Below are 70,819 nucleotides of genomic sequence, written 5' to 3' on the forward strand. Positions count from 1 at the left end.
GTCCATGGAAGTGACTGTGTTTGTGGGGATGATGAAAAGGGAAGAGGTGACTGATGTCAAAGGTGTTTCCTGAGTGAGTTTATAAATGGACACTGATTTGGGCAGGAGGGAGCCATGGAAACAGAATCCTGGCTTGGTCTGTGGGTCAAGCAGTTAGAATGTGACAAATCCCTGCCTGCCCGCTCTGCTGGTCCAGGCAGAGGTGGGAACACAGCTGGCAGACAGCTTGGCTCTCTCTTAACCTGACACTGGTCCTTTGTACTCTCTGCTCTGCTGTGCCTCCAGTTTAGGGGCACAGGGACCTTCCGGGTGAGACAAATTGCATTTGGAGATGTGGCTGGGGAGGGACTGGATCTGAGCCCTTCTCTTGGTCTGAAGTTCACCAGCACCTGGGAGCATCAGCCTGTCTATAGCTTCAGTCTGACCTCTCAGGTTATTCCTTTAATTGCTTTGTGTGTGTCTTTTCCCATGGGAATAGGCAATGCACTTGTGTGCCGGCGACAAGGGGGATTCTGCTCCAGGCGTTCTTGTCCCTTTGGTACGCGTTTTGTTGGAAGATGTGCTGGAGAATATGTGTGCTGCAGAAGGTAAGCGCTAGTCCTTGGCTGATGAAAGTTCTTTCTCCTTTTTGTCCCCCAGAAAGATCTGTTACCTGTACCTTTCTTGGCAACACATAATAAATATTTTCCTGCAATTAAGCTTTGAGAGAAATGCTGAGGAAGGGAGAGAATAGTTCTTGAATGTTTGATCTCCCCTGGGTCGGGCTGCAGCAGCCCCAGTTCAGCCAGGGCCTTCACACTCTGCCACAGTGCCCAGGGCCTCATTCAGACTCTGCAGAGGCCTGACTAAAGCCAAAAAAGAAAAAAAACGTTCCCTGTCCCTGTGCAGCACTGAGGACATGATCCAGGTCTGGCTGCATCTGCACATCCCTGGAGCCAGGGCTGCAGCACTGAGATAGCCCAGGCTCAACCTGGCTGTACTAAGGACTGCACCTCACCTGCCCTGAGCCTGACTCTGCTGCACCTCACCCTGGGCATTGCAGGGCAGGGGAGACACTGGCAGGGAAAGTTACAACAGCTGATGTGCTTGTTTGTTGTCTTCTTATAGTCCCAGGGGCTGAGACCCTGAAATCCCAAGCAGGACATGACCCTCGCTTCTGGCTGCTGGACCCATGTGCTGATGTCCCCATGTGCTGATGTCCCCATGTGCTGATGTCCCTTGTCCTGGGTGGCTGTGCCGTGCCCAGCTGGGCTGACAGCAGCAGTGGCAGCTGCTCCTGCTGGCTGCTGCTGGGCTGGAGCCCTGTGGTGCCAGCCCCGATGTCTTTGGGGCAGGGGCTGCTTTTCCCACCTTGAATAAAGACGAGCACTTTGGCATTGCAGGGCTGGGCCGTGTCTGTGTGTCCTGCTGCTGCTGCAGGGCTTGGCTGGGAGCAGCTGGGGACCCTGCCTGGTTCACTGGAGACTTTCCCTCTCAAGAAGCAGTCCCATAACTTTTCTGTAGTTGGAATAGACCTCTAAGAATATTGAGTCCAACCATTCCCCTGGGAACTCCTATCCCAACACTGAACCATGAGCACAAGTGCCACATCCACACAGCTTTTAAATTCCCTGCAGGAATGGTGACATCACCACTGCTCTGAGCAGCATGTCCCATAAAGCCATTACAATTGCTTCAAAGAAATTTTTCTTAATACCCAGTCTAATCCTTCCCTGGTGCTATTTGAGACCATTTCCTCTCACCCTGCCAATTGTTACTTGGGAGAAGAGACTGACCCTAAAACTGTCTGCATTGCCATTGCTTGTTAGACCTGGAGGATTTGGTGAGGGATGTTCAGACCATCCCTGCCTGCCTTGGCTTTTCCTTCAGCTGTGCTCACCTGTCCTGGCACTGACTCTGGGGCTGTTCCCTCAAGCTCCCTTTCCCTCTGCACTCAAGTGCTGCTCCCCCAGCCCAGGGGCTCCTTGGCCCAGAACATCTGGAGCCAGACTGATGGAGGTGTGGAAAACGAGCTCAGGGCTTACCAAGGGTAAACGGGGGGAAATAAAGGGCAAGAGGGAGTGCACAAAATTTTATTTTCTCTATCTCATTTCCAAAGTCCCCAAAAGAGCTGTTGGTGTGAAATGATTGGCAAACCTTTCCCCTCACAGTACAAAGCTGAGCACGATTGCAATATTCAGTCAGATCTTCCACATCCCACTATGGGTATAGAACAGATAAAACCAGAGAGGACCACAAGGAGGGAAAGCATTTCCTCATTTCTCCTCTTCCCAACACCAACCCACCTCTCTTGTCCATCCCATCCCTCTCCTGCCCAGCCCTGTGTTGCTGTGCCACGGGTGTCACAAGAGGTGTTGCATGGGGACAACGGTGCCATTGATTGCAACAGCCCCAGGAGGCCCCTCAGCCTCTGGCCCTGCAGCAGGGAGGGAGCAGGGCCAGCCCCAGCACCCCCACAGCCATGGGGCCCTCCCGCCTTGGCCCAGGCCACTTGTGCCAGCAGCACCTGGGGCCTGTCCCACCCACCAGCACTGCTATAAACCCAGCGTGCTTGGGCCACTGCAGCATTGCCTGGCCCCAAGGCCATCTGCACACACCCATTCCTCTGCATTTGCTGCTGCCTCAACACCCAGACCTTCTCCAGGCAGGTGAGTGTGGGGTTTTTTCCTGGAATTCTGCCCACTCAGTCTCTCAGCTCAAACCCCAGCAGAGCAGCATCTCCTGAAGCACAAACTGCTGGAATTATCCAGGTGTAAAACTTGGCCATCAAATATGCCTGGGGAAGAGAATAAAAGACTTAATAGAAGTCTATGAGTCCAGAACATGTGGAAAGAGAAATTTGGTTTTCCTAAGTGCAGGAGTAATTTGGTTGGAACCTTTGCTGCAAGAGGGGGATGAGATCATCGTTGGGAGCATGGGAACTTCCTTGGCAAAACAAGGAAAGCACTTTTCCCAAATCAGTATGGAGATTTCCCGTAATTTCAGGCTTTCAGTAGCTGCAAAGGTTGATTTCTGTTCCCATTTCTGACATTTCCCTGCCCTCCGGCTGCTCCCTGAGTCAGTTCTGCCCAGAGCAGGGGCAGCAAATGTGGGGCTGGGGAATGTCCTCCCTGGGAATCCTGAGATTGCTCTGGAATTGGGGATGGGCACTGCCAAGCTGAGCTGGGAGAATATTCTGGGTCCCAGGGAAGCAGAGGGGATTGGTCAGGGTATTTGAGGCATGTGTTTAACACATAAACCCAAAGGCAGAACAGCCCTGTATTGCCATAACTTTCAATAACAATTTAATCTCTGCATTTCTCTAATTTCACTGGCCATTTATTTCGATTTTGTCAGCAAGAGTGGGTCCCAGATCTGCAGTCTGTTCTCTGGGAAAAGCTTTTAGAAGATCTGTGAGGAAGGTAATTGAATCAGTGTAGGTTATTGATTTCCCAGAGACTGAGACAGTGCAATACTCCCAAGTTTTGAAGGCAGGCACACACCTGAGAATTATTTTTAAAAACAAAGGTAAAGGAAATATGATTAGATGTGGCTGGAGGCAGCCCCTCTGCACTCTGCCGAGCCACAGTCTCCTGCCCCACCTGGGGTACTGCATGTCCCCATTGCCTTGGTGTCCCCTCTGCAGCTCTGTGAAGACCTGGGAGAGGCAGCAGCCATGAAGATCCTGTTCCTGCTCTTCCCCCTCATCCTCCTGTTGGTCCAGAGTGCTGCAGGTGAGAGGGGAAGAGGGGAAATTGGGTAAAGTGTGAGCACCCACCAGAGTACTTCAATATCCCTGGAAGTGTCTGTATTTGTGGAGGTGATGAAAAGGTAACAGGGGATTGAGATCAAAGGGATTTTTCAAATGAATTTCCAGCTAGACACCACTTTGGGTTGGAGAGAGCCCATGGAGACAGAATCCTGGCCTGTTCTGTGGTTTCAGAAGGGGTTTGGTTTCAGGCTCCAAGCCTGCACCCATCTGTTGGGACTCTCTGGATGTTCACTTGCCCTGCACAGAGATGGCAGAGGGCCTCATGGGGTGTTTGGATTGGGGAGGTTTCCAGGGCTACAGAGGTGACACTTCTTACCCAGGGGTTCATCCATTGAGTGTCTCAAAACCCCATTTCTCCAAGGGATGATCCCTGTAAGGGTTGGACAAGGGCTTTTCATCAGAGGTCACATAAATCATGGCACAGGCAGGACAGGGATGTGGGATGTGAGGAGTCCCTTCCTGCCTGGCAGCTGTGCTGTTCCACGCAGAGGTAGGAGCACAGCTGGAGCCAGCACAGCTCTTCCTCAACCTCAGACTGGTCCATTCCACTCTCTGTCCCACTGTGTCTCCAGTGTAGGGTCACAGGGACCTTCCAGGTGAGACACATTACAGTTGGAGATGTGACTGTGGGGGGTTGGAGCTGAGCCCTTGGCCTGAAATGCATAGGGAGCATCAGCCTGACTATAACAACACTGCTGTCCCTGATTGTTGCTTTAATGTGTCCATGTGTGCCTTTCCTTCTGGAAATAGGAAGTGAACTTCGATGCAAACAGCAAAGAGGATACTGTTCCTTTGGGAGATGCATCCCCCCTGCAAGGCCCATTGGTAGATGTACAGGACAGACCATCTGCTGCAGAGGGTAAGCTCTGCAATCCTGGCTGCGGAAAGTTTCCTTCTTTTTCCCTAGAAAAATCAGTTACAAATTTCCTTCTTGCTAACAGCTGAAAATGCTCTCCTGCAGTTATGCTTTCTAAAAGATGCCAACAACAAAATAAGGGAAAAGTCTTTAGTGGGTTTGGAGCCGCCCTGAGTGGGGCTGCTAGGCCTAGGCCAGCCATGGCCTCCCCACTCACCAAAGCCACCAAAGACCGAAGACTTCACAGTACATGACCAGCACTGGGGACATGATCCAGGTGTGGCTGCATCTGCAAAGCCCTGGAGCCAGGGCTGCCAGCACTGAGATAGCCCAGGCCCAACCTGGCTGCACTAAGGACTACACCTCACCTCCCCTGAGCCTGACTCTGCTGCACCTCACCCTGGGCATTGCAGGGTAGGGGAGAGTGTGGCAGGGAATGGTAAACCAGCTGATGTGTTTGTTTCCTCTCTTCCTACAGACTATGGGGTTGAGACCCTGAAAATTCCCAAGCAGGACATGACCCTCGCTTCTGGCTGCTGGACCCATGTGCTGATGTCCCCATGTGCTGATGTCCCCATGTGCTGATGTCCCCTGGCCTCGGTGGCTGTGCCGTGCCCAGCTGGGCTGACAGCAGCAGTGGCAGCTGCTCCTGCTGGCTGCTGCTGGGCTGGAGCCCTGTGGTGCCAGCCCCGGTGTCTTTGGGGCAGGGGCTGCTTTTCCCACCTTGAATAAAGACGAGCACTTTGGCATTGCAGGGCTGGGCCGTGTCTGTGTGTCCTGCTGCAGGGCTGCATGGGTTGCTTGGGAGCAGCTGGGGACCATGCCTAGTTCACTGGAGACTTTCCTTCTCAAGAATCAGACCCATAACATTTCTGATATTGGAAAAGTTTTCTAAGAATATTGAGTCCAACCATTCCCCCAGGACTGCCAACACCAACACTGAACCATGAGCACAAGTGCCACATCCACAGCTATTAAATTCCCGGCAGGAATGGTGACTGCACTGGGCATTATGTCCTAAACAACCATCACCATTTCTGCAAAGAAATTACTTCTAATACCCAGTCTAATCCTTCCCTGGTGCTATTTGAGACCATTTCCACTCATCCTGCCAATTGTTACGTGGGAGAAGAGACTGACCCCAAAACTGTCTGCACTGCCATTGCTTGTTAGACCTGGAGAATTTGGTGAGGGATGTTCAGAGCATCCCTGCCTACCTTGGCTTTTCCTTCAGCTGTGCTCACCTGGCCTGGCACTGACTCTGGGGCTGTTCCCTCAAGCTCCCTTTCCCTCTGCACTCAAGTGCTGCTCCCCCAGCCCAGGGGCTCCTTGGCCCAGAACATCTGGAGCCAGACTGATGGAGGTGTGGAAAACGAGCTCAGGGCTCACCAAGGGCAAATGGGAGGAAATAAAGGGCAAGAGGGAGTGCAGGAAATTTTTTCTCCATCTCATTTCCAACGTCCCCAAAAGAGTTGTTGGTGTGAAATGATTCGCAAACCTTTCCCCTCACTGTTCAAAGCTGAGCACTATTGAAATATTCAGTCAGATCATCCACATCTCACTCTGAGTTTAGAACAGAAAAGCTGGGAGACCACAAGGAGGGAAAGCATTTCCTCATTTCTCCTCTTCCCAACACCAACCCACCTCTCTTGTCCATCCCATCCCTCTCCTGCCCAGCCCGGTGCCGCTGTGCCGCGGGTGTCACAAGAGGTGTTGCATGGGGACAACGGTGCCATTGATTGCAACAGCCCCAGGAGGCCCCTCAGCCTCTGGCCCTGCAGCAGGGAGGGAGCAGGGCCAGCCCCAGCACCCCCACAGCCATGGGGCCCTCCCGCCTTGGCCCAGGCCACTTGTGCCAGCAGCACCTGGGGCCTGTCCCACCCACCAGCACTGCTATAAACCCAGCGTGCTTGGGCCACTGCAGCATTGCCTGGCCCCAAGGCCATCTGCACACAGCCATTCCTCTTGCCCTTGCTGCTGCCTCAATACCCAGACCTTCTCCAGGCAGGTGAGTGTGGGGTGTCTCTCTGGAATCCTGCCCCGCTCAGGCTTCTGTCTGTCCCCATTACCTTGGTCTTCCTTTGCAGCCTTGTGCAGACTGAGGAGGAGCCGCAGCCATGAAGTTCCTGTTCCTGCTTCTCCCCCTGATCCTCCTGTTGGTCCAGGGTGCTGCAGGTGAGAAGGGAAGAGGGGAAATGGAGGAAAGTGTGAGCACCCAGCAGCGGGAATTCAGTGTCCCTGGAAGTGACTGTGTTTGTGGGAATGATGAGAAGGTATCGGGGTCAGAGGAGTTTCTTGAAATTCCAGCTGGACACCGTGTTTGGATGGAGGGATTCCAGGGAATGAGACAGGGATGTGGGATATGAGTAGTCCCTGTCTGACAGCATGACTGCAAGCACACCCTGCTCTCCTGGATTTTTACTGCACTAGCTGTGTGTGCTTTTGTCTGTGGAAACAGGGAATGCAGCTCGATGCAGGCGCCGAGGGGGATTCTGCAGCTTTGACGGCTGCGTCTCCCAGACAAAACCGATTGGAAGATGTTCATCAGTCAGTCTGTGCTGCAAAAGGTAAGGACACAATCACTGCCTAAAAAAGACATTCCTCTGTTCTTTTCCAGAGTGACCTCACACAAATTTCATTCTGATATAGAATTAGTGGAAGTAACCTAAAAGTGAATGTACATGCTATTGAGAGGTTTGGAACTGCCCTGAGTGAGGCTGCAGCAGCCCCAGATCAGCCAGGGCCTCCCCACTCACCAATGCCAACAGGGACTGAAGCCTTCACAGTCCTTGGGCAGCACCAGGGACATGATCCAGGTGTGGCTGCATCTGCACAGCCCTGGAGCCAGGGCTGCCAGCACTGAGATAGCCCAGGCCCAACCTGGCTGCACTAAGGACTGCACCTCACCTCCCCTGAGCCTGACTCTGCTGCACCTCACCCTGGGCATTGCAGGGCAGGGGAGACAATGGCAGGGAAAGGTACACCAGGTGATATGCTTATCTGTTTTCTTCTTACAGTCGCTGGGTTTGAAATCCTGAAATTCCCAAGCAGGACATGGCTCTCGATTCTGGCTCCTGAAAATCAACCCCTGATGTCCCCATGTACTGATGTCCCCATGTGCTGATGTCCCCATGTGCTGATGTCCCCTGGCCTCGGTGGTTGTGCCCTGCCCAGCTGGGCTGACAGCAGCAGTGGCAGCTGCTCCTGCTGGCTGCTGCTGGGCTGGAGCCCTGTGGTGCCAGCGCCGGTGTCTTTGGGGCAGGGGCTGCTTTTCCCGCCTTGAATAAAGACGAGCACTTTGGCATTGCAGGGCTGGGCCGTGTCTGTTTGTCCTGCTGCTGCTGCAGGGCTGCTGTGCCTGCTGGCCCTGGGGCTGCCACTGCCTTGGTGGCAGCAGAAGGCCCTGGGCATGGAGCTGGGGCTGAGCAGCGCCTGTGTCCCTGGGGATGCTCCTGCCTGGCCGTGCTTTGGGGACACTGAGCCTGGCGCTGCCTGCTGGGCCAGCCTGGCTGGGCTGCCTGTGCTGGGGCTGCCCTGCAGATGCTCCCTCTGGTGGAACACAAACATTTTCCTGCTGTTTATAGGCCCAGATATCCTTTTCTCTAGACCCTACTCCAAGCTAGAATTCTTGGACTAGGAAACCTGGATATAGTAGCAAAGCCTAATTCCTAAAACAGCCTCAGCTTTGTTCCAAGGTCCCAGCTTCAATCCCAGCTGCAAATCCTGCAGCATCAGACATTCCTTAAAGAGATAGGATCTGGAGGATGTCATGGAGGACAACACAGACATTCAGAGAGCTCACAGGTGATTCATGAGCTTGATAGGAATAAAATGATTACCTGAATCAAAAGGTTTGCTTGGTCTTCTTTCATCTGTTTTATGTCCATATGGAATACTCAGTCTCCACAGCAAAGTTTCACTGTGCCATCAGTTCAATCTTCTATTTTTCCATACATTCACTTAAAGTCATTATTATTCCCCCTGCTGCTCCTTGCAAAATCAGGAGGAGAAGAGCACAGAGGCCAGGCTGTAGTCAGCAGTAACCCAAAAGTTCCTTTTCCCGTTTCTCCCTCTGCACCAGAGAAGAGGAGGCTTTGGTTTCCTCTTGTGACACCCTTGACAAGGATTCCCAACCCAGAGCTTTGTGCCATCCAGCCTTGTGTAGGGACTTTGTGGTGCTGTGGTTTGCTGGATACATGCAGGGACACAGGGACACATGCAGGGACAAAGGGACACCTCAAGGAATACCCACACAGACCCTGCTCACTGGAAACCAGCACCAATCTGCTGCTCTGGCACAGAATGGAATGTTTTCTGAGTCCCTTCAAGAAACCCTCCCAGGAAAGCCACCATCAGTAAGGTTGGCATTAGAAGGAGGCTCAATTTTGTTGGATCCCCTGGTTTACAGAACTTGTCATCTGTCCTGGTGCTGCTCTCATTTTATCTGAACAGTCACTCGAGAGAACCCTGCTTATCACCCTGACATGGCAGGTGCACAGATCTGTTGTCTAATCAGATGTTCTTGCAGTGTCCAAAGTTGTTTCCATATTCTGGGAGTTTTTGCACATCCCACAACAAATGGTGCTACAATATGAAGAGGAGGGACAGAGGAAAAGGACAAGAGAATAGAGAATGGTTTCACAAAGACTGGAAGAAGCTTTAGGTTAGATATTGGAAAGAAATTCTTTCCTGTGAGGGTGGTGAGGCCCAGGCACAGGTTGTTCAGAGAAGCTGTGATTGTGGCATCCCAGTATCTGTTCAAGGACAGACTGGACTGGGCTTGGAGCAACCTGGGATAGTGGAAGGTGTCCCTGCCCATGGTGGGGGTGCAAGGAGATGATCTTTCAGGTCGCTTGGAACCCAAACCATTGCAGAGGTGATTCTGTGAAAGAAGGATTCAGCTCCCCCAGGACTGCCCTGGTTCCTGTGCCTGTACCCACCAGTTCCTGTGCCCATCCCAACGATTTCCCTGCTGGCCCCACAGCCCAGTGCCGCTGTGCCGCGGGTGTCACAAGAGGTGTTGCATGGGGACAACGGTGCCATTGATTGCAACAGCCCCAGGAGGCCCCTCAGCCTCTGGCCCTGCAGCAGGGAGGGAGCAGGGCCAGCCCCAGCACCCCCACAGCCATGGGGCCCTCCCGCCTTGGCCCAGGCCACTTGTGCCAGCAGCACCTGGGGCCTGTCCCACCCACCAGCACGGCTATAAACCCAGCGTGCTTGGGCCACTGCAGCATTGCCTGGCCCCAAGGCCATCTGCACACAGCCATTCCTCTTGCCTCTGCTGCTGCCTCAACACCCACACCTTCTCCAGGCAGGTGAGCGTGGGGTCCCTTTCTGGAATTCTGCCCACTCAGGGTCTCAGCTCAAAGCCCAGCAGAGCAGCATCTCCTAAAGGAAAAATTATTGCAAATGTCTAGGGGTAAACTTTGGCCAGCATAGATTTTTTGGGAATGACAACAAAAGCCTTCCCGTGAGTCTAAGAATATGTTAAAGGTGAAGCTGATGTTTCCTAAGTACAGTATAGTCTGGAGTAGTGCCTTGATGCTGCAGGAGAGACTCAGGGCCTTCTTTTCTGTGGGAATGAGGGCTTCCCCTTGGAAAGTAAGGAGAGTCTTTTCCTGTACTGTACAGCAGTACAGAGCTTTCCCATCATTTCTGGCTTTCAGTATCTGCAAAGGTTGATTTCTGTTCTCATTTCTGACATTTCCCTGCCCTCTGGCTGCTCTCTGGGTCTGTGCTGCCCAGGGCAGGGGCAGCAAGTGTGGGGCTGGGGAATGTCCTTGCCAGGAATGCTGAGAATGCTCTGGAATTGGGGATGGGCACTGCCAGGTTGGGCTGGGAGGATTTTCTTGATCCAAGGGAAGCAGATTTGGTTGGGCAGGGTGTTTGGGGCACATGTTTGATACATGAAACATGAAGGACTGAAAGACAGCTTGTTTCATATCTTTCAGTAGCAATTTTTCCACTGTTATCCCCCACATTTCACTGCCCATGTGTTTTCAAGGGATGGGAAACCATTGGCCCCAGGTCTGGTGCCCTCTCTCTGGGGAAAGGACTTTGGAAAAACTTTAAGTAAATGAATTCAAAAAACCAACAGAGGTAATCAATTTCCAAAAGGCATGAAACATGAAACACTCCCAAAGCCATGAAACACAGACTTGAAACACTCTCAAATTTGGAAGAGTGGCACAAAACTAAGAGTTGTTTTAAAATGAAATGGAGAGGAAATATCATCTGTTGTGTTTGGGAAGCATCCCCTTTGCAGTTTGGTGAATCATAGAGCCCTGGTTTCTGCACCCAGGCTCCTGCCTGTCCCCATTGCCTTGGTGTCCCCATTGCAGCTCTGTGCAGACCCAGGAGAGGCAGCAGCCATGAAGATCCTGTTCCTGCTCTTCCCCCTGATCCTCCTGTTGGTCCAGGGTGCTGCAGGTGAGAGGGGAACAGGGGAAATGGGGGAAAGTGTGAGCACCCAGCAGTAGGAATTCAGTGTCCCTGGATGTGACCGTGTTTGTGGGAGTGTTTAGAATGTAATGGAGGACTGAGTTCAAAGGGTTTGTCCAATGTGTTCCCAAATCAATAATAATTTAGGGGGAAGAAATCCCATGGAGACAGAATCCTGCCTTGTTCTGTAGGTCAGGGAGGTTTCAGGCTTCAAGCCTGCACCCAGATATTCCTGCTTGGGAGTCTCCTGCCCTGCACTACGTTGGCAGAGAGCCCCAGGGGGATGGAGGGTGGGTAGGATGGAGGCAAAAAGGCGTCCATTTTTTAGCCACCAGCAGAGTGTATTAATATTGTTGTTGTTGTTGTTGTTAATGTGATTGGTTTATGTGTGCTTCTGTCCATGGGAACAGGAAATGAAAATGCCTGTAGGCGCAGAGGGGGATTCTGCAACTTTGAGAGTTGTCGCTACCCGACAACCCCTGTTGGGAGATGTTCAACATTCAAGGTGTGCTGCAAGAGGTAAGGATCAGATCTCTGCCTGAAGGAAAAGATTCCTCCTTTCCCCCCTGAGGGATCTATTACAAAATTCTTTCTAGCCAAAAAAATGACAAAACCTGTCCTGTATCTACAATGAGTCAAAGAGGCCCAAATGAGAAGAAAAAAGCCCTTGTGGGTTTAGGGCTTCCGTGAGTGGGACTGCAGCAGGCCCAGGTCAGCCAGGGCCTCCCCACTCACCAAAGCCACCAAAGAGTGAAGCCTTCAGTGTGTTGGGCAGTATCAAGGACATGATCCAGGTCTGGCTGCATCTGCACAGCCCTGGAGCCAGGGCTGCCAGATAGCCCAGGCCCAAACTGGCTGCACTAAGGACTGCACCTCACATCCCTTGAGCCTGACTCTGCTGCACCTCACCCTGGGCATTGCAGGGCAGGGGAGACACTGGCAGGGAAATGTTACACCAGGTGATGCACTTGTCTGCTTTTTTCTTCCAGTATGTGGGGTTAAAGCCCCAAAATCCTGGAGAAGGACATGGCCCTCGCTTCTGGCTCCTGAAAATCACCTGCTGATGTCCCCATGTGCTGATGTCCCCATGTGCTGATGTCCCCTGGCCTCGGTGGCTGTGCCGTGCCCAGCTGGGCTGACAGCAGCAGCGGCAGCTGCTCCTGCTGGCTGCTGCTGGGCTGGAGCCCTGTGGTGCCAGCCCCGGTGTCTTTGGGGCAGGGGCTGCTTTTCCCGCCTTGAATAAAGACGAGCACTTTGGCATTGCAGGGCTGGGCCGTGTCTGTGTGTCCTGCTGCTGCTGTAGGGGTGGTTGGGCGCAGCTGGGGACCCTGCCTGGTTCACTGGAGACTTTCCCTCTCAAGAATCAGACTCATAATATTTCTGAAGTTGGAACAGACCTCTTAGAATATTGAGTCCAACCATTCTCCCAGGACTGTGAATCCCAACACTAAACCATGAGCACAAGTGCCACATCCACACAGCTTTTTAGTTCCCTGCAGGAATGATGACTGTACCACTTCTCAGGGCAGCAAATCCCAAACAATCATCACTGTTTCTGCAAAGAAATTATTTCCAATGCCCAGTCTAATCCTTCCCTGGTGCTTTTTCCGACCATTTCCTCTGCTCCTTGTATCCTGGGGGAAGAGACAGAATACAAAAATATTTGTAATGCCATTGCTTTCCTATTGTGGGGGACTTGGTGAGGGATGTTCAGAGCATCCCTGCCTGCCTTGGCTTTTCCTTCAGCTGTGCTCACCTGGCCTGGCACTGACTCTGGGGCTGTTCCCTCAAGCTCCCTTTCCCTCTGCACTCAAGTGCTGCTCCCCCAGCCCAGGGGCTCCTTGGCCCAGAACATCTGAAGCCAGACTGATGGAGGTGTGGAAAACAAGCTCAGGGCTCACCAAGGGTAAACGGGGGGAAGTAAAGGGCAAGAGGGAGTGCACGAAATTTTATTTTCTTTGTCTCATTTTGAAACTCCCCAAAAGAGCTGTTGGTGTGAAATGAGTGACAAACTTTTCCCCTCACAGTACAAAGCTGAGCACGATTGCAATATTCAGTCAGATCATCCACATCCCACGCTGAGTTTAGAACAGAAAAGCTGGGAGACCACAAGGAGGGAAAGCATTTCCTCATTTCTCCTCTTCCCAACACCAACCCACCTCTCTTGTCATCCCATCCCTCTCCTGCCCAGCCTGGTGCAGCTGTGCCGCGGGTGTCACAAGAGGTGTTGCATGGGGACAACGGTGCCATTGATTGCAACAGCCCCAGGAGGCCCCTCAGCCTCTGGCCCTGCAGCAGGGAGGGAGCAGGGCCAGCCCCATCACCCCCACAGCCATGGGGCCCTCCCGCCTTGGCCCAGGCCACTTGTGCCAGCAGCACCTGGGGCCTGTCCCACCCACCAGCACTGCTATAAACCCAGCGTGCTTGGGCCACTGCAGCATTGCCTGGCCCCAAGGCCATCTGCACACAGCCATTCCTCTGCATTTGCTGCTGCCTCAACACCAAAGCCTTTCTCAAGGAGGTGAGTGTGGGTTCTCTTTTTGGAATTCTCCCCACTCAGGCTTCCTGCCTGTCCCCATTGCCTTGATGCCTCCTTTGCAGTTCTGTGAAGACCCAGGAGGAGCAGCAGCCATGAAGATCCTGTTCCTGCTCCTCCCCCTGATCCTCCTGTTGGTCCAGGGTTCTTCAGGTGGGAAGGGAAGAGAGAAAATTGGGAAAGTGTGAGCCTGTGCCAGGAGAAATTTGGGTTCATTGAAGTGGCTGTGTTTGTGGGAATGATGAGAAGGTAACAGGGGATTGAGGTGAAAGGGTTTTCTTGAGTGAGTTTCCAAATGGACACTGATTTGAGGTGGACAGAGCCCATGGAAACAGAATTCTGGCGGGGTCTGTGGAATGTGACAAATCCCAGCCTGCCAGCTCTGCTGGTCCAGGCAGAGGTGAGAACATAGCTGGGCACAAGGAGGGCTCCTCCACGACCTCACATTGTTCCTTTCTACTCTCTGCTCTGCTGTGCCTCCAGTTTAGGGGCACAGGGACCTTCCAGGTGAGACACATTGCAGTTGGAGATGTGGCTGTGGGGGGATTGGATTTGAGCCCTTCTCTTGGTCTGGAATTCACCAGCACCAGGGAGTATCAGTCTGTCTGTAACCACAGTCTGACTGTCAGGGTATTCCTTTAATTGCTCTTTGTGTCTTTCTCCATGGGAACAGGCAATGGACACGTATGTAGGAAACTACAGGGATTCTGCTCCAGGTACTCTTGCCCTATTGGTACACGTGTTCTGGGAAGATGTGCAGGAGAATTTTTGTGCTGCAGAAGGTAAGGCCAAGATCCTTGGCTGAATAAAGATTTTCCTCCTTTGTCCTCAGAAAGATCTGTTACCTGTGCCTTTCATGACAACAGGTGATAAATATTCTCCTGAATTTATCCTTTGAGAGATGCTGAAGAATGGAGAGAATATACCTTGAGTGTTTGAAATCCCCTCACTGGGTCGGCAGGAGCCCCAGGTCAGCCAGGGCCTCCCCACTCTTCTCCAGCCTCAGGGTGCTCATTCGGGCCTTGCAGAGGCCTGAACAAAGCCAACGCGGATGAAAACATTCCCTGTCCTTGGGCAGCACTGGGGACATGATCCAGGTCTGGCTGCATCTGCACAGCCCTGGAGCCAGGGCTGCAGCACTGAGATAGCCCAGGCCCAACCTGGCTGCGCTAAGGACTGCACCTCACCTGCCCTGAGCCTGACTCTGCTGCACCTCACCCTGGGCATTGCAGGGCAGGGGAGACAGTGGCAGGGAAAGCTACACCAGCTGATGTGCTTGTCCGTTTTCTTCTTAGACGCCCAGGGATTGAGATGACGAAATTCCCAAGCAGGACATGACCCTCACTTCTGGCTGCTGGACCCATGTGCTGGTGTCCCCATGTGCTGCTGCACCCATGTGCTGGTGTCCCCATGTGCTGATGTCCCTTGTCCTGGGTGGCTGTGCCGTGCCCAGCTGGGCTGACAGCAGCAGTGGCAGCTGCTCCTGCTGGCTGCTGCTGGGCTGGAGCCCTGTGGTGCCAGCCCCGGTGTCTTTGGGGCAGGGGCTGCTTTTCCCACCTTGAATAAAGACGAGCACTTTGGCATTGCCGGGCTGGGCCGTGTCTGTGTGTCCTGCTGCTGCTGCAGGGCTTGGTTGGGAGCAGCTGGGGACCCTGCCTGGTTCACTGGAGACTTTTCCTCTCAAGAATCAGACCCATAACTTTTCAGATGTTGGAATAGACCTCTAAGAATGTTGAGTCCAATCATTCTCCCAGGATTGCCTACCCCATAACTAAAACATGAGCACAAGTGTTGTTATTATATTGTTGTTATCATATTTCTAGAGTCTCATACCTTCTGGGTGGTTTTCCCGTACACAGCTCTTCACAGCAGTGCTGTTCCAGCCTCTTTATCACAGCTTCCCCCTAACCAGCCAGCCCACCCACTTTTATCCCAGTTATCTTCATTAGCCGCAGCTGCCATGCAATTAAGGACATCACAGCTGCAGCCCATTTGGAACAATAAGCATGGGGACAATGCCACTTATACAATACATTGATTTTACTATGGCTCAAAGGCCACTTGTACAATACATACTAAGATTCGATGGCCACCTATACACAAGTGCAACATCCACTCAGCTTTTCAATTCCCTGCAGGAATTGTGACTGCCCTGGGCAGCATGTCCCAAACAACCTTCATGATTTCTGCAAAGAAATTATTCCTAATACCCAGTCTAATCCTTCCCTGCTGCTTTTTGAGGCCATTTCCTCTGGTGCTCTCAATTGTTATTTGGAGGAAGAGACTGACCCCAAAACTGTCTGCACTCCCACTGCTTAGACCTGGAGGATTTGGCGAGGGATATTCAGACCACCACAGCCCACCTTGGCTTTTCTTTCAGCAGTGCTCATCTGTCCTGGCACTGACTCTGGGGCTGTTCCCTTGAGATCCCTTTCCCTCTGCACTCAAGTGCTGCTCCCCCAGCCCAGGGGCTCCTTGGCCCAGAACATCTGGAGCCAGACTGATGGAGGTGCTGAAAACGACCTCAGGGATCACCAAGGGCACACAGGGGGAAATAAAGGGCAAGAGGGAGTGCAGGAAATCTTATTTTCTTCATCTCATGTCCAAACTCCCCCAAAGAGTTGTTGGTGTAAAATTAGTGGCAAACTTTTCCCCTCATAGTACAAAGCTGAGCACAATTGCAATATTCAGTCAGATCTTCCACAACCCACCCTGAGTATAGAACAGATAAAACCAGAGAGGACCAGGAGGGAAAGCATTTCCTCATTTCTAGTCTTCCCAACACCAACCCACCTCTCTTGTCATCCCGTCCCTCTCCTGCCCAGCCCGGTGCCGCTGTGCCGCGGGTGTCACAAGAGGTGTTGCATGGGGACAACGGTGCCATTGATTGCAACAGCCCCAGGAGGCCCCTCAGCCTCTGGCCCTGCAGCAGGGAGGGAGCAGGGCCAGCCCCAGCACCCCCACAGCCATGGGGCCCTCCCGCCTTGGCCCAGGCCACTTGTGCCAGCAGCACCTGGGGCCTGTCCCACCCACCAGCACTGCTATAAACCCAGCGTGCTTGGGCCACTGCAGCATTGCCTGGCCCCAAGGCCATCTGCACACAGCCATTCCTCTTGCCTTTGCTGCTGCCTCAACACCAAAACCTTTCTCAAGGAGGTGAGTGTGGGGTCTCTCTCTGGATTCCTGCTCACTCAGGGTCCTGCCTGTCTCCATTGCCTTGGTGTCTCCTTTGCAGTTCTGTGAAGACCCAGGAGAGGCAGCAGCCATGAAGATCCTGTTCCTGCTCTTCCCCCTGATTCTCCTGTTTGTCCATGGTGCTGCAGGTGAGAAGGGAAGAGAAGAAATGGGAGAAAGGGTGGGCCTGTTCCAGGGGGAATTTGGGTTCCTGAAATTGACCGTGTTCATGTCAATGATGAAAATGTAACAGGGTACTGGGGTCAAAGGTGTTTCCTGAGTACATTTCCAGATGGACACTGATTTGGGGTGGAGAGACCCTATGGAAACTGAATCCTGAGTTGTTCTGGGTAAGGGGCATGAAATGTGATGAATCCCAGCCTGCCAGCTCTGCTGGTCCAGGCACAGGTTGGAACACAGCTGGGCACAAGCAGGGCTCCTCCTTAACATCCTGCTGGTCCTTTCTACTTTTTGGTCTGCTGTGCCTCAAGTTTAGGGGCATAGGGACATTCCAGGTGAGACACATTGCAGTTGGAGATGTGGCTGTGAGGGGATTGGATCTAAGCCCTTCTCTTGGCCTGAAATTCACCAGCAGCAGGGAGCATCAGCCTGTCTATAACCACAGTCTGACCTCTCAGGTTATGCCATTAATTGTTCACTGTGTCTTTCCCCATGGGAACAGGCAATGCACTTGGGTGCTGGCGACGAGGGGGATTCTGCTCCTGGCGTTCTTGCCCCTTTAGTACACATTTTGTTGGAATTTGTGCAGGAGCATCATTCTGCTGCAAAAGGTAAGGCCCAGTCCTTGTCTAAAGAAAGATTTTTCTCTTTTTAACTCAGAAAGATCTGTTAGCAATGTCTATCTTGACAACAGATGATAAATATTCTCTTGCATTTATGCTCTGAGAGAGATGCACAAGAAGAGAGAAAATAGTTCTTGATGGTTTGATCTCCCCTCACTAGGGCTGCAGGAGCCCCAGGTCAGCCAGGGCCTCCCCACTCTACCCCAGACCCAGGGCCTAATTCAGGCTCTGCAGAGGCCTGAACAAAGCCATGAAAGCAAGAAAAATTCCCTGTCCTTGGGCAGCACTGAGGACATGACCCATGTCTTGGTGCATCTGCACAGCCCTGGAGCCAGGGCTGCCAGCACTGAGATAGCCCAGGCCCAACTTGGCTGCACTAAGGACTGCACCTCACCTGCCCTGAGCCTGACTCTGCTGCACCTCACCCTGGGCATTGCAGGGCAGGGGAGAGGGTGGCGGGGAAAGGTACACCAGCAGATGTGCTTGTCTCTTTTCTTCTTACAGTCGCTCTGGATGAAACCCTGAAATTCCCAAGCAGGACCTACCCTACGCTTCTGGCTGCTGGACCCACCTGCTGATGTCCCCATGTGCTGATGTCCCCATGTGCTGATGTCCCCATGTGCTGATGTCCCACCTGCTGATGTCCCCATATGCTGATGTCCCCTGGCCTGGGTGGCTGTGCCGTGCCCAGCTGGGCTGGCAGCAGCAGTGGCAGCTGCTCCTGCTGGCTGCTGCTGGGCTGGAGCCCTGTGGTGCCAGCCCCGGTGTCTTTGGGGCAGGGGCTGCTTTTCCCACCTTGAATAAAGACGAGCACTTTGGCATTGCAGGGCTGGGCCGTGTCTGTGTGTCCTGCTGCTGCTGCAGGGCTGCTGTGCCTGCTGGCCCTGGGGCTGCCCCTGCCTTGGTGGCAGCAGAAGGCCCTGGGCATGGAGCTGGGGCTGAGCAGCGCCTGTGTCCCTGGGGATGCTCCTGCCTGGCCGTGCTTTGGGGACGCTGAGCCTGGCACTGCCTGCTGGGCCAGCCTGGCTGGGCTGCCTGTGCTGGGGCTGCCCTGTAGCTGCTCCCTCTGGGGGAAAAGGAACATTTTCCTGCTGTTTATAGGCCCTAGTATTATTCTTTTCTCTTGACCCTACTCCCAGCCAGAAGACATGCCCTGGGAAATGTGGGCATACTGACAGAGTCTTATCCCTAAAATATCCACAGCTTTGTTCCAAGGTCCCAGCTCCAATCCCAGCTGCAAAACCTGCAGCAGGAGCCATTCCTTAAAGAAATAGTGGTTAAGAACCACAGGGAGCGTTGCACAGACACCAGGAAACCTCACATGGGGCTCATGAGTTTAGTAGGGATAAAATAAATGCCTGAACCTAAAGGTTTGCTGTGCTCTCCTTCATTTGCATTATGTCTGTATGGAATATTCTGTATCCACAGCACAGCTTCACTGTAGCATCACTTCAATCCTCCATTTTCCTATGCATTCAATTCATTATTTTCTTGTCTGCTTCACCTTGCAGCATCAGGGGGTGAAGAGCACAGCAGCCAGGCTGGAGTCAGCAGTAGCCCAAAAGTTCCTTTTTCTCTTTCTCCGCCTGCAGCAGAGAAAAGGAGGCTTTGGTTTCCTCTTGTTACACCTCTGACAAGGATTCCCAACCCACAGCCTTGTATCATCCTGCCTTTTGTAAGAACCCTGCGGTGCTGTGGTTTGGTGGACACATGCAGGGACACAGGGACACATGCAGGGACACACACGCAGACCCTGCTCACTGGACACCAGCACCAACCTTCTACTGAGGCATAGAGTTGAACCTTTCTGAGTCCCTTCAAGAAACCCTCCCAGTGAATCCACTATCAGTGATGTGTGCAGGTGGTGCCTCTGCTTCTGCTCAGCATCCAGAATCCCTCTTCCACTTTTTTTTTGATTGTCACCTTGTCACTGTCACTTCATATATCTGGGTTGTGAAGCAGAAAATGCCAAGATGATCCACTTGCAAACCCCCAGCACCTCGCCCCTTGTAGTTTGGGGGGACCAGATTGCTCTGCCAAAACCCCAGCTTGGGCACATAGCACAGACCCTCCTGCCTGGCAAGGACTGTCACTTCTCCCAGTGGCATGGCTGCCAAAAAACACACCGGATTCACAAGCTGCATTCAGCTTGTGAATTATTTCTTCACCTTGGTTGGCATTCAAAGGATGCACAGGTTAGTTGGATCACCTGGTTTACAGAACTTGTCATCTATCCTGGTATTGCTCTCATTTCATCTGAACAGTCATGAGAGAGAACCCTGCTTATCCCCCTGATATGGCAGGTGCACAGACCTGTTGTCTAATCAGATGTTCTTGCAGTGTCCAAAGTTATTTTCCATATTATTTGAGTTTTCGCACATCCCACGCCAAATGGTTCTTGAATTCTAGAAGGAGAGACAGAGGAAAAGGACAGGAGAACAGGGAATGGTTTTACACAGACAGGGAGCCGGGTTAGATGGGATATTGGGAAGAAATCCTTCCCTGTGAGGGTGGATGGTCCCAGGCATAGTTTGGCCAGAGAAGCTGTGGCTGCCTCAACCCTGTACCTGTTCAAGGTTGGATGGGGCTTGGAGTAACCTTGGATAGGGGAAGGTGTCCCTGTCCATGGCACGGGGTGGAAGGTGATTTTTCAGTTCCCTTCCAACTGAAAAGACGGCAGAGTAGATCCTGTGAGCCCATGCAAGAAGGATTCCGCTCCCCCAGGTTCCTGTGTCTGCACCTACCAGTTCCTGTGCCCATCCCAAGGATTTCCCTGCTGGCCCCACAGCCCGGTACCGCTGTGCCGCGGGTGTCACAAGAGGTGTTGCATGGGGACAACGGTGCCATTGATTGCAACAGCCCCAGGAGGCCCCTCAGCCTCTGGCCCTGCAGCAGGGAGGGAGCAGGGCCAGCCCCAGCACCCCCACAGCCATGGGGCCCTCCCGCCTTGGCCCAGGCCACTTGTGCCAGCAGCACCTGGGGCCTGTCCCACCCACCAGCACTGCTATAAACCCAGCGTGCTTGGGCCACTGCAGCATTGCCTGGCCCCAAGGCCATCTGCACACAGCCATTCCTCTGCATTTGCTGCTGCCTCAACACCCAGACCTTCTCCAGGCAGGTGAGTGTGGGGTCTCTCTCTGGAATCCTGCCCACTCAGGGTCTTGCCTGTCCCCATTGCCTTGGTCTTCCTTTGCAGCTCTGTGCCGACCCAGGAGGAGCAGCAGCCATGAAGATCCTGTTCCTGCTCTTCCCCTTGATCCTCCTGTTGGTGCAGGGTGCTGCAGGTGAGAAGGGAAGAGGGGAAATTGGGAAAGTGTGAGCAACCAGCAGTGGGAATTCAGTGTCCCTGGAAGTGATTTTGTTTGTGGGAATGATGAGACAGTAACACAGGATTGAGGTCAAAGTTGTTTCCTGAGTGAGTTTCCAAATGGACACTGATTTGGTGTGGAGACAGCCCATGGAAACACAATCCTGCTTTGTTTTGAGGGTCATGGTCATGGAATGTGACAAATCCCTGCCTGCAAGCTCTGCTGGTCCAGGCAGAGGTGGGAACACAGGTGGCAGATAGCCTGGCTCTTCCTCAGCCTCACGTTGTTCCTTTCTACTCTCTGCTCTGCTGTGCCTCCAGTTTATGGGCACAGGGACCTTCCAGGTGAGACACATTGCAATTGGAGATGTGGCTGTGGAGGGATTGGATCCGAGCCCTTCTCTTGGTCTGAAATTCACCAGCACCTGGGAGCATCAGCCTGCCAATAAACACAATCTGACCTCTCAGATTATAGCTTTAATTGTTCCCTGTGTCTTTCCCCATGGGAACAGGCAATGCAGTTGTGTGCTTGCGATCACGGAGGGGGTACTGCTTCAGGGGTTCTTGCCCGCCTGGTACACGTTTAGTGGGAAGATGCTCACCAGGCCGTGTGTGCTGCAGAAGGTAAGGCCCAGATCCTTGGCTGAAGTAATATTTTCCTCTTTTTTTCTCAGAAATATCTGTCACTACCTTCTTTCTTGACAATGTGGGAATCCTTAAAATTAGACAATTTTGGTAAAGCTGTAAAAGGCAGTCCTCAGGAACAGGAGAACCAAAATTTAGAGCTAAGCAGTCTCCATAATAGTTCTCAGGTGAAAAGTGATATGAGAATTAGTTAGGACAAATAAAACAATGGTCTGTGTATTAACACTTGGCTAGAATAACTTCCTAAGCTTCAGAAAAGTGTATTGAGGAAGATATTAGGAAGTTCTAATCTTAATAATGGAGCTCTGTGCATTGTGTTTTAAGGATTACAAGCAGGTATTGTATTCAAAATAAGCAAGCACTGTTTTAACCAAAGACACATGTGCTTATAGTTGTTGGAAAAAACTACTGTCAATATGGTTCTGCTTTGTGTGATTGGTCACAAAACTTTTAAATGTGTTGTAACATTGTGTTCTTTGTCTGCTACTGGGGACATGAGCTGCTGGAATCATCCCACAGTCATGACCGTGCAATGAGACTGATGCTGGAAAATAAAAAGCTCGAGAGGTGTTCCTCACCAGTCACATCACGTTTGTGACTTTGCACAGAAACATGACACTGGCAATAGATACCTGATAATAAATACTCTGCAGCATTAATGCTTTGAGAGAGATGCTCAAGGAGGGAGAGAATAGTCCTGGAGGGTGTGATCACCCCTCAGTGGGGTTGCAGCAGCCCCAGGTCAGCCAGGGCCTCCCCACTCTCCCCCAGTGCCCAGGGCTTCATTCAGGCTCTGCAGAGGACTCACCAAAGCCACCAAAGAGTGAAGCCTCCACAGTCCTTGTGCAGCACTGGGGACATGATCCAGGTGTGGCTGCATCTGCACAGCCCTGGAGCCAGGGCTGCCAGCACTGAGATAGCCCAGGCCCAACCTGGCTGTACTAAGGACTGCACCTCACCTGCCCTGAGCCTGACTCTGCTGCACCTCACCCTGGGCATTGCAGGGCAGGGGAGAGGGTGGCAGGTAAAGTTACAACAGCTGATGTGCTTGTCTCTTTTCTTCCTACAGAATCCGGGCTTGAGACCCTGAAATTCCTAAGCAATTCATGACCCTTGCTTATGGCATTTGGACCCATGTGCTGATGTCCCCATGTGCTGATGTCCCCTGGCCTCGGTGGCTGTGCCGTGCCCAGCTGGGCTGACAGCAGCAGTGGCAGCTGCTCCTGCTGGCTGCTGCTGGGCTGGAGCCCTGTGGTGCCAGCCCCGGTGTCTTTGGGGCAGGGACTGCTTTTCCCACCTTGAATAAAGACGAGCACTTTGGCATTGCAGGGCTGGGCCGTGTCTGTGTGTCCTGCTGCTGCTGCAGGGCTGCTGTGCCTGCTGGCCCTGGGGCTGCCCCTGCCTTGGTGGCAGCAGAAGGCCCTGAGCATGGAGCTGGGGCTGAGCAGCGCCTGTGTCCCTGGGGATGCTCCTGCCTGGCCGTGCTTTGGGGACGCTGAGCCTGGCACTGCCTGCTGGGCCAGCCTGGCTGGGCTGCCTGTGCTGTGGCTGCCCTGCAGATGCTCCCTCTGGTGGAACACAAACATTGTCCTGTTGTTTACAGGCCCCAATATCATTCTGTTCTCCAGACACACTTCTATGTCTGAAATACATGGACTGGGAACTGGGGACATAGTGGCAAAGTCTCATCCCTAAAATATCCACAGCTTTGTTCCAAGGTCCCAGATCCAGCCACAGCTGCAAAACCTGCAGCAGGAGCCATTCCTTAAAGAAATGTCAGTGAAGAACCACAGGGAGCAAGGCGCAGCCACCAGGAGAACTCACATTGGACTCATGATCTTGAGGTGTAAAAAATGCCTGAACTAAAAGATTTGCTGTGCTTTCTTTCATTTGCATTATTTCCATATAGAATGTTCAGTATCCATATCACAGCTTCACTGTAGCATCACGTAAATTCTCCAGCTTTCCATACATTCAATTCATTATTATCTTTCTGCTGGTGTCTGCAACTTTTGGAGGCAAAGACCAGAGAGGCCAGGCTGGAGTCAGCAGTCACCTAAAAGTTCCTTATTTGTTTCTCCCCCTGCACCAGAGAAAAGGAGGCTTTGGTTTCCTCTTCTGACACCTCTGACAAGGATTCCCAACCCAGGGCCTTGTGTAAGGACCCTATGGTGCTGTGGTTTGGTGGACACATGCAGGGACACAGGGACACATGCAGGGACACACACACAGACCCTGCTCACAGGAAACCAGCACCCATCAGCTGCTCTGGCACAGAGTGGAACATTTTCTGAGTCACTTCAAGAAACCCTCCCAGTAAAGCCACCATCAGTAAGGTTGGCATTAGAAAGATGCATAGTTTTGTTGGACCACCTTGATCTACAGAACTTGTCATCTGTCCAGGGGTTGCTCTCATTTCATCTGAACAGTCACTCGAGAGAACCCGGCTTATCACCCTGACATAGCAGGTGCACAGACCTGTTGTCTAATCAGATGTTCTTGCAGTGTCCAAAGTTGTTTTCCATATTGTTTGATGTTTTGCACATTCCATGCCAATTGCTTCTTCAGTCAGAGGAGGAGAAACGTAGGAAGAGGACAGGAGAACAGGGAATGGTTTCACACAGACAGGGAGCCGGGTTAGATGGGATATTGGGAAGAAATCCTTCCCTGTGAGGGTGGTCACACCCAGGCACTGTTTGGCCAGAGAAGCTGTGGCTGCCTCATCCCTGTAACTGTTCAAGGTTGGATGGGGCTTGGAGCAACCTGGGATAGTGGAAGGTGTCCTTGTCCATGGCAGTGGGTGGAAGGAGATGATCTTTCAGGTGCCTTACAACCCAAAACATTGCAGAGTAGATCCAGTGAGCCCATGCAAGAAGGATTCTGATCCCTCAGGACTGCCCTGGTTCCTGTGTCTGCACTGCCAGTTTCTGTGCCCATCCCAAGGATTTCCCTGCTGGCCCCACAGCCCGGAGCCGCTGTGCCGCGGGTGTCACAAGAGGTGTTGCATGGGGACAACGGTGCCATTGATTGCAACAGCCCCAGGAGGCCCCTCAGCCTCTGGCCCTGCAGCAGGGAGGGAGCAGGGCCAGCCCCAGCGCCCCCACAGCCATGGGGCCCTCCCGCCTTGGCCCAGGCCACTTGTGCCAGCAGCACCTGGGGCCTGTCCCACCCACCAGCTCTGCTATAAACCCAGCGTGCTTGGGCCACTGCAGCATTGCCTGGCCCCAAGGCCATCTGCACACAGCCATTCCTCTGCATTTGCTGCTGCCTCAACACCCAGACCTTCTCCAGGCAGGTGAGTGTGGGGTTTTTCCCTGGGATTCTGCCCACTCAGGGTCTCAGCTCAAAGCCCAGCAGAGCAGCATCTCCTAAACGAAAAATTATTGCAAATGTCTAGGGGTAAACTTTGGCTATCAGAGATTTTTTGGGAAAGACAACAAAACCCTTCTTGTGAGTCTAAGAACATGTGGAAGGTGAAACTGAAGTTTCCTAAGTACAGGATAGTCTGGAGCAGTGCCTTGATGCTGCAGGAGGGACCCAGGGTCTTCTTTTCTGGGGGAATGAGGGCTTCCCTTGGAAACTAAGAAGTGTCTTTTCCCAAATCAGTACAAAACTTTCCCATTATTTCTGGCTTTCAGTATCTGCAAAGGTTGATTTCTGTTCTCATTTCTGACATTTCCCTGGCCTCTGGCTGCTCCCTGGGTCAGTGCTGCCAAGGGTAGGGGCAGCAAGTGTTGGGCTGGGGAATGTCCTTGCCAGGAATCCTGAGAATGCTCTGGAATTGGGGATGGGCACTGCCAGGTTGGGCTGGGAGGATTTTCTTGATGTCAGTGAAGCAGAGTTGCTTGAGCAGGGTTTTTGTGGCACATGTTTGATACATGAAACATGAAGGACTGAAAGAGGGCTTGTTCCATAATTTCCAGTAGCAATTTTTTTTCTATTATCCCCCACATTTCTCTGGCCAGGTGTTTTCAATGGATGGGAAACTATTGGCCCCAGGTCTGTTGCCCCTTCTCTGGGAAAAGATCTTTGGAAAACCTTCATGGAAATGAATTCAAAAAAATCAGTTGAGGTAATCTATCTCCAAAAGACATGAAACACTCCCAAAGCCATGAAACACAGACTTGAAACATGCTCAAACTTTGGATAGTGGCAAAAAACTAAGAATTGTTTTTAAAGAGAAATGCAGGGGAAATATCTGCTGTGTTTGGGAAGCAGCCTCTCTGCAGTTTGATGAATCAGGTTTCTGCCCCACCTGGGGTCCTCCTTGTCCCCATTGTCTTGGTGTCTCCTATGCAGCTCTGTGAAGACCTGGGAGGAGCAGCAGCCATGAAGATCCTGTTCCTGCTCTTCCCACTGATCCTCCTGCTGGTCCAGGGTGCTGCAGGTGAGAGGGGAACAGGGGAAATGGGGGCAAGTGTGAGCACACAGGAGCAGAAATTCAGTGTCCCTGGATGTGACCGTGTTTGTAGGAGTGTTGAAAAGATAATGGAGGACTGAGTTCAAAGGGGTTTCTCAAATGCGTTTCCAACTCAACAACAATTTAGAGGGGAGAAATGTCATGGAGACAGAATCCTGCCTTGTTCTGTAGGTCAGGAATATTTTGGGACCCAAGCCTGCATCCAGAACGTCCTGTTTGGGAGTCTCTTGCCCTTTTCAGAGATGGCTGAGAGCCACAGGGTTTTTTGAGTGGAGACATTTCCTGGGGCACAGAGGTGACACTAACTATTCATCACCTGAGTGTACTACTACTACTACTACTACTACTACTACTACTACTACTACTACTACTACTACTATTATTATTATTATTATTATTATTATTATTATTATTATTATTATTATTATTATTGCTGCTGTAATTGGTTTGTGTGTGTTTTTGTCCATGGAAACAGGAGATATAATTACATGTAGGCGCAAAGGGGGATCCTGCAGCTTTTTGCCTTGCCGCTACCCAAATAAAGCTGTTGGGAGATGTTCATCAGTCCAAGTGTGCTGCATTAGGTAAGGACCAGATCTCTCCCTGAAGGAAGAGTTTCCTCCTTTTTCCCCAGGCGATCGATTATGATTTTCTTTCTGGCCAGCATCTAATAAAATCTCTCCTGCTTTGCTAATTAGTCAAAGAGGCTCCAAAGAGAAGGGAAAAGCCCTTGTGTGGTTTTGGGGCTACCCTGAGTGGGACTGCAGGAGCCCCAGGTCAGCCAGGGTCTCCCCACTCACCAAAGCCACCAAAGAGTGAAGCCTTTGCAGTCCATGGGCAGCACTGAGGACATGATAAAGGGTTTGCTCAGTCTATGCAGGTGTGCCAGCACTGAGATAGACCAGGTGCAACCTGGCTGCACTAAGGACTGCACCTCACCTGCCCTGAGCCTGACTCTGCTGCACCTCACCCTGGATATTGCAGGGCAGGGGAGAGACTGGCAGGGAATGTTACACCAATTCATGGGCTTGTCTCTTTTCTTCTTGCAGTCGCTTTGGATGAAATCCTGAAGCAGGACCTGGCCCTCGCTCCTGGCGTTTGGACCCATGTGCTGATGTTTCCAGCTGCTGATGTCCCCATGTGCTGATGTCCCCATGTGCTGATGTCCCCATGTGCTGATGTCCCCTGGCCTGGGTGACTGTGCCGTGCCCAGCTGGGCTGACAGCAGCAGTGGCAGCTGCTCCTGCTGGCTGCTGCTGGGCTGGAGCCCTGTGGTGCCAGCCCCGGTGTCTTTGGGGCAGGGGCTGCTTTTCCCGCCTTGAATAAAGACGAGCACTTTGGCATTGCAGGGCTGGGCCGTGTCTGTGTGTCCTGCTGCTGCTGCAGGGCTGCTGTGCCTGCTGGCCCTGGGGCTGCCACTGCCTTGGTGGCAGCAGAAGGCCCTGGGCATGGAGCTGGGGCTGAGCAGCGCCTGTGTCCCTGGGGATGCTCCTGCCTGGCCGTGCTTTGGGGACGCTGAGCCTGGCACTGCCTGCTGGGCCAGCCTGGCTGGGCTGCCTGTGCTGGGGCTGCCCTGCAGATGCTCCCTCTGGGGGAACACAAACATTGTCCTGTTGTTTACAGGCCCCAATATCATTCTGTTCTCCAGACACACTTCTATGTCTGAAATACATGGACTGGGAAATGTGGGCATACTGACAGAGTCTTATCCCTAAAATATCCACAGCTTTGTTCCAAGGTCCCAGCTCCAATCCCAGCTGCAAAACCTGCAGCAGGAGCCATTCCTTAAAGAAATAGTGGTTAAGAACCACAGGGAGCGTTGCACAGACACCAGGAAACCTCACATGGGGCTCATGAGTTTAGTAGGGATAAAATAAATGCCTGAACCTAAAGGTTTGCTGTGCTCTCCTTCATTTGCATTATGTCTGTATGGAATATTCTGTATCCACAGCACAGCTTCACTGTAGCATCACTTCAATCCTCCATTTTCTTATGCATTCAATTCATTATTTTCTTGTCTGCTTCACCTTGCAGCATCAGGGGGTGAAGAGCACAGCAGCCAGGCTGGAGTCAGCAGTAGCCCAAAAGTTCCTTTTTCTCTTTCTCCTCCTGCAGCAGAGAAAAGGAGGCTTTGGTTTCCTCTTGTTATACCTCTGACAAGGATTCCCAACCCACAGCCTTGTGTCGTCCTGCCTTGTGTAAGAACCCTGCGGTGCTGTGGTTTGGTGGACACATGCAGGGACACAGGGACACATGCAGGGACACACACACAGACCCTGCTCACTGGACACCAGCACCAACCTTCTACTGAGGCATAGAGTGGAACCTTTCTGAGTCCCTTCAAGAAACCCTCCCAGTGAATCCACTATCAGTGATGTGTGCAGGTGGTGCCTCTGCTTCTGCTCAGCATCCAGAATCCCTCTCCCACTTTTTTTTTGATTGTTACCTTGTCACTGTCACTTCATATATCTGGGTTGTGAAGCAGAAAATGCCAAGATGATCCACTTGCAAACCCCCAGCACCTCGCCCCTTGTAGTTTGGGGGGACCAGATTGCTCTGCCAAAACCCCAGTTTGGGCACATAGCACAGACCCTCCTGCCTGGCAAGGACTGTCACTTCTCCCAGTGGCATGGCTGCCAAAAAACACACTGGATTCACAAGCTGCATTCAGCTTGTGAATTATTTCTTCACCTTGGTTGGCATTCAAAGGATGCACAGGTTGGTTGGATCACCTGGTTTACAGAACTTGTCATATATCCTGGTATTGCTCTCATTTCATCTGAACAGTCATGAGAGAGAACCCTGCTTATCCCCCTGACATGGCAGGTGCACAGACCTGTTGTCTAATCAGATGTTCTTGCAGTGTCCAAAGTTATTTTCCATATTATTTGAGTTTTCGCGCATCCCACGCTACACGGTTCTTGAATTCTAGAAGGAGAGACAGAGGAGAACAGGGAATGGTTTCACACAGACAGGGAGCAGGGTTAGATGGGATATTGGGAAGAAATTCTTCCCTGTGAGGTTGGACCATCCCAGGCATAATTTGGCCAGAGAAGCTGTGGCTGCCTCATCCCTGTAACTGTTCAAGGTTGGATGGGGCTTGGAGCAACCTGGGATAGTGGAAGGTGTCCCTGTCCATGGCACGGGGTGGAAGGTGATTTTTCAGTTCCCTTCCAACTGAAAACACAGCAGAGTAGATCCTGTGAGCCCAAGCAAGAAGGATTCTGCTCCCCCAGGACTGCCCTGGTTCCTGTGCCTGCACCCACCAGTTCCTGTGCCCATCCCAAGGATTTCCCTGCTGGCCCCACAGCCCGGTGTCGCTGTGCCGCGGGTGTCACAAGAGGTGTTGCATGGGGACAACGGTGCCATTGATTGCAACAGCCCCAGGAGGCCCCTCAGCCTCTGGCCCTGCAGCAGGGAGGGAGCAGGGCCAGCCCCAGCGCCCCCACAGCCATGGGGCCCTCCCGCCTTGGCCCAGGCCACTTGTGCCAGCAGCACCTGGGGCCTGTCCCACCCACCAGCACTGCTATAAACCCAGCGTGCTTGGGCCACTGCAGCATTGCCTGGCCCCAAGGCCATCTGCACACAGCCATTCCTCTTGCCTTTGCTGCTGCCTCAACACCCAGACCTTCTCCAGGCAGGTGAGTGTGGGGTCTCTCTCTGGAATCCTGCCCACTCAGGGTCTTGCCTGTCCCCATTGCCTTGGTGCCTCCTTTGCAGCTCTGTGCCGACCCAGGAGGAGCAGCAGCCATGAAGATCCTGTTCCTGCTCTTCCCCTTGATCCTCCTGTTTGTCCATGGTGCTGCAGGTGAGAAGGGAAGAGGGGAAATTGGGAAAGTGTGAGCAACCAGCAGTGGGAATTCAGTGTCCCTGGAAGTGATTTTGTTTGTGGGAATGATGAGACAGTAACACAGGATTGAGGTCAAAGTTGTTTCCTGAGTGAGTTTCCAAATGGACACTGATTTGGTGTGGAGACAGCCCATGGAAACACAATCCTGCTTTGTTTTGAGGGTCATGGTCATGGAATGTGACAAATCCCTGCCTGCAAGCTCTGCTGGTCCAGGCAGAGGTGGGAACACAGGTGGCAGATAGCCTGGCTCTTCCTCAGCCTCACATGGTTCCTTTCTACTCTCTGCTCTGCTGTGCCTCCAGTTTACGGGCACAGGGACCTTCCAGGTGAGACACATTGCAATTGGAGATGTGGCTGTGGAGGGATTGGATCCGAGCCCTTCTCTTGGTCTGAAATTCACCAGCACCTGGGAGCATCAGCCTGCCAATAAACACAATCTGACCTCTCAGATTATAGCTTTAATTGTTCCCTGTGTCTTTCCCCATTGGAACAGGCAGTGCACTTGTGTGCTTGCGATCACGGAGGGGGTACTGCTTCAGGGGTTCTTGCCCGCCTGGTACACGTTTAGTGGGAAGATGCTCACCAGGCCGTGTGTGCTGCAGAAGGTAAGGCCCAGATCCTTGGCTGAAGTAATATTTTCCTCTTTTTTTCTCAGAAATATCTGTCACTACCTTCTTTCTTGACAATGTGGGAATCCTTAAAATTAGACAATTTTGGTAAAGCTGTAAAAGGCAGTCCTCAGGAACAGGAGAACCAAAATTTAGAGCTAAGCAGTCTCCATAATAGTTCTCAGGTGAAAAGTGATATGAGAATTAGTTAGGACAAATAAAACAATGGTCTGTGTATTAACACTTGGCTAGAATAACTTCCTAAGCTTCAGAAAAGTGTATTGAGGAAGATATTAGGAAGTTCTAATCTTAATAATGGAGCTCTGTGCATTGTGTTTTAAGGATTACAAGCAGGTATTGTATTCAAAATAAGCAAGCACTGTTTTAACCAAAGACACATGTGCTTATAGTTGTTGGAAAAAACTACTGTCAATATGGTTCTGCTTTGTGTGATTGGTCACAAAACTTTTAAATGTGTTGTAACATTGTGTTCTTTGTCTGCTACTGGGGACATGAGCTGCTGGAATCATCCCACAGTCATGACCGTGCAATGAGACTGATGCTGGAAAATAAAAAGCTCGAGAGGTGTTCCTCACCAGTCACATCACGTTTGTGACTTTGCACAGAAACATGACACTGGCAATAGATACCTGATAATAAATACTCTGCAGCATTAATGCTTTGAGAGAGATGCTCAAGGAGGGAGAGAATAGTCCTGGAGGGTGTGATCACCCCTCAGTGGGGTTGCAACAGCCCCAGGTCAGCCAGGGCCTCCCCACTCTCCCCCAGTGCCCAGGGCTTCATTCAGGCTCTGCAGAGGACTCACCAAAGCCACCAAAGAGTGAAGCCTCCACTGTCCTTGTGCAGCACTGGGGACATGATCCAGGTGTGGCTGCATCTGCACAGCCCTGGAGCCGGGGCTGCCAGCATTGAGATAGCCCAGGCCCAACCTGGCTGCACTAAGGACTGCACCTCACCTGCCCTGAGCCTGACTCTGCTGCGCCTCACCCTGGGCATTGCAGGGCAGGGGAGAGGGTGGCAGGTAAAGTTACAACAGCTGATGTGCTTGTCTCTTTTCTTCCTACAGAATCCGGGCTTGAGACCCTGAAATTCCTAAGCAATTCATGACCCTTGCTTATGGCATTTGGACCCATGTGCTGATGTCCCCATGTGCTGATGTCCCCTGGCCTCGGTGGCTGTGCCGTGCCCAGCTGGGCTGACAGCAGCAGTGGCAGCTGCTCCTGCTGGCTGCTGCTGGGCTGGAGCCCTGTGGTGCCAGCCCCAGTGTCTTTGGGGCAGGGGCTGCTTTTCCCGCCTTGAATAAAGACGAGCACTTTGGCATTGCAGGGCTGGGCCGTGTCTGTGTGTCCTGCTGCTGCTGCAGGGCTGCTGTGCCTGCTGGCCCTGGGGCTGCCCCTGCCTTGGTGGCAGCAGAAGGCCCTGGGCATGGAGCTGGGGCTGAGCAGCGCCTGTGTCCCTGGGGATGCTCCTGCCTGGCCGTGCTTTGGGGATGCTGAGCCTGGCACTGCCTGCTGGGCCAGCCTGGCTGGGCTGCCTGTGCTGTGGCTGCCCTGCAGATGCTCCCTCTGGTGGAACACAAACATTGTCCTGTTGTTTACAGGCCCCAATATCATTCTGTTCTCCAGACACACTTCTATGTCTGAAATACATGGACTGGGAACTGGGGACATAGTGGCAAAGTCTCATCCCTAAAATATCCACAGCTTTGTTCCAAGGTCCCAGATCCAGCCACAGCTGCAAAACCTGCAGCAGGAGCCATTCCTTAAAGAAATGTCAGTGAAGAACCACAGGGAGCAAGGCGCAGCCACCAGGAGAACTCACATTGGACTCATGATCTTGAGGTGTAAAAAATGCCTGAACTAAAAGATTTACTGTGCTTTCTTTCATTTGCATTTTTCCATATAGAATATTCAGTATCCATATCACAGCTTCACTGTAGCATCACATAAATTCTCCATTTTTTTATACGTTCAATTCATTATTATTTTTCTGCTGGTGTCTGCAGCTTTTGGAGGGAAAGACCAGAGAAGCCAGGCTGGAGTCAGCAGTTACCTAAAACTTTCTTATCTGTTTTGCCCCCTGCACCAGAGAAAAGGAGGCTTTGGTTTCCTCTTCTGAAACTTCTGACAAGTATTCCCAACCCAGGGCCTTGTGTAAGGAGCACCCTATGGTGCTGTGGTTTGGTGGACACATGCAGGGACACAGGGACACATGCAGGGACACACACACAGACCCTGCTCACGGGAAACCAGCACCCATCAGCTGCTCTGGCATAGAATGGAACCTTTTCTGAGTCTCTTCAAGAAACCCTCCCAGGAAAGCGACCATCAGTAAGGTTGGCATTAGAAAGATGCATAGTTTTGTTGGAACACCTTGATTTACAGAACTTGTCATCTGTCCAGGGGTTGCTCTCATTTCATCTGAACAGTCACTCGAGAGAACCCGGCTTATCACCCTGACATAGCAGGTGCACAGACCTGTTGTCTAATCAGATGTTCTTGCAGTGTCCAAAATTGTTTTCCATATTGTTTGATTTTTTGCACATCCCATGCCAATTGATTCATCAATCACAGGAGGAGAAACATAGGAAGAGGACAGGAGAACAGGGAATGGTTTCACACAGACAGGGAGCCGGGTTAGATGGGATATTGGGAAGAAATCCTTCCCTGTGAGGGTGGTCACACACAGGCACTGTTTGGCCAGAGAAGCTGTGGCTGCCTCAACCCTGTAACTGTTCAAGGTTGGATGGGGCTTGGAGCAACCTGGGATAGTGGAAGGTGTCCCTGTCCATGGCACAGGGTGGAAGGAGATGATCTTTCAGGTGCCTTACAACCCAAAACATTGCAGAGTAGATCCTGTGAGCCCATGCAAGAGGGATTCTGATCCCTCAGGACTGCCCTGGTTCCTGTGTCTGCATTGCCAGTTTCTGTGCCCATCCCAAGGATTTCCCTGCTGGCCCCACAGCCCGGAGCCGCTGTGCCGCGGGTGTCACAAGAGGTGTTGCATGGGGACAACGGTGCCATTGATTGCAACAGCCCCAGGAGGCCCCTCAGCCTCTGGCCCTGCAGCAGGGAGGGAGCAGGGCCAGCCCCAGCACCCCCACAGCCATGGGGCCCTCCCGCCTTGGCCCAGGCCACTTGTGCCAGCAGCACCTGGGGCCTGTCCCACCCACCAGCACTGCTATAAACCCAGCGTGCTTGGGCCACTGCAGCATTGCCTGGCCCAAGGCCATCTGCACACAGCCATTCCTCTTGGCTTTGCTGCTGCCTCAACACCCAGACCTTCTCCAGGCAGGTGAGTGTGGGGTTTTTCCCTGGGATTCTGCCCACTCAGGGTCTCAGCTCAAAGCCCAGCAGAGCAGCATCTCCTAAACGAAAAATTACTCAAAGTGTCTAGGGGTAAACTTTGGCTATCAGAGATTTTTTGGGAAAGACAACAAAACCCTTCTTGTGAGTCTAAGAACATGTGGAAGGTGAAACTGAAGTTTCCTAAGTACAGGATAGTCTGGAGCAGTGCCTTGATGCTGCAGGAGGGACCCAGGGTCTTCTTTTCTGGGGGAATGAGGGCTTGCCTTGGAAACTAAGAAGTGTCTTTTCCCAAATCAGTACAGAACTTTCCCATTATTTCTGGCTTTCAGTATCTGCAAAGGTTGATTTCTGTTCTCATTTCTGACATTTCCCTGGCCTCTGGCTCCTCCCTGGGTCAGTGCTGCCAAGGGTAGGGGCAGCAAGTGTTGGGCTGGGGAATGTCCTTGCCAGGAATCCTGTGAGAATGCTCTGGAATTGGGGATGGGCACTGCCAGGTTGGGCTGGGAGGATTTTCTTGATGTCAGTGAAGCAGAGTTGCTTGGGCAGGGTTTTTGTGGCACATGTTTGATACATGAAACATGAAGGACTGAAAGAGGGCTTGTTCCATAATTTCCAGTAGCAATTTTTTTTCTATTATCCCCCACATTTCTCTGGCCAGGTGTTTTCAATGGATGGGAAACTATTGGCCCCAGGTCTGTTGCCCCTTCTCTGGGAAAAGATCTTTGGAAAACCTTCATGGAAATGAATTCAAAAAAATCAGTTGAGGTAATCTATCTCCAAAAGACATGAAACACTCCCAAAGCCATGAAACACAGACTTGAAACATGCTCAAACTTTGGATAGTGGCAAAAAACTAAGAATTGTTTTTAAAGAGAAATGCAGGGGAAATATCTGCTGTGTTTGGGAAGCAGCCTCTCCGCAGTTTGATGAATCACAAAGCCCAGGTTTCTGCCCCACCTGGGGTCCTCCTTGTCCCCATTGTCTTGGTGTCTCCTCTGCAGCTCTGTGAAGACCTGGGAGGAGCAGCAGCCATGAAGATCCTGTTCCTGCTCTTCCCACTGATCCTCCTGCTGGTCCAGGGTGCTGCAGGTGAGAGGGGAACAGGGGAAATGGGGGAAAGTGTGAGCACACAGGAGCAGAAATTCAGTGTCCCTGGATGTGACCGTGTTTGTAGGAGTGTTGAAAAGATAATGGAGGACTGAGTTCAAAGGGGTTTCTCAAATGCGTTTCCAACTCAACAACAATTTAGAGGGGAGAAATGTCATGGAGACAGAATCCTGCCTTGTTCTGTAGGTCAGGAATATTTTGGGACCCAAGCCTGCATCCAGAACGTCCTGTTTGGGAGTCTCTTGCCCTTTTCAGAGATGGCTGAGAGCCACAGGGTTTTTTGAGTGGAGACATTTCCTGGGGCACAGAGGTGACACTAACTATTCATCACCTGAGTCTACTACTACTACTACTACTACTACTACTACTACTACTACTACTACTACTATTATTATTATTATTATTATTATTATTGCTGCTGTAATTGGTTTGTGTGTGCTTTTGTCCATGGAAACAGGAGATAAAATTACATGTAGGCGCAGAGGGGGATCCTGCAGCTTTTTGCCTTGTCACTACCCAAAGAAAGCTGTTGGGAGATGTTCACCACTCCGAGTGTGCTGCAGTAGGTAAGGACCAGATCTCTCCCTGAAGGAAGAGTTTCCTCCTTTTTCCCCAGGCGATCGATTATGATTTTTTTTCTGGCCAGCATCTAATAAAATCTCTCCTGCTTTGCTAATTAGTCAAAGAGGCTCCAAAGAGAAGGGAAAAGCCCTTGTGTGGTTTTGAGGCTACCCTGAGTGGGATTGCAGGAGCCCCAGGTCAGCCAGGGTCTCCCCACTCACCAAAGCCACCAAAGAGTGAAGCCTTTGCAGTCCATGGGCAGCACTGAGGACATGATAAAGGGTTTGCTCAATCTATGCAGGTGTGCCAGCACTGAGATAGACCAGGTCCAACCTGGCTGCACTGAGGACTGCACCTCACCTGCCCTGAGCCTGACTCTGCTGCACCTCACCCTGGGCATTGCAGGGCAGGGGAGACAGTGGCAGGGAATGTTACACCAATTCATGGGCTTGTCTCTTTTCTTCTTGCAGTCGCTCTGGATGAAATCCTGAAGCAGGACCTGGCCCTCGCTCCTGGCATTTGGACCCATGTGCTGATGTTCCCACCTGCTGATGTCCCCATGTACTGATGTCCCCATCTGCTGATGTCCCCATGTGCTGATGTCCCCTGGCCTCGGTGGCTGTGCCGTGCCCAGCTGGGCTGACAGCAGCAGTGGCAGCTGCTCCTGCTGGCTGCTGCTGGGCTGGAGCCCTGTGGTGCCAGCCCCGGTGTCTTTGGGGCAGGGGCTGCTTTTCCCACCTTGAATAAAGACGAGCACTTTGGCACTGCAGGGCTGGGCCGTGTCTGTGTGTCCTGCTGCTGCTGCAGGGCTTGGTTGGGCGCAGCTGGGGACCCTGCCTGGTTTACTGGAGACTTTCCCTCTCAAGAATCAGACCCATAACATTTCTGAAGTTGGAATAGATCTCTAAGAATATTGAGTCCAACCATTCCCCCAGGACTGCCAACCCCATCACGAAACCATGAGCACAAGTGCCACATCCACACAGCTTTTAAATTCCTTGCAGGAATGGTAAAACCTCCACTGCCCTGAGCAGCATGTCCTAAACAACTATCACCCTTTCTGTAAAGAAATTATTTCTAATGCCCAGTCTAATCCTTCCCTGGTGCTTTTTTAGACCATATCCTCTGTTTCTTGTATTCTGGTGGAAGAGACTGAATACAAAAATATTTGTAATGCCATTGCTTTCCTGTTTTTGGGGACTTGGTGAGGGATGTTCAGAGCATCCCTGCCTGCCTTGGCTTTTCCTTCAGCTGTGCTCACCTGTCCTGGCACTGACTCTGGGACTGTTCCCTCAAGCTCCCTTTCCCTCTGCACTCAAGTGCTGCTCCCCCAGCCCAGGGGTTCCTTGGCCCAGAACATCTGGAGCCAGACTGATGGAGGTGTGGAAAACAAGCTCAGGGCTCACCAAGGGCACACGGGGGGAAATGAATGGCAAGAGGGAGTGCAGGAAATTTTATTTTCTCCATCTCATTTCCAAACTCCCCAAAAGAGCTGTTGGTGTGAAATGATTGGCAAACCTTTCCCCTCACTGTACAAAGCTGTGCATGATTGCAATATTCAGTCAGATCTTCCACATCCCACTCAGAGTATTGAACGGACAAAACCAGAGAGGAAAAGGACAGAAACCGTTTCATCATTTCTAGTTTTCCCAACACCAGCCCACCTCTCTTGTCCATCCCATCCCTCTCCTGCCTAGCCCGGTGCCGCTGTGCCGCGGGTGTCACAAGAGGTGTTGCATGGGGACAACGGTGCCATTGATTGCAACAGCCCCAGGAGGCCCCTCAGCCTCTGGCCCTGCAGCAGGGAGGGAGCAGGGCCAGCCCCATCACCCCCACAGCCATGGGGCCCTCCCGCCTTGGCCCAGGCCACTTGTGCCAGCAGCACCTGGGGCCTGTCCCACCCACCAGCACTGCTATAAACCCAGCGTGCTTGGGCCACTGCAGCATTGCCTGGCCCCAAGGCCATCTGCACACAGCCATTCCTCTGCATTTGCTGCTGCCTCAACACCCAGACCTTCTCCAGGCAGGTGAGTGTGGGTTCTCTCTCTGGATTCCTGCCCACTCTGGGTCTCCTACCTGTCTCCATTGCCTTGGTGTCTCCTCTGCAGCTCTGCGAAACCCAGGAGGAGCAGCAGCCATGAAGATCCTGTTCCTGCTCTTCCCCCTGATCCTCCTGTTGGTCCAGGGTGCTGAAGGTGAGAGGGGAAGTGGGGAAAAGGTGGAAAGTGTGAGCACCTGGCAGTGGGAATTCAGTGTCCCTGGAAATGACTGTTTTTTGTGGGAATGATGAAAATGATACAGGGGACTGGGGTCAAAGGTGTTTCCTGAGTGCATTTCCAGATGGACACTGATTTGGTGTGGAGAGAGCCCATGGAAACACAATCCTGGCTTATTCTGGGGTCAGAGATGTGGAGTGTGAGAAATCCCTGCCTGCAATCTCTGTAAGCACTGTGGGAACACAGCTTGGGGACAGCCTGCCTCTTACTGAACCTCACACTGCTCCTTTCTACTCTCTGCTCTGCTTTGCCTCCAGTTTAGGGGCTCAGGGACCTTCCAGGTGAGACACATTGCAATTGGTGATGTGGCCGTGGGGGTATTGGATCTCAGCCCTTCTCTTGGTCTGAAATGCACAAGGACCAGGGAGCATCAGCTTGTCTATAACCACAGCCTGAGTTCCCTGGGTGTTCCTTTAATTGTTCCCTGTGTCTTTCCCCGTGGGAACAGGCAATGCAGTTCTCTGCAGGAGAATACGGGGATTTTGCTCCTGGGGTTCTTGCCCTCGTGGTACAAGTTTAGTGGCAAGATGCTCAACAAGCCTTGTGTGCTGCAGAAGGTAAGACCCAGATCTTTGTCTGAAGTAATATTTTCCTCTTTTTTCCTCAGAAACATATGTCACTAATTTCCTTCTTGACAATGTGGGAATCCTTGAAATTAGAGGGTTTTGGGCAATCTGTAAAAGGCAGTCCTCAGGAACAGGAGAACTAAAATTTAGCGCTAATAAGTGTTCTCAGGTGAAAAGTGATATGAGAATTAGTAAGGACAAATAAAACAATGGTCTGTGTATTAATGCTTGGCTAGAATAACTTCCTAAGCTTCAGAAAATCTATCGAGGAAGACATTAGCAAGTTTAAAGTTTAATAACAGACCACTGTGCATTCTGTTTCAAGGATTACAGTAGAAATTATGTTTGAAATAAGCGAGCATTGTTTTAAGCAAAATACATGTGCTTATAGTGGTTGGAAAAAGCTACTGTCAATACGGTTTTGCTTTGTGTAATTGGTAAAAAACTTTTTAGTGAGTTGGAAAATTAAGTTCTTTGTCTGCTGTTGGACATGAGCTGCTGGAATCTTCCCACAGTCATGATAATGCAATTAGACTGATGCTGGAAAATAAACAGCTCAAGAGGCATTCCTCATCAGTCCCGTCCCATTCGTGATTTTGCACAGGAAACTGTCAGTAGCAATAGACACCTCCTGATAAATACTCTGCAGCATTTATGCTTGGGAGAGATGCTCAGCAAGGGAGGGGATAGTCCTGGAGGGTGTGATCACCCCTCACTGGGGTTGCAGCAGCTCCATGTCAGCCAGGGCCTCCCCACTCTCCTCCAGTCCACAGGGCTTCATTCAGGCTCTGCAGAGGAATCACCAAAGCCACCAAAGACTGAAGACTTCACAGTACATGGCCAGCACTGGGGACATGATCCAGGTCCAGCTGCATCTGCACAGCCCTGGAGCCAGGGCTGCCAGCACTGAGACAGCCCAGGCCCAACCTGGCTGCACTAAGGACTGCACCTCACCTGCCCTGAGCCTGACTCTGCTGCACCTCACCCTGGGCACTGCAGGGCAGGAGAGATAGTGGCAGGGAAAGTTACAACAGCTGATGTGCTTGTCTCTTTTCTTCTCGCAGTCGCTTTGGATGAAACCCTGAGATTGCCAAGCAGGACATGGCCCTCGCTTCTGGCTGCTGGACCCATGTGTTGATGTCCTCATGGCTGAGTTCCCCATGTGCTGATGTCCCCATGTGCTGATGTCCCCATGTGCTGATGTCCCTTTCCCTCGGTGGCTGTGCCATGCCCAGCTGGGCTGACAGCAGCAGTGGCAGCTGCTCCTGCTGGCTGCTGCTGGGCTGGAGCCCTGTGGTGCCAGCCCCGGTGTCTTTGGGGCAGGGGCTGCTTTTCCCACCTTGAATAAAGACGAGCACTTTGGCATTGCAGGGTTGGGCCGTGTCTGTGTGTCCTGCTGCTGCTGCAGGGCTTGGTTGGGAGCAGCTGGGGACCCTGCCTGGTTCACTGGAGACTTTCCCTCTCATGAATCAGACCCATACCATTTCAGATGTTCGAATAAACCTCTAAGAATATTGAGTCCAACCATTCCCCCAGGACTGCCAATCCCAACACTAAACCATGAGCACAAGTGCCACATCCACACACCCTTTAAATTCCCTGCAGAAATGGTAACACCACCACTGCCCTGTGCAGCATGTCCTAAACAATTATCACCCTTTCTGTAAAGAAATTATTTGTAATGCCCAGTCTTATCCTTCCCTCCTGCTATTTGAGACCATTTCCACTCATCCTGCCAATTGTTAGGTGGGAGAAGAGACTGACCCCAAAACTGTCTGCATTGCCATTCCTTGTCAGACCTGGAGAATTTGGTGAGGGATGTTCAGAGCATCCCTGCCTGCCTTGGCTTTTCCTTCAGCTCTGCTCACCTGTCCTGGCACTGACTCTGGGGCTGTTCCCTCAAGCTCCCTTTCCCTCTGCACTCAAGTGCTGCTCCCCCAGCCCAGGGGCTCCTTGGCCCAGAACATCTGGAGCCAGACTGATGGAGGTGTGGAAAACGAGCTCAGGGCTCACCAAGGGCACATGGAGGGAAATAAAGGGCAAGAGGGAGTGCAGGAAATTTTATTTTCTCTATCTCATTTCCAAACTCCCCCAGACAACTGTTGGTGTTAAATGATTGGCAAACATTTTGCCTCACTGTTCAAAGCTGAGCACGACTGCAATATTCAGTCAGATCTTCCACATCCCACACTGAATATAGAACAGGTAAAACCAGAGAGGACCAGGAGGGAAAGCATTTCCTCATTTCTCCTCTTCCCAACACCAACCCACCTCTCTTGTCCATCCCATCCCTCTCCTGCCCAGCCCTGTGTTGCTGTGCCGCGGGTGTCACAAGAGGTGTTGCATGGGGACAACGGCGCCATTGATTGCAACAGCCCCAGGAGGCCCCTCAGCCTCTGGCCCTGCAGCAGGGAGGGAGCAGGGCCAGCCCCAGCACCCCCACAGCCATGGGGCCCTCCCGCCTTGGCCCAGGCCACTTGTGCCAGCAGCACCTGGGGCCTGTCCCACCCACCAGCACTGCTATAAACCCAGCGTGCTTGGGCCACTGCAGCATTGCCTGGCCCCAAGGCCATCTGCACACAGCCATTCCTCTGCATTTGCTGCTGCCTCAACACCCAGACCTTCCCCCAGCAGGTGAGTGTGGGGTTTTTCCCTGGGATTCTGCTTTCTCAGGGTTCTGCCTGTTCCCATTGCCTTGGTGTCCCCTCTGCAGCTCCGTGAAGACCCAGAAGGAGCAGTAGCCATGAAGATCCTGTTCCTGCTCCTCCCCCTGATCCTCCTGTTGGTCCAGGGTTCTTCAGGTGGGAAGGGAAGAGAGGAAATTGGGAAAGTGTGAGCCTGTGCCAGGAGAAATTTGGGTTCATCAAAGTGGCTGTGTTTGTGGGAATGATGAGAAGGTAACATGGGACTGGAGTGAAAGGTGTTTCCTGAGTGAGTTTCCAAATGGACACTGATTTGAGGTGGAGAGAGCCCATGGAAACAGAATCCTGGCTTAATCTGTGGGTCTGGGAGGTGGAATGTGAGGGATCCCTGCCTGCCAACTCTGCTGGTCCAGGCAGAGTTGGGAACACAGCTGGACACAAGGAGGGCTCCTCCTCCACCTCACATTGGTCCTTTCTACTCTCTGCTCTGCTTTGCCTCCAGTTTAGGGTCACTGGGACCTACCAGGTGAGACACATTGCAATTGGAGATGTGGCTGTGGGGGGATTGGATTTGAGCCCTTCTCTTGGTCTGAAATGCACCAGCACCAGGGAGCATCAGCCTGTCTATAAACACAATCTGATCTCTCAGGTTTTGCCTTTAATTGTGTATGTCTTTCCCATGAGAACAGGCAGTCCAATTCTATGCAGGATAAAAGAGGGATTTTGCATCAAGCATTTTTGCCCTCGTGGTACACGTATTGTGGGCCTGTGTGTTCGAGGCTATGCTTGCTGCAAAAGGTAAGGCCCCGTTCCTTTGCCTTAGCAAAATTTTCCTCATTTTTTCCTCTGAAAATTGTTTACCAATGCCTATCTTGACAACTCATGATAAATATTCTCCTGCACTGCTGCATTGATAGAGATGCTCAAGAAGGGAGGGAATAGTTCTTCTGGATTTGATCACCCCTCACTGGGGCTGCAGCATGCCCAGGTCAGCCAGGGCGCCCCCACTCTCCCTCAGTCCCCAGGGCCTCATTCAGTCTCTGCAGAGGAACCACCAAAGCCACCAAAGACTGAAGACTTCACAGTCCTTGGGCAGCACTGAGGACATGATCCAGGTCTGGCTGCATCTGCACAGCCCTGGAGCCGGGGCTGCCAGCACTGAGATAGCCCAAGCCCAACCTGGCTGCACTAAGGACTGCACCTCACCTGCCCTGAGCCTGACTCTGCTGCACCTCACCCTGGGCATTGCAGGGCAGGGGAGACAGTGGCAGGGAAAGTTACAACAGCTGATGTGCTTGTCTGTTTATTCTTACAGTCGCTCTGGATGAAACCCTGAAATTCCCAAGTAGAACATGGCCCTCGCTTCTGGCTCCTGAAAATCACCTCCTGATGTTCCCACGTGCTGATGTCCCCATGTGCTGATGTCCCCTGTCCTTGGTGGCTGTGCCGTGCCCAGCTGGGCTGACAGCAGCAGTGGCAGCTGCTCCTGCTGGCTGCTGCTGGGCTGGAGCCCTGTGGTGCCAGCCCCGGTGTCTTTGGGGCAGGGGCTGCTTTTCCCACCTTGAATAAAGACGAGCACTTTGGCATTGCAGGGCTGGGCCGTGTCTGTGTGTCCTGCTGCTGCTGCAGGGCTGCTGTGCCTGCTGGCCCTGGGGCTGCCCCTGCCTTGGTGGCAGCAGAAGGCCCTGGGCATGGAGCTGGGGCTGAGCAGCGCCTGTGTCCCTGGGGATGCTCCTGCCTGGCCGTGCTTTGGGGACGCTGAGCCTGGCACTGCCTGCTGGGCCAGCCTGGCTGGGCTGCCTGTGCAGGGGCTGCCCTGCAGATGCTCACTCCTGTGAAGCACAATCCATGTCCTGCTTTTTATAGGCCCAGACTTCTTTATTTTCTCACACCCTTTCTTCCCTGTCACTCACTTAGAGGTTGGTGATTGTCCTTTCTCATGGGGGATCCTCAGCAGAAGTGAGGATGAGCTCAAGGGAGGCACAGTCCTGCTGCTGGTGGGAAATGAGCTCCCTGGGTTTTCTGCAGTGATATTCCATATGTCCACATCGAGCAGGACATGGCTCCTACTGGGAATCTCAAGCTACACATGTGTGTTTTTGTGTTCATTGTGCACACCCTGAGAATCCCCTCTCTTGTCTGGGCACACTGAGACTGGCTGGAGCCCAGGCAGGACCTTGCCCTCTGTTCTGAGTCCACCTGGGCTCTGCAGATCTCTAGGAGCTGTTTGAGCATCCCTGCCGTCCTAGGTATGCCTCTGGGCTTGGAAAGGCAGCAGATCTAACCCAGGGTTGTCCCCATGTCCCTGGTCTGCCAGTTGTTCCCTGTCTTAAACATGCAGGGGAAGTTTTCTGGTGGAAGTTAGGTGATGTTTATAGCGCTTGATTGGGACACACTCAGGACCCCCTCTCTGCAGCCTTCGACAGGGATTCTCCAACATGTCTGATGCCTCCATCCCTGCACAAGGCAGGACTCTGAGGGTGGAGCAGGATTTCCCTTCCCCCCTTTTTCTCCTCCTCTCCAGCCAGGCTCCTGTGTATCATGCTGTGGACTCAGAAAGACATGGAGTAGGAGCCATGGTGATAGGGGCAAAGCCACAGCTTTGTTCCAAGGTCCCAGCTCCAGTCCCAGCTGTGAAACCTGCAGCAGGAGCCATTCCTTGAAGCTATGGGTTGGTGAGGAATGTTTGCACAGCCAGGAGAACTCACATGTGACTCATTATCTCAGTAGAGGAAAAAAATACCTGCATCGAAAGGCTTGACTTCTGTCTTTTTTCATCTTCATTCTGTTTATAGGAAAATGCAACATCCACAGCACAGTTTCACTGTAGTATCACTTAAATCCTCCATTTTTTAATCCATTTAATTCATTACTGTTGTGCCTGCTGCTCTCTGAACATATACATGAGGAGAGCGCACGGGACAGGCTGGAGTCACTTGAGTACTTGAGATGTCCAGCCCAAGAGTTCCTTTCTCTGTTTCCCCTCTGCACTGAAGGAAAGCAGGTTTTGGGTTCCTCTTCTGACACCTCTGAGAAGGATTCCCAGCCCAAGGTCTTGTGACATCCTGCCTTGTGTAAGAACTCCTTGTGGTTCTGTGGTGTGCTGGATACATCCAGGGACACAGACTCATTGTAAACCAGCACCAACCTGCTGCTCTGGCACAGAGCAGAACCTTTTCCACTTATCTTCAGAAAACCTTCCCAGTAAACCATCAGTAAACAGAGTGGTTGGGCCCTCTTTTTCTGCGGAGGATGCAGAATCCATTCCCATGTTTTTCTTAATTGTCACCTTGTCACTGTGAATTCATATCTCAAGGTTATGCAGGGGAAAATGTTGAGGCACTGTTGAGGCACCAGGATCCAAATCCCCAGAAACTCAGGCTCTGCAATTTGGGGGCAACCAGATTGCTCTGCCAAACCCCTGGAGAGGGAGCTGCTAACTTGGGCACATGGCACAGACCCTCCTGCCCAGCAAGGGCACCAGAACTGGGGTTGGTGCTGGTGCCTGCACCCACCAGTTCCTGTGCCCATCCCAAGGATTTCCCTGCTGGCCCCACAGCCCGGTGCCGCTGTGCTGCGGGTGTCACAAGAGGTGTTGCATGGGGACAACGGTGCCATTGATTGCAACAGCCCCAGGAGGCCCCTCAGCCTCTGGCCCTGCAGCAGGGAGGGAGCAGGGCCAGCCCCAAAACCCATTAATTGAGTCTGCAAGGCTGGGTCTGCACTCACAGGAATGCTGAGACCACTGGCCTTAGGAAGTGAAGGATGTGGTAAGACCTATCTGAGCTGCCAGAGAGGAGAAGATACCTGACTTTTGCCCTGATGGGTGATACTTATGGACTTCTTCAGGCTGTGGCCCAAGGGACCATTTGGAGAGATCATCTCCTGGAGGAGCTGTACAGCCAGACTGGGAGACCTGTTTCCCTTGAAGGCATGATGAGGTCTGCTGGGTCTGCAGGATCAGGCATATCCAGAAGGAATGAGGGAAGGACAGAGGCTGTGGGCTGGTAGAGGAGTTGGTGCTGTGGGCCTGGGAGACGGGGGAGAACTGAGCAGGGACTGCAATGCAGACCTCAGCTCAAGGGCAAATGAGTACAACAGAGACCTCACTCCACAGTGTAGGGGAATTCCAGGATATCTGGGATGGGTTGAATGGGAACCAAGGCCGGGAGCAGCAGAGAGCCCCAGCAGAGCCACGCACACAAAGCCATGGCTATTGTGGACAAGGGACACCCATAACCATCAGGACCAGGATAAGGATCCTGCTCCCCAGAGGGAGCATCTGCAGGGCAGCCCCAGCACAGGCAGCCCAGCCAGGCTGGCCCAGCAGGCAGTGCCAGGCTCAGCGTCCCCAAAGCACGGCCAGGCAGGAGCATCCCCAGGGACACAGGCGCTGCTCAGCCCCAGCTCCATGCCCAGGGCCTTCTGCTGCCACCAAGGCAGTGGCAGCCCCAGGGCCAGCAGGCACAGCAGCCCTGCAGCAGCAGCAGGACACACAGACACGGCCCAGCCCTGCAATGCCAAAGTGCTCGTCTTTATTCAAGGCGGGGAAAGCAGCTCCTGCCCCAAAGACACAGGGGCTGGCACCACAGGGCTCCAGCCCAGCAGCAGCCAGCAGGAGCAGCTGCCACTGCTGCTGTCAGCCCAGCTGGGCATGGCACAGCCACCCAGGGCAGGGTATATAAGGAGTTGATTTTCAGGAACCAGAAGCAATGGCCATGTCCTGTTTGGGAATTTCAGGGTTTAACCCCAAACACTGTAAGAAGAGAGGAAAAAAGCACATCACCTGGGGAACTTTTCTTGCCCTTCTTTATCCCCTCCCCCTGCAATGAAAACAGGCACAGGGAGATAACTCTCAGCCTACAGAGGTCAACTCCAGCTGTTACAAATATCAAGACGAGGATCCTCACACAGTTCCAGGAACAGCCTTCTCATTTGGGCAACAGAGCTGAGCTTTCTGCATTGCCGGTGGATAAACTTTGTGGGGCTAAAGGAGTGTAGGGTACAACTGCATGACCTGGGGCTACTTCAGCCCAAATCAGCACAGGTCCAAACCCAAAAAGACTTCTCCTTTCCTTTCTTGGCTTTTGCTGCAGAGCATGAACACCTGAAGATGTGAAGGAAGACCTGGCTGAAAGACAATAATAACTTTATCTATGAGTAGGGAGGAACCATTTCCAGAACTTACATTTTGCAGCAGTGGCTCAGTGTTGAACAAACTCCGACGTATTTATAGGGGAAACGACAGCCCCCCAGAGCACAGAATCCTCCTCGTCGGATGCACTTGGCATGTTTTCCTGCTGCCATGGAAAATCATGCACAGGGAAAGAGTTAAAACAATAACCTGGGCAAAGCGCATGTGACTGCACTTCTCCCTCTTTCCCTCTTACCTGCAGCACCCTGGACCAACAGGAGGAACAAGGGGAAGAGCAGGAACAGGATCCTCATGGCTGATGCTTCTCACGGGACTTCACAGAGTTGCAGAGTGGACACACCAAAGGTCCTGAACAATACAGCAAACAGAAATGTTCTAAATTGCAGAGGAACTATCACAAGTGACCTGTTCTGAATAATGAATCTCAGATGCTTTAGGATTTCCTGGGAGCAGCTGGAGAAATGCTGGCCTGTTGGGCAATTTCCATCACCTTATTCTCTATGAATTCTCTTAAGGGACATGTGGGAGAAGCAATGCCTGATTCTTCCACTGGTATCCAAATCAGAATTCAAAGACTTGTGGAAAACAAGCAGAATATTAACCCCTGGAAGCTGTGCTGCCTCAGGCCTTTTGCATCCAACACTTCTGTTTGGGTGCACATCTGTTTCAAGAAGAAATATATGTTTTTGCTGAGACAGAGCCAAAGGTGGAACAAGAAAGACTTTCAAATGCAGTTACCAGATGAAACGTGTTGCTGCTGCTTTTATTCTCACAATTATGCCTCTCCTTCCCCAAGAGACAAAGCAGAGTTTGCCTCTCAGGTGGTGCCCATGTCAACACTCAAGACAAAGCCAACAGTCAAACAAGAGTTGGGAACTGACCTGGGTTGTGGAGTTGAGGGAAATTCATGTCCCTGGAGAGGTCCAGAACTTTGTGAAGGACGTTCCTGCCTATCACTGTGGTCAATGGAACCATAGACCCAAGGCAATGGGGAGGGGCAGAACCCTGAGTGAGCAGAATTTAGGAAAGAGAACCCACACTCACCTGCCTGGAGAAGGTCTGGGTGTTGAGGCAGCAGCAAATGCAGAGGAATGGCTGTGTGCAGATGGCCTTGGGGCCAGGCAATGCTGCAGTGGCCCAAGCACGCTGGGTTTATAGCAGTGCTGGTGGGTGGGACAGGCCCCAGGTGCTGCTGGCACAAGTGGCCTGGGCCAAGGCGGGAGGGCCCCATGGCTGTGGGGGTGCTGGGGCTGGCCCTGCTCCCTCCCTGCTGCAGGGCCAGAGGCTGAGGGGCCTCCTGGGGCTGTTGCAATCAATGGCACCGTTGTCCCCATGCAACACCTCTTGTGACACCCGCGGCACAGCGGCACCGGGCTGGGCAGGAGAGGGATGGGATGGACAAGAGAGGTGGGTTGGTGTTGGGAAGAGTAGAAATGAGGAAATGCTTTCCCTCCTTGTGGTCTCCCATTTTTTCTGTTCTAAACTCAGCGTGGGATGTGGAAGAGCTGACTGAATATTGCAATCGTGCTCAGCTTTATATGTGGAGAGGAACGTTTTCCCACACATTTCACACCAACAGCTCTTTTGAGGAGTTTGGAAATGAAATGGAGAAAATAAAATTTCTTGCATGCCCTCTTGCCCTTTATTTCCCTCCATGTGCCCTTGGTGAGCCCTGAGCTCGTTTCCCACACCTCCATCAGTCTGGCTCCAGATGTTCTGGGCCAAGGAGCCCCTGGGCTGGGGGAGCTGCACTTGAGTGCAGAGGGAAAGGCAGCTTGAGGGAACAGTCCCAGAGTCAGTGCCAGGACAGGTGAGCACAGCTGAAGGAAACCCAAGGCAGGCAGGGATGGTCTGAACATCCCTCACCAAATCCTCCAGGTCTAACAAGCAATGGCAGTGCAGACAGTTTTGGAGTCAGTCTCTTCTCCCACATACCAAATCACAGGATGAGTGGAAATGATCTCAAATAGAAGTAGGGAAGGATTAGACTGGGCATGAGGAATAATTTCTTTGCAGGAATGGTGATGGTTCATTGAGACATCCTGCCCAGGGCAGTCACCATTCCTGCAAGGAATTCAAAAGCTGTGTGGATGTGGCATTTGTGATCAGCGTTTAGTATTGGAGTTGGCAGTGCTGGGGGAATAGTTGGACTCAATATTCTTGGAGGTCTATTCCAACATCAGAAATGTTATGAGTCTGATTCTTGATAGGGAAAGTCTCCAGTGAACCAGGCAGGGTCCCCAGGTGCCCCCAACCAAGCCCTGCAGCAGCAGCAGGACACACAGACACGGCCCAACCCTGCAATGCCAAAGTGCTCGTCTTTATTCAAGGTGGGAAAAGCAGCCCCTGCCCCAAAGACACCGGGGCTGGCATCACAGGGCTCCAGCCCAGCAGCAGCCAGCAGGAGCAGCTGCCACTGCTGCTGTCAGCCCAGCTGGGCATGGCACAGCCACCCAGGGCAGGGGACATCAGCACATGGGGACATCAGCACATGGGCATATCAGCACATGGGGACATCAGGAGGTGGTTTTCAGGAGCCAGAAGCGAGGGCCATGTCCTGCTTGGGAATTTTCAGAGTCTCGACGCCAAATACTGTAAGAAGAGAGGAAACAAGCACATCAGCTGTTGTAACTTTCCCTGCCACTGTCTCCCCTGCCCTGCAATGCCCGGGGTGAGGTGCAGCCGAGTCAGGCTCAGGGGAGGTGAGGTGCAGTCCTTAGTGCAGCCAGGTTGGGCCTGGGCTATCTCAGTGCTGGCAGCCCTGGCTCCAGGGCTGTGCAGATGCAGCCACACCTGGATCATGTCCTCGATGCTGCTCATGGACAGTGAAGTCTTCACTGTTTGGTGGCTTTGGTGAGTCCTCTGTAGAGTCTGAAGGAAGCCCTGGGGATTGGGGGAGAGTGTGAAAATCCTGGCTGACCTAGGCCTGCTGCAGCCCCTGTGAGGGGAGATCATACCCTCAAGGACTGTCCTCTCTCTCCTTGAGCATTTCTCCCAAAGCCTGATTGCTGGAGAGTATTTATCATGAGTTGTCAAGAAACGCATTGGTAACAGATGTTTCAGAAGAAAAAGGAGGGAAATCTTTCTTAGGCCAAGGATCCGGGGCTCACCTTCTGCAGCATAACAAGCCTGGAGCACATGTTCCTGCACGATGTGTGCCAGTAGGGCAATAATCCCTGAGGCAGAATCCCCGTTTTAACCTGCATTTATCTTCATTGCCTGTTCCCATGAGAAAGAGACACACGGAAAAGTTAAAGTAATAATCTGAGAGGTCAGACTGAGGTGGTATAGACAGGCTGATTCTCCCTTGGCGCACTTCAGGCCAAGAGGAAGTCTCAGCTTCCCCAAGGGTTCAGATCCAATGGCTCCACAGCCACATCTCCAATTGCAATGTATCTCACCTGGAAGGTCCCTGTCCCCCTAAACTGGAGGCACAGCAGAGCAGAGAGTAGAAAGGACCAACGTGAGGCTGAGGGAGAGCCAAGCTATCTGCCAGCTCTGTTCCCACCTCTGCCGGCACCAGCAGAGATTGCAGACTGGCATTTATCACAATCCATGTACCTGACCCACAGAATAAGTCAGGATTCAGTTTCCATGGGCTCTCTTCACCCCAAATCAGTGTCTATTTGGAAACTCACTCAGGAATAACCTTTCACCCCAGACCCCTGTTACCTTCTCATCATTCCCACAAAAATGGTCACTTCCAGGGACACTGAATTCCCACTGCTGGGTGCCCACACTTTCCCCCTTTTCCCCACTTCCCCTCTCACCTTCAGCACCCTGGACCAACAGGAGGATCAGGGGGAAGAGCAGGAACAGGGTCTTCATGGCTGCTGCTCCTCCTGGATCTGCACAAACCTGCAGAGGGGACACCAAGGCAATGGGGACAAGCAGGACCCTGAGTGGGCAGGAATTCAGAGAGAGAACCCACACTCACCAGTTTGAGAAAGGCTTTGGTGTTGAGGCAGCAGCAAATGCAGAGGAATGGCTGTGTGCAGATGGCCTTGGGGCCAGGCAATGCTGCAGTGGCCCAAGCACGCTGGGTTTATAGCAGTGCTGGTGGGTGGGACAGGCCCCAGGTGCTGCTGGCACAAGTGGCCTGGGCCAAGGCGGGAGGGCCCCATGGCTGTGGGGGTGCTGGGGCTGGCCCTGCTCCCTCCCTGCTGCAGGGCCAGAGGCTGAGGGGCCTCCTGGGGCTGTTGCAATCAATGGCACCGTTGTCCCCATGCAACACCTCTTGTGACACCCGCGGCACAGTGACACCGGGCTGGGCAGGAGAGGGATGGGATGACAAGAGAGGTGGATTGGTGTTGGGAAGAGGAGAAATGAGGAAATCCTTTCCCTCCTTGTGGTCTCCCATTTTATCTCTTCCATAGTGAGAGAGGGATGTGGAAGATCTGACTGAATATTGCAATCCTGCTTAGCTTTGTACTGTGAGGGGAAAGGTTTGTCACTCATTTCACACCAACAGCTCTTTTGAGGAGTTTGGAAATGAGATGGAGAAAATAAAATTTTCTGCGTGCCCTCTTGCCCTTTACTTCCCCGCATGTACCCTTGGTGAGCCCTGAGCTCGTTTCCCACACCTCCATCAGTCTGGCTCCAGATGTTCTGGGCCAAGGAGCCCCTGGGCTGGGGGAGCTGCACTTGAGTGCAGAGGGAAAGGGAGCTTGAGGGAGCAGCCCCAGAGTCAGTGCCAGGACAGGTGAGCACAGCTGAAGGAAAAGCCAAGGCTGCAAGTCCTCAAGGTCTGGAAAGCAATGGCAGTGCAGACAGTTTTGGGGTGAGTCTCTTCTCCCTGGTAACTATTGGCCAGACCAGAAGCAATGGTCTCAAATAACAGCAGGGAAGGATTAGACTGGGCATTAGGAATAACTTTTTTGCTGAAAGAGTGATGGTTGTTTGGGTCATGCTGCCCAGAGCAGTGGTGCAGTCACCCTTCCTGCAAGGAATTTAAAGCTATGTGGATGTGGCACTTGTGCTGAAGATTTAGTGGTGGGGTTGGAATTCCCGGGGGAATCATTGGGCTCAATATTCTTAGAAAACTTTTCCAACTTCAGAAATGTTATGAGTCTGATTCTTGAGAGAGAAAGTCTCCAGTGAACCAGGCAATGTCCCCAGCTGCTCCCAAGCAACCCCTGCAGCAGCAGCAGGACACACAGACACGGCCCAGCCCTGCAATGCCAAAGTGCTCGTCTTTATTCAAGGTGGGAAAAGCAGCCCCTGCCCCAAAGACACCGGGGCTGGCACCACAGGGCTCCAGCCCAGCAGCAGCCAGCAGGAGCAGCTGCCACTGCTGCTGTCAGCCCAGCTGGGCACGGCACAGCCACCCAGGGCAGGGGACATCAGCACATGGGGACATCAGAAGGTGATTTTCAGGAGCCAGAAATGAGGGCCATGTCCTGCTTGTGAGTTTCATCCCCAGAGACTGTAAGAAGAAAGGAAACAAGCACATCAGCTCTTGTAATTTTCCCTGCCAGTGTCTCCCCTGCCCTGCAATGCCCAGGGTGAGGTGCAGCAGAGTCAGGCCCAGGGCAGGTGAGGTGCAGTCCTTAGTGCAGCCAGGTTGGGCCTGGGCTATCTCAGTGCTGGCAGCCCTGGCTCCAGGGCTGTACAGATGCAGCCAGACCTGGATCATGTCCTCGATGCTGCCCATGGACAGTGAAGTCTTCACTCTTTGATGGCTTTGGTGAATGGGGAGGCCCTGGCTGACCTGGGGCTCATGCAGTCCCACTCAGGGCAGCCTTAAAGCCACAAGGGCTTTTCCCTTGTCATTTGGGCCTCTTTGACTCATTATAGAAACAGGAGAGATTTTATAATTTTTTGTGTAGAAATAAATTTGTAATAGTTCCCTCTGGGTGGGGGAAATGGAGAAATCTCTTTCTTCAGGCAGAGATCTGATCCTTACCTCTTGCAGCACACCTTGAATGTTGAACATCGCTGAACAGGTTTTATGGGGTCGCCGCAACTCCCAAAAAATGTGCAGACTCCCCCTCTGCGCCTACAGGCATTTTCGTTTCCTGTTCCCATGGACAAAAGCACACACAAACCAATTACAGCAATAATAATAATAATAATACGATATTAATACATTCAGCTGGTGGTTAAGAAAGGGAGACCTTTGTGCTCCAGGAAATGCTTCCATCCAAAGCATCCTCCATCCCCCTCACATTCTCTGCTACCCCCATGTAGGGCAGGGGGTGCAGGCTTGGAGCCTGAAACCTTCTGACCTACAGAACAAGGCAGGATTCTGTCTCCATGGGATTTCTGCCCACTAAATTGTTATTCAGTTGGAAACGCATTTGAGAAACCCCTTTGACCTCAGTCCTCCATTACCTTCTAAACACTCCCACAAACACGGTCACATCCAGGGACACTGAATTCCCACTGCGGAGTGCTCACACTTTCCCCCATCTCCTCTCTTCCCCTCTTACCTGCAGCACCCTGGACCAGCAGGAGGATCAGGGGGAAGAGCAGGAACAGGATCTTCATGGCTGCTGCTCCTCCTGGGTCTGCACAGAACTGCAGAGGGGACACCAAGACAATGGGGACAGGCAGGACCCCAGGTGGGGCAGAAACCTGGGCTCTGTGGTTCACTAAACTGCAAAGGGGTTGCTTCCCAAAGAAACACATTATATTTCCTCTCAATATCTCTTTAAAAACAGTTATTTTACTTTTGTGCCACTCTCCCAAATTCCAGAGTGTTCATGTCTCTATTTCAGGTCTTTGGAAGCATTTCATGTTTCATTCCTTTTGGAAATTGATTACTTCAGCTGATTTTTTAAATTAATTTTCTTGAAACTCTTCCAAAGTTCTTTCTTCAGAGAACGGGCACCAGACTGTGGGATCTCAGCACCTCAGGATGAAGGTGCAGAGTGACCGAGACCACCCTTGGGGGGCTCGGGAGTCCTGGAATGTTGCCAGAAGTGTCTGGTGGCTGGACTTTGATCCTACACAGGAGGTGACACCTGTATGAGGACTGGGAGGATTTTACTGGGTGAATGGTGAAGGGATAAGTTAGTTAGAGTATAAAACACAGGGTTTAGGATTTCTGTACAGGGGGGTCTAGAGAAGTAAGATGGAGGAATTGGGGCGTGTCCTGTCCTTCTTCTTCTTCTTCTTGGCCTCCATCTTCTGTGGTGATGGTGGCACTTTGGGATTTGTCTTTACTAGAAGTGCACCGGTTAATAAGAGTAGAAGGTATTGGGGAAAAATTATAAATATTGTACACGTAACTTTGGGTATAAAGATAAGTGACCGCCCCAGGGGCTGCGGGAGTGTGCCCATGGCTGACTTGCTGTGCAGACCTCTGTCGGGCTGAAAGAAAATCTTTTAGATAAACAATTAATAAACACCGAGACCGAAACAAGATCAGAAGTCTCTCCTCGTCCTTTGAAGCGCGGGCTGTCCAAGGCCACTCTGGGCCTTTCCAGGTCTTTGAAACAGCCGAGAAACCGAGCAAGTGGCATCCCTGAGCTATCTCCGGACATAAATCAGCCAGCAGGAGAAACAGAAAACCAACAAGCATAAATCAGCCTAAATCAGCGCAAAGAGAAACAGCCGGAAATCTACACCAGACCTGGGGCCAATGGTTTCCCATCCCTTGAAAATACATGGCCAGTGAAATGTGGGGTATAACAGAAGAAAAATTGCTACTGAAAGATATGGAACAAGATCTCTTTCAGTCCTTCATGTTTCATGCATCAAACACGTGCCCCAAACTCCCTGCCCAAGCAACTCTGCTTCACTGACAACAAGAATATTCTCCCAGCTCAGCTTGGCAGTGCCCATGCCCAGTTCCAGGGCATTCTAAGCATTCCTGGCAAGGATATTCCCCAGCCCCACACTTGCTGTCCCTGCTCTTTGCAGCACTGACCCAGGGAGCAACCAGAGGGCAGGAAAATGCCCAGAAATGGGAACAGAAATCAACCTTTGCAGCTACTAAAAGCCTGAAATGATGGGAAAGATCTGTTTGCTGAGGGAAAAGACTCTCCTTACTTTCCAAGGGAAAGCCCTCATTCCCGCAGAAAAGAAGACCCTGGGTTCCTCCTGCAGCATCAAGGCACTGCTCCAGACTATCCTGTACTTAGGAAACTTCAGTTTCAGCTTCCACATATTCTCAGACTCATGAGAAGGGTTTTGTTGTCTTTCCCAAAAATTGCTGATGACCCCTAGGTACTTCCAGCAGTTTGTGCTTTAGGAGATGCTGCTCTGCTGGGCTTTGAGCTGAAACCCTGAGTGAGCAGAAATTCAGGAAAGAGACCCCACACTCACCTGCCTGGAGAAGGTCTGGGTGTTGAGGCAGCAGCAAAGGCAAGAGGAATGGCTGTGTGCAGATGGCCTTGGGGCCAGGCAATGCTGCAGTGGCCCAAGCACGCTGGGTTTATAGCAGTGCTGGTGGGTGGGACAGGCCCCAGGTGCTGCTGGCACAAGTGGCCTGGGCCAAGGCGGGAGGGCCCCATGGCTGTGGGGGTGCTGGGGCTGGCCCTGCTCCCTCCCTGCTGCAGGGCCAGAGGCTGAGGGGCCTCCTGGGGCTGTTGCAATCAATGGCACCGTTGTCCCCATGCAACACCTCTTGTGACACCCGCGGCACAGCGGCACCGGGCTGGGCAGGAGAGGGATGGGATGGACAAGAGAGGTGGGTTGGTGTTGGGAAGAGTAGAAATGGGGAAATGCTTTCCCTCCTTGTGGTCTCCCATTTTTTCTGTTCTAAACTCAGCGTGGGATGTGGAAGATCTGACTGAATATTGCAATTGTGCTCAGCTTTATATGTGGAGAGGAACGTTTTCCCACACATTTCACACCAACAGCTCTTTTGAGGAGTTTGGAAATGAGATAGAGAAAATAAAATTTCCTGCATGCCCTCTTGCCCTTTATTTCCCCCCGTGTGCCCTTGGTAAGCCCGGAGCTCATTTTCCACACCTCCATCAGTGTGGCTCCAGATGTTCTGGGCCAAGGGGCCCCTGGGCTGGGGGAGCAGCACTTGAGTGCAGAGGGAAAGGGAGCTTGAGGGAACAGTCCCAGAGTCAGTGCCAGGACAGGTGAGCACAGCTGAAGGAAACCCAAGGTGGGCAGGGATGGTCTGAACATCCCTCACCAAATCCTCCAGGTCTGGAAAGCAATGGCAGTGCAGACAGTTTTGGAGTCAGTCCCTTCTCCCACATACCAAATCACAGGATGAGTGGAAATGGTATCAAAAAGCAGGAGGGAAGGATTAGACTGGGCATTAGGAATAATTTCTTTGCAGGAATGGTGATGGTTCATTGAGACATCCTGCCCAGTGCGGTCACCATTCCTCTAGGGAATTCAAAAGCTGTGTGGATGTGGAATTTGTGATCAGTGTTTAGTATTGGGGTTGGCAGTGCTGGGGGAATGGTTGGACTCAATATTCTTGGAGGTCTATTCCAACATCAGAAATTATATGGGTCTGATTCTTGTGAGAGAAAGTCTCCAGTGAACCAGGCAGGGTCCCCAGCTGCTCCCAACCAAGCCCTGCAGCAGCAGCAGGACACACAGACACGGCCCAGCCCTGCAATGCCAAAGTGCTCGTCTTTATTCAAGGCGGGAAAAGCAGCCCCTGCCCCAAAGACACCGGGGCTGGCACACAGGGCTCCAGCCCAGCAGCAGCCAGCAGGAGCAGCTGCCACTGCTGCTGTCAGCCCAGCTGGGCACGGCACAGCCACCCAGGGCAGGGGACATCAGCACATGGGGACATCAGCACATGGGGACATCAGAAGGTGATTTTCAGGAGCCAGAAGCGAGGGCCATGTCCTGCTTGTGAGTTTCATCCCCAGAGACTGTAAGAAGAAAGGAAACAAGCCCATTAGCTCTTGTAATTTTCCCTGCCACTGTCTCCCCTGCCCTGCAATGCCCAGGGTGAGGTGCAGCAGAGTCAGGCTCAGGGCAGGTGAGGTGCAGTCCTTAGCGCAGCCAGGTTGGGCCTGGGCTATCTCAGTGCTGGCAGCCCTGGCTCCAGGGCTGTACAGATGCAGCCAGACCTGGATCATGTCCTCAGTGCTGCCCATTGACACTGAAGGCTTCTCTCTTTGGTAGCTTTGGTGAATGGGGAGGCCCTGGCTGACCTGGGGCTCATGCCGTCCTGCTCAGGGCAGCCTTAAAGCCACAAGGGCTTTTCCCTTCTCATTTGGGCCTCTTTGACTCATTATAGAAACAGGAGAGATTTTATCGTTTTTTGGGTAGAAATAAATTTGTAATAGATCCCTCAGGGGGGAAAGGAGGAATCTTTTCCTTCAGGCAGAGATCTGATCCTTACCTCTTGCAGCACACCTTGAATGTTGAACATCTCCCAACAGGGGTTGTGGGGTAGCGACAACTCCCAAAGGTGCAGAATCCCCCTCTGCGCCTGCAGGCATTTTCATTTCCTGTTCCCATGGACAGAAGCACACACAAACCAATTACAGCAATAATAATAATAACACCAATATTAATACATTCTGCTGATGGCTAAGAAAGGGACACCTTGTGCCCCAGAAATGTCTCCATCCAAAGCATCCTCCATCGCCCTCAGGTGCTATGCTACCCTCTTGCACGGCAGGAGACTCCCAGGCAGGAATAGCTGGGTGCAAGCTTGGACCCTGAAACCTTCTGACCTACAGAACAAGGCAGGATTCTGTCTCCATGGCATTTCTCCCTCCCAAATTGTTATTCAGTTGGAAATGCATTGGAGAAACCCCTTGGACCTCAGTTCTCCATTATCTTCTAAACACTCCCACAAACACATTGAATTCCTACTGCTGGGTGCTCACACTTTCCCCCATCTCCCCTCTTCCCCTCTCACCTGCAGCCCCCTGGACCAGCAGGAGGATCAGGGGGAAGAGCAGGAACAGGATCTTCATGGCTGCTGCCTCTCCCGGGTCTTCACAGAGCTGCAGAGGGGACACCAAGGAAATGGGGACAGGCAGGACCCCAGGTGGGGCAGAAACCTGGGCTCTATGATTCACCAAACTGCAAGGGGCTGCTTGCAAACCACAGAAGATGATATTTCCTCTCAATTTCTTGTTAAAAACAATTCTTAGTTTTGTGCCACTCTCCCAGATTTCGTGAGTGTTCATGTCTCTGTTTCAGGTCTATGGAAGTGTTTCATGTTTCATGCCTTTTGAATATTTATTATCACATTTGACTTTTTGAATTAATTTCCTTGAAGGTCTTCCAAAGTCCTTTCCCCAGAGAAGGGGCACCACGACTGAGGCCACTGTTTCCGATCAATTTAAAATACCTGGCCATTGAAATGTGGGAGATAACAGAGGAAAAATTGCTACTGAAAGATATGGAACGAGATCTCTTTCAGTCCTTCATGTTTCATGTACCAAACACGGGCCCCAAACACCCTGCCCAACCAATTTTGCTTCCCTGAAATCAAGAATATTCTCCCAGCTCTGCTTGGCAGTGCCCATGCCCAGTTCCAGAGAATTTTCAGGATTCCCAGCAAAGATATTCCCCAGCCCCACACTTGCTGTCCCTGCTCTTTGCAGCCCTGACCCAGGGAGCAACCAGAGGGCAGGAAAATGCCTAGAAATGGGAACAGAAATCAACCTTTGCAGCTACTGAAGGCCAGACATGATGGGAAAGCTCTGTTTGCTGAGGGAAAAGACTCTCCTTACTTTCCAAGGGGAAGCCCTCATTCCCCCAGCAAAGATGATCCTGGGTCCCTCCTGCAGCATCAAGGCACAGCTCCAGACTATTCTGTACTTAGGAAACTTCAATTTCACCTTCCACATATTCTCAGACTCACATGAAGGCTTTTGTTGTCTTTCCCAAAAAATTGCTGATGACCCCTAGGTACTTCCAGCAGTTTGTGCTTCAGGAGATGCTGCTCTGCTGGGCTTTGAGCTGAAACCCTGAGTGGCCAGAATTCAGAGAGAGACCCCAGACTCACCTGCCTGGAGAAGGTCTGGGTGTTGAGGCAGCAGCAAATGCAGAGGAATGGCTGTGTGCAGATGGCCTTGGGGCCAGGCAATGCTGCAGTGGCCCAAGCACGCTGGGTTTATAGCAGTGCTGGTGGGTGGGACAGGCCCCAGGTGCTGCTGGCACAAGTGGCCTGGGCCAAGGCGGGAGGGCCCCATGGCTGTGGGGGTGCTGGGGCTGGCCCTGCTCCCTCCCTGCTGCAGGGCCAGAGGCTGAGGGGCCTCCTGGGGCTGTTGCAATCAATGGCACCGTTGTCCCCATGCAACACCTCTTGTGACACCCGCGGCACAGCGGCACCGGGCTGTGGGGCCAGCAGGGAAATCCTTGGGATGGGCACAGGAACTGGTGGGTGCAGACACAGGAACCAGGGCAGTCCTGGGGGATCAGAATCCCTCTTGCATGGGCTCACAGGATCAGCAATGGAATGGTTTGGGTGGGAAGAGACCTGAAAGATCTTCTTATTCCACCCTCTACCATAGACAGGGACACCATCCACTATCCCAGGTTGCTCCAAGCCCTGTCCAACCCAGCCTTGGAGACTTCCAGGGATCCAGGGGCAGACATAACTTCTCTGGGCATTTTGTGGTAGGGACCGTCCAACCTCACAGGGAAGAATTTCTTCCCAATATCCCATCTAACCCTGCTCTCTCTCTCTGTGAATTCATTCCCTATTCTCCTGTCGTTTTTCTATGTCTCTCCTTCTACGATTCAAGAACCATTTGGTATGGGATGTGCAAAAACTCACATAATATGGAAAATAACTTTGGACACTGCAAGAACATCTGATTAGATAACAGATCTGTGCACCTGCCATGTCAGGGGGATAAGCACGGTTCTCTCTCATGACTCTTCAGATAAAATCAGAGCAATACCAGGATAGATGACAAGTTCTGTAAACCAGGAGATTCAAGAAAATTGTTGCTCCTTCTAATGCCGGCCAAGGTGAGGAAATACAAGCTGGATGCAGCCATCACTTGTGAATCCAGTGTGTTTGATGGCAGCCATGCCGAGAAGTGACAGTCCTTGCCAGGCATGAGGGTCTGTGCCATGTGCCCAAGTTGGCAGCTCCTTCTCCAGGGGTTTTGGCAGAGCAATATGGTCTCCCCAAACTACAAGGGGTGAGGTGCTGGCTATTTGCAAGTGGAATATCTTGGCATTTTCTACTTCACAACCCTGAGATGTGAAGTGACAGTGACAAGGTGACAATCATAAAAAAGTGGGAGAGGGATTCTGGATGCTCAGCAGAAGCAGAGGCACCACCTGCACTCATTACTAATGGAGGGTTCACTGGAAGGGTTTCTTGAAGGGACGCTGAAAAGGTTCCATTCTATGCCAGAGCAGCAGATTGGTGCTGGTTTCCTGTGAGCAGGGTCTGTGTGTGTGTCCTTGCATGTGTTCCTGTGTCCCTGTATATGTCTCTGCATATGTCCCTGTGTCCCTGGATGTGTCCAGCAAACCACAACACTGCAGGGTCCCTACACAAGGTGGGATAACATATTGTACTGGGTTGGAAATTCTTGTCTTTGGTGTCAGAAGAGGAAACCCAGGCCTCCTTTTCTCTGGTGCAGGAGGAGAAAGAGGGAAAGGAAGTTTTGGGCTACTGGTGACTCCAGCCTGGCCTCTGTGGTCTTCCCCTCCTGATTTTGCAAGGAGCAGCAGGAAGAGTAAAAATTTCTATCATCAAAAGTAAAGAAAGGTGGAGGATTTAAGTGAAGCTACAGTGAAACTGTGCTGTGGATGTTGAGTATTCTATATGGACATAATACAGGTGAAAGAGGACAAAGGAAAGCTTTTGGTTCAGTTAATAATTTTACCCCTATCAAGCTCATTAATCACGTGCGCATTGTCTGTAGGTCTATGTTGTCCTCAATGACATCCCCCACACCACATAACTTTAAGGAATGGATCCTGCTGCAGATTTTACATCTGGGACTGGAGCTGGGACCTTGGAACTAATCTGCAGATATCTTAGCGGTGAGGTTGTGCCACTATGTCCCCAGTTCCCAGTCCATGTCCCTCTGCCATGGGAGTAGGGACCAGAGAACAGAATGACACCAGGGCCTATAAACAGCAGAACAATGTTTGTGTTCCCCCAGAGGGAGCACCTGCAGGGCAGCCCCAGCACAGGCAGCCCAGCCAGGCTGGCCCAGCAGGCAGCGCCAGGCTCAGCATCCCCAAAGCACGGCCAGGCAGGAGCATCCCCAGGGACACAGGCGCTGCTCAGCCCCAGCTCCATGGCCAGGGCCTTCTGCTGCCACCAAGGCAGTGGCAGCCCCAGGGCCAGCAGGCACAGCAGCCCTGCAGCAGCAGCAGGACACACAGACACTGCCCAGCCCTGCAATGCCAAAGTGCTCGTCTTTATTCAAGGTGGGAAAAGCAGCCCCTGCCCCAAAGACACCGGGGCTGGCACCACAGGGCTCCAGCCCAGCAGCAGCCAGCAGGAGCAGCTGCCACTGCTGCTGTCAGCCCAGCTGGGCATGGCACAGCCACCGAGGCCAGGGGACATCAGCACATGGGGACATCAGCACATGGGTCGAGCAGCCAGAAGCGAGAGGCTTTTTCTGCTTGGGAATTTTCAGGGTCTCAACCCCAAACACTATAAGAAGAAAGGAGACAAGAATATCAGCTGGTGTAACTTTCCATGCCTCTGTCTCCCCAGCCCTGCAATGCCCAGGGTGAGGTGCAGCAGAGTCAGGCTCAGGGCAGGTGAGGTGCAGTCCTTAGTGCAGCCAGGTTGGGCCTGGGCTATCTCAGTGCTGGCAGCCCTGGCTCCAGGGCTGTGCAGATGCAGCCAGATCTGGATCATGTCCTCAGTGCTGCCCAAGGACAGGGAATATTTCAGTCCTTGGTGGCTTTGGTGAGTGGGGAGGCCCTGGCTGACCTGGGGCTGCAGCAGCTCCTCTTTGGGCATCTCCAAGCACCTTCCCTCTCCCTCCCCTCAGCTCTGTCTTCTGTCCCAAAGAGCCCTGAACCTTTAGCTACTCAGGGCTCTTAAACACCTTCTGCCATGACAGCAACATTTGTAATTCCAAAACTTACTTTTTGCAGCAAAAGAAGAACCTGGAACATTTTCCTTTGACGACAAATGGGAACTGGCATTTCAGAAATCCACAGTAACCCTTTTCTCTCTCACACTGTTTCTTGTTTGTTGGTGCCAAGGAGGATCCTGCTCAGTGAAAGAGGGCAAAGTGAGTGCGGTATAAATGTCAAAAATGTGCCTGGTTCAGGAGCAGCTGCTGCAGGCTCTGAGTCCCAGTCTTGAATGGGAACTGAACAACAAAACCAACATTGTAAACTCTCCAGTCAAGAGTTCATTTTTACTACAGCAACATGTTCATATGGGGAAAGACAGAGGGAAAGATCAGCAGCATCTACAGGATTTGCTGTGCTTGACCCTCAGCTGCCCAGACCTTCCTCACAGCAAGTCCCTCCCAAATGTCATAAATACCTAAGAATTGTGGTCGCTTATCTGGACCAGGAAAACCCATCAGGTGAGGGTTCTCACCTCAGCCATGTGCCCTCTGTTCCTCTCACCTGCAGCACTGTGCACCAGCAGGAGGAACAAGGGGAAGAGCAGGTAGAGGATCCTCATGGCTGATGCCTGTCCTTGGTCTTCTTTGTGCTGCAGAGGGAACACACCAAGAAGCAAATCAGGGTCAAGGATTGAGGGGAATCTTTGTGCCTGGAGAGGCCAAGCTAAATGAGGTCTTATCCAATGTTTCCCATTGCCCAAGGAGCCCAAGGCTTGCTGCACAAACACACTGCACAATCCAATGAAGTCAGGAAAGTCTTCTCAGCTCTGCTGGCAAATATCTGTCCCCAGCTCCCGAGCATTCCCAGGATTCCCAGCCAGCCCAGTCCCCATCCCTGTGCTGCACTGACCCAGGAAGGAGCAAGAGGGCAGGGAAGGGTCTTGGTGGGCTGGAAGTGAGTCCCCAGTGACCTACCTGAGAAAGGTGTTGGTTCAGAGCCCACCAGGGTCTGTCTGTGAGACACCAAGCTGGAATGTCTTGTGTGAAGAGTCCAGCTCAGGGAGTGTCCCTGTGCCCCAAGCATGCTGGTTTTTCCCCATTTCCAGTGGGTGGGGCTGGCACAAGTGGCCTGGGCCAAGGCGGGAGGGCCCCATGGCTGTGGGGGTGCTGGGGCTGGCCCTGCTCCCTCCCTGCTGCAGGCCCAGAGGCTGAGGGGCCTCCTGGGGCTGTTGCAATCAATGGCACCGTTGTCCCCATGCAACACCTCTTGTGACACCCACGGCACAGCGGCACTGGGCTGTGGGGCCAGCAGGGAAATCCTTGGGATGGGCGCAGGAACTGGTGGGTGCAGACACAGGAACCAGTGTGCAGTCCTGGGGGATCAGAATCCCTCTTGCATGGGCTCACAGGATCAGCAATGAAATGGTTTGGGTGGGAAGAGACCTGAATGATCATCTCCTTCCACCCCCTACCATAGACAGAGACAAAATCCACTAGTTCAGGATGTCCAAGCCTTGTCTAAGATGGCCTTGGAGACTTCCAGGGATCCAGGGGCAGACACAACTTCTCTGGGCATTTTGTGCCAGGGATGGTCCACCCTCACAGAGAAGGATTTGTTCCCAATATCCCATCTAACCCTGCTCTCTGTCAGTGTGAATCCAATCCCTATTCTCCTGTCCTTTTCCTATGTCTCTCCTCTGATTGAAGAACCAATTGGCATGGGATGTGCAACAACTCACACAATATGGAAAATAACTTTGGACACTGCAAGAACATCTGATTAGCTAACAGGTCTGTGCACCTGCCATGTCAGGGGGCCAAGCAGAGTTCTCTCTCGTGACTGTTCAGATAAAATCAGAGCAATACCAGGATAGATGACAAGTTCTGTAAATCAGGGGATCCAACAAAACTGTGCCTCCTTCTAATGCCAACCAAGGTGAAGAAATACAAGCTGGATGCAGTCATCACTTTTGAATCCAGTGTGTTTGATGGCAGCCATGCCACTGGGAGAAGTGACAGTCCTTGCCAGGCATGAAGGTCTGTTCCATGTGCCCAAGTTGGCAGCCCCTTCTCCAGGGCTTTGGCAGAACAATCTGGTCCCCCCAAACTGACCAGATCTCTTGGGGATTTGCAAGTGAGACCCAGTGTCTCAAGCTTTTCTGCTTCACAACCCTGAGATGTGAAGTGACAGTGACAAGGGTGACAATCATAAAAAATGCAGGAGAGAGATTCTGGATGCTCAGCAGAAGAAGAGGCGCCACTTGCACTCATTACTAATGGTGGGTTCACTGGGAAGGTTTAATGAAGAGAGTCAGAAGATGTTCCATTCTATGTCAGAGCAGCAGATTGGTGCTAGTTTCCAGTAAGCAGGGTCTGAATCTGTGTCCCTGCATGTGTCCCTGTGTCCCTGCATGTGTCCCTCTGTTCCTGGATGTGTCCAACAAACCACAACACCGCATGGTTCTTACACAAGGCAGGATGACACAAGGCCCTGTGTTTGGAATCCTTGTCAGAGGTGCCAGAAGAGGAAACCAAAGCCTCATTTTCTCTGGTGCAGGGGGAGAAATGAGAAAAGGAACTGTTAGGCTACTGGTGACTCCAGCCTGGCCTCTGTGCTCTTCCCCTCCTGATTTTGCAAGGAGCAGCAGGAAAAATCATCATTTCAATCATCAAATGCATAGAAAGATGGGGGATTTAAGTGATGCTACAGTGAAATTGTGCTGTGGATACTGAGTATTCCATATGGATGTAATACAGATGAAAGAGAACAAAGTGAAGCTTTTGGTTAAGGTAAATATTTTACCCCTATCAAGCTCAGTAATCCCGTGTGCATTCACTGAATGTTTATGTTGTCCTTAATGATATCCCTCATACCACATCCTTGTTAAGGAGTGGCTCCTGCTACAGGTTTTTCAGCAGGCACTAGGGCTTGGACCTTGGAACAAAGCTGTGGATATTTTAGGGATGTGGCTTTGCCACTATGTCCCCAGTTCCCAGTCCATGTCACTCTGCCATGGGAGTAGGGACCAGAGAACTGGATGATATCTGGGCCTATAAAAAGCAGGACAATGTTTGTGTTCCCCCAGAGGGAGCATCTGCAGGGCAGCCCCAGCACAGGCAGCCCAGCCAGGCTGGCCCAGCAGGCAGCGCCAGGCTCAGCGTCCCCAAAGCACGGCCAGGCAGGAGCATCCCCAGGGACACAGGCGCTGCTCAGCCCCAGCTCCATGCCCAGGGCCTTCTGCTGCCACCAAGGCAGTGGCAGCCCCAGGGCCAGCAGGCACAGCAGCCCTGCAGCAGCAGCAGGACACACAGACACGGCCCAGCCCTGCAATGCCAAAGTGCTCGTCTTTATTCAAGGTGGGAAAAGCAGCCCCTGCCCCAAAGACACCGGGGCTGGCACCACAGGGCTCCAGCCCAGCAGCAGCCAGCAGGAGCAGCTGCCACTGCTGCTGTCAGCCCAGCTGGGCACGGCACAGCCACCCAGGGCAGGGGACATCAGCACATGGGGACATCAGCACATGGGGACATCAGCACATGGGTCGATCAGCAGATGGGTCCAGCAGGCAAAAGCGAGGGCCATGTCCTGCTTGTGAATTTCAGGGTTTCATCCCCAGCGACTGTAAGAAGAAACAGACAAGTGCATCACCAGGTATAACATTTTTTGCCATTCTGTCCCCTGCCCTGCAATGCCCAGGGTGAGGTGCAGCAGAGTCAGGCTCAGGGCAGGTGAGGTTCAGTCCTTAGTGCAGCCAGGTTGGACCTGGGCTATCTCAGTGCTGGCAGCCCAGGCTCCCATTCTCAGTGCTGCCCAAGGACAGGGAATCTTTCTCTCTTTGGTGGCTTAGGTCAGTCCCCTGCAGAATATGAATGAGACCTCTGGGGCTGGGGGAGAGTGGGGAGGCACTGGCTGACCTGGAGCTGTTGCTGCCCCTCTCAGGGTATCTCCAAGGACCTTGCCTTCCCTCCCCTCCTTTATGCCTTCAGTCCTCAGGTGCACCAAGCCTCTAGCCACTCAAGGCCCCTTAAACACCTTCTTCCACTACAGCAGCTTTTGTAATTCCAAAACTTACTTTTTGCAGCAAAAGAAGAACGTGGAACATCTTCCTATAATGACAAAGGGGAACCTGCACTTCACAAAGCCACAGTAGCCATTTTCTCGCTGACATTGTTCCCTGTTTGTTGGCTCCAAGTAGGATCCTACTCAGTGAAAGAGGGCAAAGTGAGTGCGGTATAAATGTCAAAAATGTGTCTGGTTCCAGAGCAGCTGCTGCTAGCTCTGAGTCCCAGTCTTGAATGGGAACTGAACAACAAAACCAACATTGTAAACTCTCCAGTCAAGAGTTCATTTTTACTACAGCAACAAGTTCATATGGGGAAAGACAGAGGGAAAGATCAGCAGCATCTACAGGATTTGCTGTGCTGCATCCTCAGCTGCCCAGACCTTCCTCATGTCACGTCCCTCCCAAACGTTATAAATACCGGAGAATTCTGGTCACATATCAGGACCAGGAAAACCCATCAGGTGAGGGTTCCCACCTCAGCCATCTCTCCTCTGTCCCTCTCACCTGCAGCACTGTGCACCAGCAGGAGGAACAAGGGGAAGAGCAGGTAGAGGATCCTCATGGCTGATGCCTGTCCTTGGTCTTCTTTGTGCTGCAGAGGGAACACACCAAGAAGTAAAGCAGGGTCAAGGATTTAGGGCAATCTTTGTGCCGGGAGAGGCCAAGCTAAATGAGGTCTTATCCAATGTACTCCATCACCCAAGGCAGCCCAAAGCTTGATGCACAAACACAATGCACCATCCAATGAAGTCAGGAAAGTCTTCTCAGCTCTGCTGGCAAATATCCATCCCCAACTCCAGAGCATTCCCAGGATTCCCAGCCAGCCCAGTCCCCATCCCTGTGCAGCACTGACCCAGGAAGGAGCAAGAGGGCAGGGAAGGGTCTTGGTGGGCTGGAAGTGAGTCCTCAGTGACCTACCTGAGAAAGGTGTTGGTTCAGAGCCCACCAGGGTCTGTCTGTGAGACACCAAGCTGGAATGTCTTGTGTGAAGAGTCCAGCTCAGGGAGTGTCCCTGTGCCCCAAGCATGCTGGTTTTTCCCATTTCCAGTGGGTGGGGCTGGCACAAGAGGCCTGGGCCAAGGCGGGAGTGCCCCATGGCTGTGGGGGTGCTGGGGCTGGCCCTGCTCCCTCCCTGCTGCAGGCCCAGAGGCTGAGGGGCCTCCTGGGGCTGTTGCAATCAATGGCACCGTTGTCCCCATGCAACACCTCTTGTGACACCCGCGGCACAGCAGCACCGGGCTGTGGGGCCAGCAGGGAAATCCTTGGGATGGGCACAGGAACTGGTGGGTGCCAGCACAGGAACCAGTGTGCAGTCCTGGGGGATCAGAATCCCTCTTGCATGGGCTCACAGGATCAGCAATGGAATGGTTTGGGTGGGAAGGGACCTGAATGATCATCTCCTTCCACGCACTGCCATGGCGAGGGACACCTTCCACTATCCCAGGTTGCTCCAAGCCCCTTCTATCCTGTCCTTGGACACTTCAGGGATCCATGAACAGCCACAGAGACACAGCCTCTCTGGGCAACCTGTGCCAGTTCTTCATTCCCCTCACACAGAAGGATTCTTTCCTAAAATATATCTGATTTAAACTATGTCAACGTGAAAACACGTCCTTCTCTCCTATCCTTTGTGTTTCATACTTGAGTTGCACAACCAGATGGGGTGGGATGTGTAAATATTCACAGATTATGAATGAAAAAAAGTTGGAAAATTCAAGAGCATCTTAATATAGAACAGGTCTGTGCACCTGCCATGTCAGGGGGTTAAGGAGGGTTGTCTCTAGTGGCTGATCTGATAAACTGAGAGCAATACCAGGATAGATGACAAGTTCTGTAAATCAGGGGATCCAACAAAACTGTGCTTCCTTCTAATGCCAACCAAGGTGAAGAAATACAAGCTGGATGCAGCCATCACTTGTGAATCCAGTGTGTTTGATGGCAGCCATGCCACTGGGAGAAATGACAGTCCTTGCCAGGCAGGAGGGTCTGTGCCATGTGCCCAAGTTGGCAACTCCTTCTCCAGGGGCTTCGCAGAGCAATCTGGTCCCCCCAAACTGAGCAGATCTCTTGGGGATTTGCAAGTGAAACCCAGTGTCTCAAGCTTTTCTGCTTCACAACCCTGAGATGTGAAGTGAAAGTGACAAGTTGACAGTCATAAAAATGCAGGAGAGGGATTCTGGATGCTCAGCAGAAGAAGAGGCGCTATCTGCACTCATTGCTAATGGTGAGTTCACTGGGAAGGTTTCATGAAGACACTCAGAAAATGTTCCATTCTATGTCAGAGCAGCCGATTGGTGCTAGTTTCCAGTAAGCAGGGTCTGTGTGTGTGTCCCTGCATGTGCCCCGATGTCCCTGCATGTGTCTGTCTGTTCCTGGATGTGTCCCTGTGTCCCTGGATGTGTCCAGAAAACCACAGCACCGTGGGGTTCTTACACAAGGCAGGATGACACAAGGCCCTGTGTTTGGAATCCTTGTCAGAGGTGTCAGAAGAGGAAACCAAAGCCTCATTTTCTCTGGTGCAGGGGGAGAAATGAGAATAGGAACTGTTGGGCTACTGGTGACTCCAGCCTGGCCTCTGTGCTCTTCCCCTCCTGATGCTGAGAGGAGCAGCAGGACAAATAATCATTTGTATCATCAAATGTATGGAAAGATGGAGGATTGAAATGATGCCACAGTGAAACTGTGCTGTGGATACTGAGTATTCCATATAGACATAATACTGATGAAAGAGGACAAAGGAAACCTTTTGGTTCAGGTAAATATTTACCCCCATCAAGCTCAGGATTCGCCTGTCTATGATGTCTTCCATGACATCCCCCACACCATATCATTGTTAAGGAATGGCTCCTTTTGCAGATTTCACAGTTGGGACTGGATTTGAGACCTTATACGAATGCTGAGGCTATTTTAGGTATGAGGCTTTGCCACTATGTCCACACTTCCCAGTCCATGTATTTCAGACATAGAAGTTGTGTCCAGAAAAAAGATTGATATATGGGCCTGTAAACAACTGGACAATGTTTGTGTTCCCCCAGAGGGAGCATCTGCAGGGCATCCCCAGCACAGGCAGCCCAGCCAGGCTGGCCCAGCAGGCAGTGCCAGGCTCAGCGTCCCCAAAGCACGGCCAGGCAGGAGCATCCCCAGGGACACAGGCGCTGCTCAGCCCCAGCTCCATGGCCAGGGCCTTCTGCTGCCACCAAGGCAGTGGCAGCCCCAGGGCCAGCAGGCACAGCAGCCCTGCAGCAGCAGCAGGACACATAGACACGGCCCAGGCCTGCAATGCCAAAGTGCTCGTCTTTATTCAAGGCGGGAAAAGCAGCCCCTGCCCCAAAGACACCGGGACTGGCACCACAGGGCTCCAGCCCAGCAGCAGCCAGCAGGAGCAGCTGCCACTGCTGCTGTCAGCCCAGCTGGGCACGGCACAGCCACCCAGGGCAGGGGACATCAGGAGGTGACTTTCTGGAGCCAGAAGCGAGGGGCTTTTTCTTCTTAGGAATTTCAGGGTCTCATTCCCAGATCCTGCTGAAAGAAAGAAAACAAGCACATCTTCAGGTGGCACTTTCCCTGCTACTCTCTCCCCTGCTCTGCAATGCCCAGGGTGAGGTGCAGCAGAGTCAGGCTCAGGGCAGGTGAGGTGCAGTCCTTAGTGCAGCCAGGTTGGGCCTCGGCTATCTCAATGCTGGCAGCCCTGGCTCCAGGGCTGTGCAGGTGCAGCAAAACCTGGATCATGTCCTCAGTGCTGCCCATCGACAGGGAATGTTTCCCTCTTTGGTGGCTTTGTTGAGTCCTCCGGAGAGCCTGGTTGAGGCCCTGGGCACTGGGGGAGAGTGGGGAGGCCCTGGCTGACCTGGGCCTGCTGCAGGCCCACTGAGGGGAGATCAAACCCTCAAGGACTATTCTCTCCCTCCTTGAGCATCTCTCTCAAAGCATAAATGCTGCAGAGTATTTATCATGAGGTGTCTATTGCCAGTGTCAGGTTTAGGTACAAAAGCACGAATGGGACAGGACTGCTGATGAACGCCACTCGAGCTGTTTTATTTTTCAGCATCAGTCCCATTCCATTGTCATGCCTGTGGGAAGATGCCAGCAGCTCATGTCCTCAGCAGCAGACAAAGAACTCAATATAACAAATCACTTAAATGGTTTTTGACCAATCACACAAAGCAAAAGCATATTGACAGTAGTTTTTTCCAACCACTATAAGCACATATGTCTTTCGTTTAAATAATGCTTATTATTTTGAATACAATACCTGCTTGACAGCCTGAAAACGCAATGCCCAGAGCTCCATTATTAAGCTGAAAACTTCCTAATATCTTGCTCAGAATACTTTTCTGTAGCTTAGGATGTTATTCCAGATAAGAGTAAATACACAGACCATTATATTACTTGTCCTAACTAATTCTAATGTAACTTTTCAGCTGAGAACTCTTACAGCAACTGCTTAGCACTGAATTCTAGTTCTCCTGTTCCTGAGGACAGCCTTTTTCAGATTTCCCAAAAGCCTTGAATTTCAAGGATTCCCACATTGTCAAGAAAGAATTTAGTAACAGAGATTTCTGAGGAAAAAAGAGGAAAATATTACTTCACCCAAGGATCTGGGCCTTACCTTCTGCAGCACACAAGGCTTGCTGAACATCTTCCCACGAAACGTGTACCACGAAAACAAGAACGCCTATAGCAGAATCCTCGTCGTCGCCTGCATGCCTCTGCATTTCCTGTTCCCATGGGGACAGACACATGGAACAATTAAAGGAATATTCTGAGAAGTCAGGCTGTGGTTATAGACAGGCTGATGCTCCCTGGTGCTGGTGCATTTCAGACCAAGAGAAGGGCTCAGACCCAATCCCCCCACAGCCACATCTCCAATTGCAATGTGTCTCACCTGAAAGGTCCCTGTCCCCTTAAACTGGAGGCACAGCAGAGCAGACAGTAGAACGGACCAGTGTGAAGTTGAGGAATAGCTGTGCAGATGTCGAGCTGCATTCCCACCTCTGCCTGGACCAGCAGAGCTGGCAGGCAGGCATTTGTCAATTACTAAATCCCTGACTTACAGAACAAACCAGGGCTCTGTTTCCATGGGCTGTCTCCACCCCAAATCAGTGTCCATCTGGAAACTCACTCAAGAAAACTCTTTCACCACAATTCCCAGTTACCTTCTCATCATTCCCACAAACTTGGACGCTTCAAGGAACACTCAATTCCCCCTGGAGCAGGCTTACACTTCCCACAATTTCCCCCTCTTCCCCTGTCACCTTCAGCATCCTGGACCAAGAGGAGGATCAGAGGGAGGAGCAGGAACAGGATCTTCATGGCTGCTGATCCTCCTGGGTCTTCACAGAGCTGCAAAGGGGACACCAAGGCAATGGGGACAGGCAGAACCCTGAGTGGGCAGGATTCCAGAGAGAGAACCCACACTCACCTGCCTGGAGAAGGCTTTGTTGTTGTGGCAGCAGCAAAGGCAGAGGAATGGCTGTGTGCAGATGGCCTTGGGGCCAGGCAATGCTGCAGTGGCCCAAGCACGCTGGGTTTATAGCCGTGCTGGTGGGTGGGACAGGCCCCAGGTGCTGCTGGCACAAGTGGCCTGGGCCAAGGCGGGAGGGCCCCATGGCTGTGGGGGTGCTGGGGCTGGCCCTGCTCCCTCCCTGCTGCAGGGCCAGAGGCTGAGGGGCCTCCTGGGGCTGTTGCAATCAATGGCACCGTTGTCCCCATGCAACACCTCTTGTGACACCCGCAGCACAGCGGCACTGGGCTGGGCAGGAGAGGGATGGGATGGACAAGAGAGGTGGGTTGGTGTTGGGAAGAGTAGAAATGAGGAAATGGTTTCCCTCCTTGTG

General features: G+C 52.3%; 2 long non-coding RNA genes across 2 annotated transcripts; both read left to right on the plus strand.

Annotated features, from left to right (window-relative positions):
• Positions 1–476: 476 nt before the first annotated feature.
• LOC134416861 (uncharacterized) lies at positions 477–1,379 on the plus strand. Its single transcript, XR_010027431.1, has 2 exons — positions 477–587; positions 1,108–1,379. It is a non-coding gene; the product is annotated as an uncharacterized LOC134416861 (long non-coding RNA).
• Positions 1,380–30,301: 28,922 nt separating this feature from the next.
• LOC134416863 (uncharacterized) lies at positions 30,302–31,735 on the plus strand. Its single transcript, XR_010027433.1, has 2 exons — positions 30,302–30,388; positions 31,479–31,735. It is a non-coding gene; the product is annotated as an uncharacterized LOC134416863 (long non-coding RNA).
• Positions 31,736–70,819: the final 39,084 nt, after the last annotated feature.

The sequence above is a fragment of the Melospiza melodia genome, chromosome 3, assembly GCF_035770615.1.
Source record: "Melospiza melodia melodia isolate bMelMel2 chromosome 3, bMelMel2.pri, whole genome shotgun sequence".
In the NCBI taxonomy this organism is placed as follows: Eukaryota; Metazoa; Chordata; class Aves; order Passeriformes; family Passerellidae; genus Melospiza; species Melospiza melodia.